General features: G+C 42.0%; 1 protein-coding gene and 2 long non-coding RNA genes across 4 annotated transcripts in view; all 3 read left to right on the top strand.

Annotated features, from left to right (window-relative positions):
- ube2d2 (ubiquitin conjugating enzyme E2 D2) overlaps positions 1 to 4514 on the top strand; it is a 5575-nt gene extending 1061 nt beyond the window's left edge. The window contains exons 4-5 of the mRNA XM_062977896.1: positions 1618 to 1711; positions 2966 to 4514. Of these exons, the coding sequence (XP_062833966.1) occupies positions 1618 to 1711; positions 2966 to 3011 (140 nt within the window). The 3' untranslated portion in view covers positions 3012 to 4514. The remainder of the gene's footprint in view (positions 1 to 1617; positions 1712 to 2965) is intronic.
- Positions 4515 to 28949: 24435 nt separating this feature from the next.
- LOC134298275 (uncharacterized) lies at positions 28950 to 34810 on the top strand. 2 transcript variants are annotated; one of them, XR_010005274.1, is made up of 4 exons: positions 28950 to 29141; positions 33133 to 33314; positions 33489 to 33596; positions 34095 to 34810. It is a non-coding gene; the product is annotated as an uncharacterized LOC134298275 (long non-coding RNA). The 2 variants fall into 2 exon arrangements; XR_010005273.1 differs by having other exon boundaries at positions 33133 to 33596.
- Positions 34811 to 45090: 10280 nt separating this feature from the next.
- On the top strand, positions 45091 to 53543 carry LOC134298274 (uncharacterized). Its single transcript, XR_010005272.1, has 2 exons — positions 45091 to 45320; positions 45660 to 53543. It is a non-coding gene; the product is annotated as an uncharacterized LOC134298274 (long non-coding RNA).
- Positions 53544 to 72089: the final 18546 nt, after the last annotated feature.

Here is a 72089-nt window from a genome sequence, read left to right as displayed (position 1 = left end):
TGAAGGATTTTTATAAGTAAGGGGGGGAGCAATAAAGTTATATTGTGTAAACATTTTGTTCAGATTCTGAGTTGTGACTGGAAATTATTTTTTTGGATGTTTTAAATACCTTAAGAAAAAACAACAAAAAAATTTCTGAAAGAGTTACGGGTCCATGTTCGAGGTTTAGAAAATAATCAGTGGTGTCTATATGCACAGACATTCATGTGAAAGCACAGATTTATATTTAAAATATCGTAATATTAAAATCTACCTTTGTAGAAGCAATATCTGTTTATTAGAAATACCCAAAAAGTATTGATGAAATATTTTATAGCATCATGACTTTATTATCATGTATTTTATTGAGAATGCCATCCAGATAATTATTCCTGTTTAAGAATGCATGACTTTAAAACTTATGGGGAATCTATGTGGTGTTTAATCACACAGTGATGATCATTTTGCCTCTAGTTTGTGTTTATATTATGGGACTAGGAAGTCTTATTTTAAAGAATGTGCCAATATTTTATTCTACTTAACACCACTTTTTCTTATTCATTCAATTGTAGCAGTATTCTAGTTGTGTTCTTAGTACCCAAGGTCCTTTAATCATGAAAACTAACTTAAAGAACCCCTTTGTTCCATGTCCTGAACTGTTCTGGAATGGAAGATCTTTTGTTCTGCCTAGTTTGCCAGTAACTTAAACTTCAGTTATTTCCCTAAACTTGTGGTATCAAACTTGTGGCCCTCCAGGTGTTTTAACTTCAGCTCTCAGAATTCCTTACCGTTGGACAAGTTGACTAGGGCTTCTGGGAATTATAGGCCCAAACATTTGGAGAGCCACATGTTTTACACTTCTGCCCTAAACTATTATGCAAACACATGGTTCCTACCTCTGTGTCTAGTTGCAGTATGCCTACGGGAAGAATTGTTGGGTAGAGAGGTATTTTCTTCCTTCCCTACCCCCCCCCCCCCTTGTTGTTTTTCCTTAAGTAACTTCAGCAGCTAGATTTTTTAGTCTTGGAGAAGGAAACGACCTTGAGGGAGAAGTTTCAGAAGATTAGTGATAGTGGAAAGGTTCCATTTTCACTTCTGCTTTACATGCCAGAGAGATATGAAATGCTTTTATACACTGAAGTTGTTTTCCAGGAGTTTAAAACCATTTTTATTGTTACAATTCAATCCAAAAAAATCCTTGAAATCATACCTCTGTCCCTACTGCTTTTCAAACTGTGAGTCCTGACCTAAAATGGGGTCCCCTTAGCTCCATGTTGGGGTCATAAAAACAGTAAGTGGTTTCTGAATGCCAACCACTTACACTAATCTGTTAGCAACAATGTACTGTTCTTTGATTTTTTAAAAACCTATTTACCTTGGGCCATGTAAATATTTTTTGAGCAGAAAGACATCACAAGTGGAAAAAGCTTAAGCCATCTTGCCTGAACTACAGCAGCATAGCAGACAACTATGTCATTGGCATGGAGCTGTGATTGTACATGTGTTTGACTGAAATATAGACATATCAAAAGGTCGCACCTTGGTGATAGCTTATAAAATCAAGAGAAGAGGTAGACTAAATAGAAAAAAGTATTGTTTTGTTCATATCCTGATAATTATGCATTTTCTTTTTTCCAGTACTTTTGTCCATCTGTTCTCTGTTGTGTGATCCCAATCCAGATGATCCCTTAGTGCCTGAGATTGCACGGATCTACAAAACAGATAGAGAAAAGTGAGTATCGAAGCTAAACCCTTTAGCATCTAAGAGTGGATGAGTAGTTGAAAGACTTGATTCAAGAAGATGTATACTTTATATATTGGCAGACTCTGTGTACATGGCACCAGAGTAATTCATTCTTATTTTTCCTGATTTTTTTTTAAAAAATGATATTTATCAGTGAGTAACAAGGTTTCCTTCTCAACTGGACTGGCTAATTCAACAAAAGTCTGGTTAATGTAATCTATACCTTTCCACATTACTATTTTGCAATTGCCTCTCTTAGGCCCTTCAGTTTCTGCTTTTGGGCTGCAGAGGGAGGAACAACTTTAAGCTTCTGCCACAAGAGAACCTGATTCGGGTGGTGGTAGGTGAACAAGAAATATACACGAGTTTGACTTCATGTGCACCAGCCGGCAGGAGTAATAATGGGCAGATACCCATGTTGATTGTAATGAGAAATTCTTGAGTTTCAGTTTGTTCCATTGTTTAAAAATTACTTTGTAGCAAACACTGCTCTAATCACTGAGAACACTGAAACACCAAAGAGTGATTTCCTTTAAAAGGATGGCATGGGCACCATTTCAGCCTTCTCAAGAGTGGAAAGTGTGGCTCGAGCAGAATGAATGGCAGACGAGTGTTGCAAATGGAAAGTTGAAAATCATCTTAATTTCTGTGCTGTTTAAGAAATGCACACTTCTAAATCAGCAGGCCACTCCTGTATAAATGGATGTATCAGTTCATCAAAGGAAACTATTACTACCCATATTTTTTCAGTTATAAGACAAAATCAATTGTAAGACACCATCTAATTTCAGTACCACCACCACCACCACCAGAAATACATGATACACCTGCAATTTTAAAACACACCCCATTTTTAGAGATGTTTTTACAGGAAAAAGTGCATCTTACAATTTAAGAAATACAGTAGATGATATTGTTCATGCTTTTCAACCTATTAAAAGTATGTAGTTAAAGTTCATGTTTCAAGAAGCAAACACAAAAAGCTTGAGATACTTCATTTTAAAAAAAGTATCTGTGGCAGGATTCATGTTCCTAAACATTTTTTTCTGTTTCAGAGACCTGAGCAGCATTGTTACAGTGCTTTTTGTTTTTGTTAGCTATTTGATTTAGAGCTTTAACATTCTGTATCTGTGACTTGATTCAGTGTTAGAAATACCTTGTGATCCATATGACTGTAACAAAATTCTTGTCCTTATTGGGTAAGGGTATACTCCTTGCTAATTGTCTTTTTTGTATATGCAGGTACAACAGAATAGCTCGAGAATGGACTCAGAAGTATGCGATGTAATTAAAGAAATTATTGGATAACCTCTACAAATAAAAGATAGGGGAACTCTAAAAGAGAAAGTCCTTTTGATTTCCATTTGACTGCTTTCTATGAGCCCACGCCTCATCTTCCCCCGTGCACATGTTTACCTGATACAGCAGTGCTGCGTGTTGTACATACTTGGAACAATGAATACTGTATTCCATACCAACATTGACTCCTAGCAAAGAAATGTGTGTGAAAAGCCAGTTCTTCAGTCAAAGTGTAGTTGTGAGCATAAAAGCATTCCTGCAAAATTTAAAATTGGGCAGTAAAACCAAAATGGGGGAAGATAATAAAGAGTAAATGTGTTCATGTGCTTTGGAGGGCTTTCCGTGATTAAAAACACCCTTTTTATAAATTAAAAGAGTGGAATCCTTTTAATCTCATAACTCTTATGGAAAACCAGGTGGTAAGAACTTAAATCGGTGTCTGTATTTTATTCTGAAGGACCTACTAAGGGAAATGTATGACCAACAAGATCAAATAATGCCCACATCCTCTGTTTAAAGGTCTAAGTTTAACTGGTCAGCATTTAAGTGCATTGGAGCTATTAGTGCATCAAGTGACGTTGATTTTGTTTCAACTCTTCCCCTTCCTTCCCCTTCATGATTTTGGTTTGTATGTGTTTTCTCAGTTAACATAGCTAATAGCTCTTATTTTCTTAAGTTTTTAACTGCTTAGGTCTTTCTGGATGTAAGGGTAAAAATTCATTTGACAGACTTGTGTATATTTAAAGACCCAGCTGCTCCCTTGGAGCTTGTACGTTCAAGAATGATTAATCTGTGTAATAAACTGATTACTACAGTCATTGCATATAACTGTGTGAATAGGCTTAATTCTTTGTGAGCTCTGATTTAAGGACTTCTCAGGTTCTCGCCTTTGAATAACAACATTTTAGAATTGTAAATCTTCAGGGCTTCATGATAAAAAGTAGTACCTCAAGGGAAAAAACTCAACTGGTCAGTGGGACAATTCCAAACAGTATTGTTAGTGTACCAACTTTGATGTTTAGTTTACATATTGGAAATATGCATGTTCATGTGACAGAACTTGACTGTTAAACCAGATGAACAGCTTGCAAATTCAGCATAGTTTCACTGAGTTTTTCTTTACTTGGGAATAGTTCTGATGTCTATGTCAATAAAACATGTAGTTTTAAACATTTATTTAAAACAGTAGATTTTACCAGATGCAGCAGCACAAACATTCATGAATGGCAGCCTTTGAAGACTCACACTAAATATTTTGAAATGGTCACTGTACATACCTATCTTTGAGCAGCCTTCATTTGAAATCTAGTGAAAATGTAGTTTGAAGTTGTTTAAACAGGTGTCCCCTGCAAACCTAAATGTTAATAAGCTGAGTCAAGTGTATAAAACATTCTGGGTTTAGACTCTTTCAGAGTTGTGCTCTGCCCCATCTATTTTCAAAGTCATCTATACGTTTTTGTGCAAACAATAAATGTCCACTACTTTGATTTTATATTGGTTCCATTTGTGTGCTCGTAGAATGTGGATTGCATGTGGATCTGACATACTTCCGGAGTATCCTACTTAGGCAGTTTCTGTGGAAAATGTGATGGATCTAAACTACTTCTGTTGCCAGGGATAAGTCAGGCAGATTTCTATGTCAACAACTTAGTGGTGCTATTTCAGTTGCTACAACTTGTACATCCCTACACCCACAAGGGCCCTTTATACATAGTAGTTATATAACACATTTAAAGGTGTTTGTGGAGTTTTATGTAATTATCTCAATGCTCACCTCAGCCCATTTATATTCCAGTGCTTACCTATACTTTGGTCAGGCTTAGACATTGCTTGTTTGAGGCATGCAGCGAGTTAATGCTTTGCTTCAGATTCATACTAGTGTTCACAATTTGTGACTCGTATGTGGGAATGCTGTTGGCTCAGGGTTTGAGTATTGTTGACAGGGTTTAAGACCTACAAGTTTTAGAATCTTTGCCCTTAGGCTAGAGGAAAAGGAAGTATGTAAAGGGGAGAACACAGAAGGTTTGTATGTCTATCCTCCTCTCCTTTTAGCAAAATGGGATAGGATACTAGAAATGCAGTAAGGAATAGGTGGTATACTGGGAATCAATGTCATGTTTAAAGTTGAAATGTCTTGCTTCTAAAGTTTAGCCAAGCACAAAACCATCGGTGTAATCAAGGGGTGAGTACTGACATTAAAAGTGGAGGTTAAGGGTCGCTCTTCCATCTTTCTTTCAAAGTTGTGGCACAAAGGCAGCAACAGAGTCGGGATTGTATTTTACTATTCATACTACGTGTTCGACCTTCCAAAATCTGTTAAAGGGATAATTATTTGGAGTCTGCCATAGATTTCTTATTTGAAGTCTGAAATTTTCTTTTGGAATATAGAGTGACAGCACTCTTCCTAGTAAAGACCTGTCAGCTCTTCTTCATATTTAGGCGGACAAAGGGTTAGGAAGAGGCAGAAGAAGCTAGATCTAAACCAGAGGAAATTCTGAATGAAGATCCCAATCAATACATCAAGACCCCTCTATCTGGCAATATTTAGGCCTGTAAAGATAAAGGTTTTCTCTTGACATTAAGTCTAGTTATGTCCTACTCTGGGGGTCGGTACTCATCTCCATTTTCTGGCTTTGTCCATAGACACCTCCAAGGCCATGTGGCCGGCATGACTGCATGGAACGTCATTACCTTCCCACCGGAGCAGTACCTATTGATCTCATATTTGCATGTTTTCGAACAGCTTGGTTGGCAGAAGCTGGGCCTAACAGCGGGGGCTCACCCCGCTCCCCGAATTCGAACCGCCGACCTCCAACTGGTCAGCAATTTCAGCAGCTCGGCGGTTTAACCCGCTGCACCACCGTAGCCTCTAAGCCTGTACATGTTAATATATTCAGCGATGCAGATTACTAAGGTATATCAACAACAGCTTGTGCTACCATTTTGCCTGGGCTCTCAGGATCGTCAAATGACTGGCTACATAAGCATCCCTTGTTTTTTGTTGAAGTTTGTGGCTGGCATCCTGGAAGATATTATTTTATGTCACCACTTAAGAGCACCTATTTGCTTTTATTAGTATGAGTGCCTACTAAAAAGGACTTTACTTTCTATTTGGTGATAGCAGCCCCCCCCCCCCCTTGCAATGTTCTCAGGAAGAGAAGACGCAAGTGTGAGAGAAGGGAGAATCTTATTTGCCTGCTATGCCCTTCAAGCTTTTGCCTGTGGTACTCTTATCTAGGATTCACTTGGTGTTGATGAATTAGTTTTAAAGAGAAAATTTGGTGCCCTATTCAGGGTTTTGGTGGGATGATGCAGCAATTTTAACCTGAGAGCCATTTCCCTTATTTGGGTCAAAGCCACAACAGGAAAGAACTGGCAGCTTAGAACATTTTACTGCTTCAGTGGATGGAGACTGGAGAATTTCTCTGCCTTTCTCGCTGACTTGTACTTGCTGAATAACTCCCTCTACTTTTTCCTTCCTACCTTCAGAAACAAGTCCAATCCTAAGGAAATTCCTTCATTGACTGGACATGGCTGTTGTCTAACTGAGCTGATTGGCAGAAAAGGATGCACCGAATTCAGACTGCTAACTACCAACAGGAAATACTTTCTTTCTAAACTCGCATAATCATTCTCTTGCTTTAAAGCATGAGTCAAGACATGTATAATTACTCAAAAATCTCCATCCAGACTGTAACTGATGTACTTTAAGGAAGTCTCATTAGTCCTTAACATACCAGAAGTGATCTTGCCTGTTGAGTTCATACTGTTTAGCCCATAAGGACAATCTCATTTTCTGTGCAGTCACCGTAACCACCACTGAGGAAGGCCTGCCTAAATGCCTTGTATATTCTTGTAGGGTCTGTGCAACATCATTTATTTCCCCTGTTTTTGAGTTCCTCAGTCACTGAAAGGTTTGTACCTCCCTGTAAAAGTTGACATTTCATCTAAGTGAACATTCTACCAAAGAATGCATGTGGGGATATTTACAAATTAAAAAAAATATTGACCAAACATTCAAAGATCAGGTTAAGAAGAAAGTGACTGTTCTTCCAAGGAAAATATATAATTTCAATCATTCACGAAGATAGCTGTTGCTTGAATCACATACATCCCTTAAAACATACAGCAAGAACATGGGTATGCTTATGCTTGAGGAGTAATGGAATACCATATATCCTGTTCTAAGGTTGCTTCTGTCCATCAACTACAAAATCCTAAGGGGAATATCATGCACAGATACAGGAATGCATGAACACTTGATCCCTCCACATTTTTTAATCATGTCAGAAGCGAATTCAGAACATACTGCAAGTTGCTTTTGGTATGATAGAATCGGCTGTCTCCAAAAACGTTGCCCAGGGGACAACCGACGTGTTACCATCTGGCAGGCTTCTCTCATGTCCCCACACTGGAATGACATAGGCATATTTCTGCAGGTGTCAAAGGCCATAGCTACACTGCAGAATTGTTTAACACCACAATAACTCATGGCTCAATGCTACAGTATTCTAGAATTTGTAGATTTGCAAGTAACAGATTTTGTCTACCGAAAAGCTCTCAACAAGCCACAAATCCTTGCATTACATAGCAGTTAAAGTGGTGTCAAACGGCTATAATTTTGCAATGTGGATTGTCAGAAAATCAACTGCTACGAAGTTCTCTGTTGATGTTAAAAGTCAAATCAAAACTATGGAGATGGTACAAATTGATTTCCTACCAGAAAAACAGCATGGATTATTGAAATCTATCAGCATAGAACTCTTTTTTTTAATTTTTAATGTTTCATTAGCTGTCATTTTTCAACTGCCCAATCATTAAACTTTCCAGTTTGGTCTCCTGCAAGTATGTAGCTTTAGGAGAAAGACAAAATGTTGAGAAGTTTGTCTTCCATATTCCAAAGAACCATGAAGTTGGACAGGGCTTTGAGATTTTGCTTCATGGCAAGCTCTGCAATGCAGGATGCAGCTGCAGTTTTCCCTTCAAGGGACCTGTCCAGGCTTAGCCAGCCTCCAAAGGGAAACACATAACTTTTAGAGGTAGTTGTCCCTGTCAATGATTTTCCTCATCCTTCACCAGTTTTTCAGAAAATAAACTGAAGTGAAAGGGAAACTAACCTAATTACAAAGCAGGAGGAGTGGGCCAGGGCTTTCAAAAAAAAAAAAAACAACATCCTTTCAATCATGACTTTCTTGCTCATCCCTCAGACACTGCACAGAAGACTATACTGAGGAGGCCAGACACATACAGTTAGAATAACTACAAGGTGAGTATCTGCGCCCCAAGTGTCAAATTATGGATTTGATTCCATGAACCAATACAATGCCCATTTCACAGAAAGGAAATTGGTCTTCTGAGAGGATGTGCAAACAAAACCAAATGCAAAACTCTAGGCAAAAATCACTTGATGCAAACTAGGCACATATAAGTACCTTTCACCTAGGTAAAATCCATGTCAGTTGATGACTGAAAGCACAAGCTAGTATAAACTGAGAGTTCATACTAGCAGAAAATTGGGATTATAGTCTTTTAAATATAGTATGGATGTTTCTCTGTTTGACTGGACCTCCCTTCCCTGTCCCACAGGAGCACCCCTGTTCCCTCCCCTTAATTACATAAATATTGGGTTTTAATATAATTTTGTATATGGCTCTTAGCTTAGATTTCTAAGTTAGTTATCAATGTCCTAACAATGATACGCCTATTTTAAAGTTTAAATCTCTTAACCCATAACTCACATATGCTTGTACGAGACTATGTCCTTCTTCTCTTGAACTGGTTATTCACTGTAATAAAGTGAACTTGACTTGACATGTCTTGTCCACAAACAAATTTGCTTACACACATCACAGAAACCAACCAACAGAACTCCACAACCCTTTCCCCATAGACTAAACCCTCAGAGCAACACAGAGCAGGTAAAATCCTTCACTCTTTCTTCGAGAGTGCACCTTACCACCTTCCCTACACCAAGCACGTTCTGTTTTTAAGTGTAACGCCAGCTAATACATAAAAACTTTGAATAGCATGGAAGGGTTAACGCCCTGTGGTGTTTGTTTTGCTGTCTGTGCCCTTGTTCAGAAGATTTCACCTCACTTCCTGTCCTTGTGATAATTGGATTTTGAAAAAAAATGGCTTGTTGTGGAAACAAGGAGTATTGCTTCAGTGGAGACAACTTTTCCCCATGATAACTCTTCCAGGAGTGAATTTCCCGACCTACGGTTAGATTTCTCTCACTTGTTGTCTCACGTCCGTTCTTAACTATGATTTGTTTGTAAATAGGATGGTTATAACTCAGGGACTGCCTGTAAATACCAACTCTGAAAAATATGAAGGGGCAAGAATCCTGCCAGAAAACACAAAATGTATACGAATATCTGGTGCCACTGAATACCAATCTTAGGCATTTTCTGTGTTGCGACAGAATCATTCAAGAGATGGACAAGATTCCTTTCTTCTCTTAACTTTTTCTCTTTCTCTTTCTCCCAATTTGGGACTTTTCTTTTTATTATTCTGTAAAAACTGTATATATAGTCTCACTTATCCAAGCCTCACTTATCCAAGCTTCTGGATAATCCAAGCCATTTTTGTAGTCAATGTTTTCAATATATCGTGATATTTTGGTGCTAAATTCGTAAATACAGAAATTACAATATAACATTACTACATATTGAACAACTTTTTCTGTCAAATTTGTTGTATAACATGATGTTTTGGAGCTTAATTTGTAAAATCATAACCTAATTTGATGTTGAATAGGCTTTTCCTTAACCCCTCCTTATTATCCAAGATATTTGCTTATCCAAGCTTCTGCCGGCCCGTTTAGCTTGGATAAGTGAGACTCTACTGTATATATATATATAGACAGACAGACAAGATTGTTGCCAACCTTTTTTTAATCTCAGGAAAGAAAGAATTTTGTTTCAATGTATTGGTATCTTGTCATTGTTTTAGCTATGTTGTAACCTGCCCCGAGCCGTGAGGACAGGCAGGTAAGAAATACAATTATTACTGTGTTGTTGAAGGCTTTCATGGCTGGAATCACTGGGTTGCTGTGAGTTTTTCAGGCTGGAAAGTATTCTTACAAGATAATGCTTCTGGAACATGGCCATACAGTCCAGAAAACTCACAGCAAACAATTATCCTCATAATCATAATCATCATCATCAAGCAGGTCTGCAATCTTCATAGTTTGGGCTGGTATAGCATTAGCATGTCTGTTTGTTTTTGTGTGTTAAATTGGACATGTTGATGTTGCAATTGGGGTGTTTTAAAACATATGCTTTATTGTGTTGTTTGTGCCTTTAAATTGTTTCTGACTTATAGTGATCCTAATTCAAATTTATCGTGAGTTTTCTTGGCAAGATTTTTTTTAAGAATTTTCCTTTGTTTCCCTCTGAAGCTGAGGGCCCTTCCACACAGCCATATAAACCAGAATATCAAGGCAGAAAATCCACAATATCTGATTTGAACTGGATTAACTGAGTCCACACTGCCATATAATCCAGCTCAATGTGGATTTTATACAGCTGTGTAGAAGGTGCCTAAGTGAGTGTGATTGCCCAAATTCCATGCTCAAGCGGGGATTTGAAATCTGGATTCCAGATTTGTATTCGAACTTTCAGCCTGTATACCACTCTAGCTTACTGATACAGTAATACCTTGATTCAAGGGTTTAATTCTTTATGTGACTGAGCTCTTTAACTAAAAATGTTCTTATCTCAAAGCAAATTTTCCCACTGAAATGCTATTGATCTGTTCTGCCCCCCTGAACCGCCTATCTTTTTTGTTATGTGTTTTTAAATAAGAAAATGTATGTTATTAATAGCAAATAATGTATAAATGCACATTCACATGGAACAATAAAAAAGATCAACTTTAAAATGGTAGAAGCAACAAAGTTGTGACACAATGGTAGAAACACAAAGTAGTAGCAATGAAGCACAACGCACAAAGTGAAGACGCAGAAGCATAGTTTTCTTCATATTGTACTCATTCCAGCCTCCCTCCCTCTCTTGCTCTCTCTCTTCATGAAGCCAAACATACCAGGAATAAAACCACACAGAATCAACTAACCCAGTGGTTCTCAACCTGTGGGTTCCTAGGTGTTTTGGCCTACAACTCCAGAAATCCCAGCTAGTTTACCAGCTGTTAGGATTTCTGGCAATTGAAGGCCAAAAACATCTGCGGACCCCAGGTTGAGAACCACTGAACTAACTCAAAGTTCCTCCAAGCGGACAAGAGCAAAGCAGAGAGCAATCTCCCAAAGTGGACAAGAGCAAGAGACACAAGGCACAGAGGCTGCTCCCTTAAAGCCCTAAAGCCCTGTACTCACATGCTAGAGCTCCTTCTCTCGCTAGCTGTTCACTCAAAATGCTACTCATATGTCAAAGTAAAACCAAGGCTGAGCAACAGCTCTTAACTCAAAATACTCTTAAGTTGGGACATTCCTAAGTAAAGGTTCCACTGTATTCTCCTATACTGGACTTCTAATGGTCTGTTGTTTTGATTGCTGCCCATATCCACTTCGTTCCAGACATTCTGTGACATAGGATGATTCCAAACTGAATCAAAGTTTCTTCCTATCAGCAAACCAGATTCTGTTTTAAAAGGAAGTAGTACAAAATATATAATTTAGAAGGCATTTTCTCACTACATTCGTTTATTGCCTTCGAAGAAAGAGACCTGCTCTTTAGAACACATGCATTCTTCTACAGTAAACATTTCATGGGAACTGTAACAACTCTGTGGCTCATTTCTGGTGCTTAGCTGACAAGTATCCACTATTGGAATAATAACAAGGTATTGAATATCAATAAACAATATATTATGTACAATAAATGAATGTAAACTCCAGATAAGCAGTTAGAAATCACAATCAAACTGTTGCATTCACAGTATGATACAAAGTATTTGTGTTCACAATGTAGTAAATGATGTAGTAAATTTCCTTGTTTATTTTCTTAATTCTTCCTGAAGGATTACAGTGATATAATTGTGGAAACTGATTCAGTAGTAAAAGGTCAGTATATGAGAATGGGCCATTGCATAGAATCTAACACTATCTGAAGAGCTTGTTTTCTCCAGTTCTGGCTTAAAAGCGTTGTAGTTTATTTTGAAGACAGCTTACTCTGAATTAATGTTTTGAAGACAGCTTACTCTGTACACTGCTAATGATAAACTAATCTGTTTAAATAATCCATACGGAAAATCCTATTTTTGAAGGATGAGCACGCTTAGAAAGGGCTGTAGTAGGTACAAAGCAACACATGATGGCACCAAACGCTAACAAATTTGGCATTCAAACGTCAAAGCAAGGTTGTAGCATTTATTCAGAAGTTTGGTTTTCTTCATTTAAGGTAAAGGTAAAGGTTTTCCTCTGACATTAAGTCTAGTGGCCGACTCTGGGGGTTGGTGCTTATCTCCATTTCTAAGCTGAAGAGCCAGTGTTGTTCATAGACGCCTCCAAGATTATGTGGCCGGCATGACTGCATGGAGTGCCATTACCTTCCCACTGGAGTGGTACCTATTGATCTACTCACATTTGCATGTTTTTGAACTGCTAGATTGGCAGAAACTGGGGCTAACATCAGGAGTTCACCGGATTCTGACATTCTCGCAGAAGCAGAGGCAGCAGGAGGACATTTTTGCTCCCTGGCTTCAGGTAGGATTTGGCTAAGATTTGGCTAAGATTTTAAACTGAGTGTGGGCTTGGCTCCTGTGGTCAAAGTCTAACTGTTGTGTGACTGTTGTGTTGAAAGAGAGCCAGGTACTTAAGTTGATTGACAGCAGGCATTGTCCCCTGTTAATTGAGTTTCTGGGAAAGCTTTATTTGCCAGAGCCTGATCCCAGAAGGGCAGTTGGTTCTCGCAGAAGCAGAGGCAGCAGGAGGAAATTTTTGCTCCCTGGCTTCAGGTAGGATTTGGCTAGGATTTTAAACTGAGTGTGGGCTTGGCTCCTGTGGTCAAAGTCTAACTGTTGTGTGACTGTTGTGTTGAAAGAGAGCCGGGTACTTAAGTTGATTGACAGCAGGCATTGTCCCCTGTTAATTGAGTTTCTGGGAAAGCTTTATTTGCCAGTGTCGCGCGCGCCGTCAGGACCTTTACTAACTATTCTTTGTAGTACATACAGGAAACAAAGCAACATAAACAAATACACAAAGAGGTGGTTTGTTGCAGTCTGCACATAAAGTGCGTGCATATTACTTAACTGTACGAAGATCCCACTTGGCCACCACACTCACCAAGAGATGCAACAAAAGCAAAACATTCCCATCACATGCACCAGCTGTGGCATGTTCCGCTTTTTCACACAAAAACTAGTCAACTACATCTGCTCCAAATGCAAACAGATGACTCTGATGGAGCAGAGGATCCAACAGCTCGAGCACCGTATTAAGACCCTTAAGGACATTCAGGCACTCGAGCTCTTCTTGGACACTGCACAACACGCTGCTGTAGATCAGCAGCCTGCATCACACCAACACCACCATGACCATGATCAGGAACCTTATGGGGAGATCAACTCAAAGGTAGACAACCCTCAGGCTTGGAAGGAGGTCACCCATAGAAGGAGATGCAGGACCAGGCAGCCTCCGCAGAACTCCTCTGCTCAGCTGGATTTACACAACAGATTTGAAATTCTTACACCATTAACATACAATCAGATAACACATCTTGTGGAGGACCACAGTTTCTTAGATACCACTCAGTGGGCCACCCTTGATCAATGCGCAGGGGATAGCCCTGACGGGGACAGTGCATCACCACATTCACACTTATGTAATCATGCAAATGCTCCATCCCCAATTGTAGACCAGGAGCAACAGGAACATCCTTGGGAGAGTAATGGGCTCTCGGATGTATCTCAATGGATTGTCATTGATGAATGCACTGTGGATGTTGAGGAGGAGGACAACACTTTACACCTACATGATTCACTTCAACAGGAACACTCTTCAGGGGACATACACACTGTCTTGCACAAAAGGGACCCTGTCAATCCTCAAAGGAAACAGGTCTTGGTAGTAGGTGACTCCCTCCTTAGAGGAACGGAAGCCATCATTTCCAGACCGGATGGGATGGCTCGAGAAACATGCTGCCTCCCGGGGGCAAAAATACACCATATCACTCAGAGGCTCAGCAGGCTCCTAAAGCCCCATCACCCTCCCCACCTTATGATGATTCATGTAGGTACCAATGACACCGCTACGCATACTTTTCAAAAGATCACAAATGATTTTCGAGCTCTGGGAACAAAGCTAAAACTGTAAAATGTACATGTGATCTTTTCATCCCTCCTCCCCGTTGTAGGATACAGCTCTACAAGGGCCGGAAAAATAGTACAGGTCAATAACTGGCTCAGAAAATGGTGTCAGGAGGAGCATTTTGGCTTCCTTGACCATGGTCTACTCTTCCAAGAGGATGGACTACTGGCAAGTGATGGGGTGCATCTCACACAAGTAGGAAAACATCTTTTTGCACACAGACTCACAAACCTCATCAGGCGCACTTTAAACTAGATCCACTGGGGGAGGGGAACAACAGCCTGGCAAACACTATATTACCCATGACCACAGGGAACCTCCAAAAGGCTAAACGGAGGGCTGCACAAACACAGCAAGGACCAAGTACAGAGAGCACAATAATCCCAAATAAACAGCTCAAGGGGAGGTCACAGGGGCTTACATGTCTTTACACTAATGCTCAGAGCATGGGAAATAAGCAAGACGAACTCCAACTCCTAGCACAGCACCACACATACGATGTCATAGGCATCACTGAAACCTGGTGGGATGACTCCCATCACTGGAATTTAACCATTGAGGGCTATAACCTCTTTCACAGAAATAGAACAAAGGGGAGAGGAGGGGGAGTAGCTTTATATGTCAAAAACAGTTACATTGCAGAAGAAATGCAAGACTGTAATCCGGGAAACCAGCTTGAAAGCATCTGGATAAGAATCAAGGGAACCGGGACTCAAAAAGATCTTGTCGTGGGTGTCTACTACAGACCTCCGAGTCAGGATGAAGGACTTGATGAAGCCTTCTGTCAACAGCTGACCAAACAGGCACAAAGAAGAGATATAGTAGTCATGGGCGATTTCAATTATCCCGATATCTGCTGGAAAACAAACTCAGCCAAGAGTACAAAGTCCAACAAATTCCTCACTTTCCTTGCAGACAATTTTATGGTCCAGAAGGTAGAAGAGGCAACAAGGGGATCAGCAACTCTTGATCTAATCTTAACAAATGTGGAAGACCTGATCAATACAGTTGAAGTGGTTGGATCCTTAGGGGCAAGTGACCATGTGCTCCTGCAGTTTGCAATACAAAGGAATGCTGAAACTAAGACAAGTCAAACACGCATTCTGGACTTTAAGAGAGCTGACTTCCAAAAAATGAAGGAATTACTGAGCGGCATTCCATGGACGCCAATATTAAAAAACAAGGGAGTTAAGGATGGATGGGAGTTTTTCAAAAGTGAAATACTCAAGGCGCAAATGCAAACAGTGCCAACAAAGAAGAAAAATAAGACAAGTGCAAAGAAGCCAGAATGGATGTCCAAAGAACTTCTAACTGAGCTAAAGCTCAAAAGTGACATGCACAAGAAGTGGAAAAGGGGAGAAATCACCAAAGAAGAATTCAAACGTATAGCCAACTCCTGTAGGTAATAGGTTCGCAAGGCTAAAGCGCAAAATGAGCTCAGGCTTGCCAGGGACATAAAAAACAACAAAAAAGGCTTTTTTGCTTACGTTGGTAGAAAAAGGAAGAAAAAGGAGGCGATAGGGCCACTGCAAGGAGAAGATGGGGTGATGGCGACAGGGGATAGGGAAAAGGCAGAACTGCTTAATGCCTTCTTTGCCTTGGTCTTCTCACAAAAAGAAAGCCATCTTCAACCTCAGCAACATGGAATGGACGAAGGATTTGGGGAAATCCAACCCCAAATAGGGAGACAAGTTGTCCAGGAACACCTGGCCACTCTAAACGAATTCAAGTCCCCAGGGCCAGATCAGCTACATCCAAGAGTATTGAAGGAACTAGCTGAGGTTATTTCAGAACCACTGGCAATTATCTTCGAGAGTTCTTGGAGAACGGGAGAAGTCCCAGCAGATTGAAGGAGGGCAAATGTGGTCCCTATCTTCAAGAAGGGAAAAAAGAATGACCCAAACAATTACCGTCCAGTCAGCCTCACGTCGATACCAGGCAAGATTCTGGAAAAGATCATTAAGGAAGTGGTCTGCGAACACTTAGAAACAAATGCGGTCATTGCTAATAGTCAACACGGATTTACCAAAAACAAGTCATGCCAGACTAATCTGATCTCTTTTTTCGATAGAGTTACGAGTTGGGTCGATACAGGGAATGCTGTGGATGTAGCGTACCTGGATTTCAGTAAGGCCTTCGACAAAGTCCCCCACGACCTTCTGGCAAACAAACCAGTAAAATGTGGGCTAGACAAAACTACAGTTAGGTGGATCTGTAATTGGCTAAGCGAACGAACCCAAAGGGTGCTCACCAATGCATCGTCTTCATCATGGAAAGAAGTGACAAGTGGAGTGCCGCAGGGCTCCGTCCTGGGCCCGGTTCTGTTCAACATCTTTCTTAACGACTTAGACGAAGGGTTAGAAGGCACGATCATCAAGTTTGCAGACGACACAAAACTGGGAGGGATAGCTAACACTCCAGAAGACAGGAGCAGAATTCAAAACGATCTTGACAGACTAGAGAGATGGGCCGAAACTAACAAAATGAAGTTCAACAGGGACAAATGCAAGATACTTCACTTCGGCAGAAAAAATGGAAATCAAAGATACAGAATGGGGGACGCCTGGCTTGACAGCAGTGTGTGCGAAAAAGACCTTGGAGTCCTTGTGGACAACAAGTTAAACATGAGCCAACAATGTGATGCCGCTGCTAAAAAAGCCAATGGGATTCTGGCCTGCATCAATAGGGGAATAGCGTCTAGATCCAGGGAAGTCATGCTCCCCCTCCATTCTGCCTTGGTCAGACCACACCTGGAATACTGTGTCCAATTTTGGGCACCACAGTTGAAGGGAGATGTTGACAAGCTGGAAAGCGTCCAGAAGAGGGCAACTAAAATGATCAAGGGTCTGGAGAACAAGCCCTATGAGGAGTGGCTTAAAGAACTGGGCATGTTTAGCCTGCAGAAGAGAAGGCTGAGAGGAGACATGATAGCCATGTACAAATACGTGAAGGGAAGTCATAGGGAGGAGGGAGCAAGCTTGTTTTCTGCTGCCCTGCAGACTAGGACACGGAACAATGGCTTCAAACTACAGGAAAGGAGATTCCACCTGAACATCAGGAAGAACTTCCTCACTGTGAGAGCTGTTCGACAGTGGAACTCTCTCCCCGGGGCTGTGGTGGAGGCTCCTTCTTTGGAGGCGTTTAAGCAGAGGCTGGATGGCCATCTGTCGGGGGTGCTTTGAATACGATTTCCTGCTTCTTAGCAGGGGGTTGGACTGGATGGCCCATGAGGTCTCTTCCAACTCTACTATTCTATGATTCTATGATTCTATGATTAAGTCTAGTGGCCGACTCTGGGGGTTCCTGCTTATTTCCATTTCTAAGCTGAACAGCCAGTGTTGTCCATAGATGCCTCCAAGGTTATGTGGCCGGCATGACCGCATGGAGTGCGGTTACCTTCCCACTGGAGTGGTACTTATTGATGTACTCACATTTGCATGTTTTTGAACGGATAGGTTGGCAGAAGCTGGGGCTAACATCAGGAGTTCACCCCTCCCCGGATTCGAACCTCCAACTTTTCGGTCAGCAAGTTTAACACCTCAGTGGTTTAACCTGCTACACCACCGGAGACTTTCTTCATTTAGTCAGTGCTTAATGATGACTAGGGAGGGATTTCTCTCTAGTCATCTTGATTTAACATAGTGAAGCTCAAAAGAGTGTTCCTGCCAACTGCTCTGCTCCTGTTGTGTGAAGTAGCTGCATTTAATTTATCCAATATGCATTTGAGCTTTACTTTGATTGTTCAGAGTCTGTCCTCACTTTAGCCCCAAAGAATCTGTGGAAGTCGGGCAATTTAGTCAGTAATATAGGGACTCTGGCACTGTCCTGATATGTTTTGGCTCAAGTAGGGCTCTAGGGAAAGAGAGACCTATGTTAAGTAAAGGTTTCCCCTGACGTTAAGTCCAGTCATGTCTGACTCTGGGGGTTGGTGCTCATCTCCATTTCTAAGCCGAAGAGCCGGCATTGTCCGTAGACACCTCCAAGGTCATGTGGCCGGCATGACTGCATGGAGCGCCGTTACCTTCCCGCCGGAGCAGTACCTATTGATCTACTAACATTGGCATGTTTTCGAACTGCTAGATTGGCAGAAGCTAGAACTAACAGTGGGTGCTCACTCCGCTCCTGGGATTTGAACCTGGGACCTTTCGGTCTGCAAGTTCAGCAGCTCAGCGCTTAACACACTTCACCACCGGGGCTCCATACCTATGTTATAATTACACAATGTAGCACCATTTTTGCTACATTGTGTAATAGAACCAATCAATTCCTAATTGGCAATAATAAATTAGGGCTGAAGGAGCAATGGCCTATACGACGAAGGACAGGGATAAAGTGCAAGGACTGATGGTAGTAATCGTTGGAGCCAAATTTCTTGTGAACTGTCCTGATATGTTTTGGCTCAAGTAGGGCTCTAGGGAAAGAGAGACCTATGTTAAGTAAAGGTTTCCCCTGACGTTAAGTCCAGTCATGTCTGACTCTGGGGGTTGGTGCTCATCTCCATTTCTAAGCCGAAGAGCCGGCATTGTCCGTAGACACCTCCAAGGTCATGTGGCCGGCATGACTGCATGGAGCGCCGTTACCTTCCCGCCGGAGCAGTACCTATTGATCTACTAACATTGGCATGTTTTCGAACTGCTAGATTGGCAGAAGCTAGAACTAACAGTGGGTGCTCACTCCGCTCCTGGGATTTGAACCTGGGACCTTTCGGTCTGCAAGTTCAGCAGCTCAGCGCTTAACACACTTCACCACCGGGGCTCCATACCTATGTTATAATTACACAATGTAGCACCATTTTTGCTACATTGTGTAATAGAACCAATCAATTCCTAATTGGCAATAATAAATTAGGGCTGAAGGAGCAATGGCCTATACGACGAAGGACAGGGATAAAGTGCAAGGACTGATGGTAGTAATCGTTGGAGCCAAATTTCTTGTGAACTGCTTAATTGAAAGCACAACGGAACAGCCAGGTTTTTAAATCTTTGCGGAACGTGGACAGGGTGGATGCCAGTCTAATTTCCCTGGGGAGAGAGTTCCAGATACCACAGAAAAGACCCTCTCGTTCGTCACCACCAAACGTGCCTGAGATAGTGGTGGAAGCGGGAGAAGGGCTTCCCCTTGCAGGTCTTAGAGCCCATGCGGGTTCATAGGGGAAAATATGATCATGAAGATAGGCAGGTCCTGAACCGTTTAGGCACCTTGAATTAAGCCCGGAAGCTTATTAGCAGCCAGTGGAGCTGTTTAAACAGGGAGGTTGACAGCTCCCTGTAATTCTCTCCAGTTAATAACCTGGCAGCTGACCTTTATACCAACTGCAATTTCCGAGCCATCTTCAAAAGCAGCCCCTCTTAGAGCACATTACAGTAGTCCAATCTAGAGGTAACTAAGGCGTGGACCACCATGGCCAAGCCAGACTTCACAAGGTTTGGCCGCAGTTGGCGCACAAGTTTTAGTTGTGCAAAGGCTCTCCCGACCACCACTGACACCTGAGCATCAAGTGTCAGTGCTAAGTCCAGGAGGACCCCCAAACTGCGGACCTGCATCCTTATGGGGAATGTAAGACCATCGAGCATAGGTTGCCAACCTATACCTCGATTGGCCACATGACTGACCTGGAGGACCTCTGTCTTCAGTTTGTTAGCCTTCATCCAGTCCATCACAGCCACCAGGCACTGGTCCAGGATTTGGGCGGTTTCCTTGGAATTTGGTGGAAAAGAGTAGTAGAGATGTGTGTCATCCACGTATAGATGGCAACTAATTCCAAAACTCCGGATGACCTGACCCAGCAGTTTTAGATGTTGAAGAGCATAGGAGAGAATAGAACCTTGCAGGACCCCACAGCTCAAATGCCCGGGGTTCGAGCAGGAATCTCCCAGCTTCACCAACTGGATGCAACTTTTCAAGAAGGAGCGGAGCCATAGCAGAGCAACACCATCAATACCCAATACAAAGAGCCATCCCAGAAGGATACCATGATCAATGGTATCAAAAGCCGCTGAGATGTCCAGGAGAACCAACAGGGACATACTCCTCCTGTCGCACTCTTTTTGGAGGTCAGCAACCAAGGCGACCAAAGCCTCACTCCACAGACCCACCACATATGCAGAATCATCAACAAACATTGGCATCTCATACAGGATATTCCTGGATGTCAGGAGACACCAATCATATATCACCATAACGAAAAGGTTTTTGAAATATATCGTCGCTTATCTGAAGAAGGACAATCGAAACTGGAAATATACCCGGGAAACCAGTTATAAACGACCATATAACCTTTGTTTTCCAAGACGTAACCAGTTCCAGCCTTCTATCGGCCATTCACCATCTGGGATTAATGACGGATCCCTTTCCATTGTTTTGGAATTCACTTTCGTTAACCTTTGTAAGACTTTCACCAGATTTGATTTTTGACTGAGACTGTATAGTACTAATTCATGTTTAATCCAATGGAAATTCTTCCAGGACTATAAAAATATTGAGACTGTTTGATTTCAATCTGTGGTTAACTCGGTTAAAATGTATAGGAAATCCTCTGAGAACTACGGAGACTTGTTTATCTATTTGTTTGATTTAACATACTTAGATGAATAATATTTTGGTGTTAATCCTATATGATTTCAGAGGACACAGTTATATTTTAGATAATGTGAAATGTATATGGTGTTCTAATATACACACTGTATTCAACTAGCATATTGGACCATTATTGTTTACCACATTTTGATACATGGATAGCTAATACCCCAGAACAGTGTTTTTCTCCAGGTGTTTTGGACTTCAGCTCCCACAATTCCTAACAGCTGGTAAGTTGGCTGGGATTTCTGAGAGCTGAAGTCCAAAACACCTGGAGGAGCTAATACCCCAGAGGACTGGATCAGAAACCAGAATGAGCTTAACAGATTGGAGAGCTGGGCCAAAACTAACAAAATGATTTTCAACAAAGGGAAATATATAGTATTACACTTAGGTAATAAAAATGAAATGCACAGATATAGGATAGTTGACACCTGGCTTGAAAACAATACATGTGAAAGGAATAAAAGAGTTTTAGTAGACCACAAGCTGCGATGCGGCAGGTAAAAACCCAGTGTGGTTCTCAGCTCCATTAGGAAGAGTATTGTGTAGATTGTAATGGTTTGCAAAGATACTATGTGTGTGTAAACTGGAAAATTAAATGCATGAAGCTGATTGGCTGAGTCTGCAAGGACCTGGGAATTAGTTTGCAACTGTTGCTATCCTGCTGCTGGAGAACTGGTTTGCACAGATTTTTCTCTCTGTGTGTGAGTCTTCTGAGTGCTGACTGAAAAGAAGATGGCTCTGTGCTCAGAAGGGGCCTGACTATTTCTGAAGCCTTGTTTGCTGCTGATCTTCACTGAAGCAGCTTTATGGACTAAGAAAAGACTGCTTATGACTGCTGATTTCTGTAAGCAATCAGAGGGACTATTGTAAATACCATTGTTCTGTTGATCTCTTGGCTTCAGTAAAAGTTCCTGTGTTATTTGGTGCATCATTCTGCAGAGTGACTTGGGCGTATGGGCACATGTAAGAGCTTCTATCTATCATCCACAATCCCCAACATAAATCAAGAGGACTCTTATTATAAGAGGAGCCTCATATAATCCAATTTAAAGTAAATAACCTGGGATCAGATCCTGGGTTATAGGGACAAAATAGAAGGGGTCCCACTTGACAGCATCTTAGGTCTTTCTGGAAAACATAGTGAGGCGGAAGCTTACTCACAGAGTAACAAGTAACAGCCTCTAAAAAGAGACGAGAGAGAAGGTTATTTCATGTTTGCCTGCCAGAATTTCCACCATTTTCTTTTTAATTGGTCAGGGAAGTTCTTTCTTTTATGTTATTTATTGGCATTGATGGCTGCAGTATCCCTGGTGGCAAGATTGATACCCTGTCCCGCAACAGAGGATTTAGTGATAGTGAATGCAGATGGCTGGAGCAATCTATTTCCAACCCTTACCTCTGCAGTTGCCTGAATTGGGTCTTGTAAGCAATGGCTAATAATAGCTCTGCTCGCCCTCTAGGACGTGGAGTACAGCCGAGCGTAATCAAGCAGCTCTAAAATGCAGCATTTATCCTGACATTTGGGAGCATGTGTGCTTGCAGTGGGAGGGAGACAGCAGATCACGTTTGGTGACGGAGCTTCTAAACACACAGCCAGTCGCGTTGGGTGCAGCATCCATATATTTTCCATCCTTTGAATCTTTTGCAGGATACAGCAGCTGGGAAATAGAGGCAGGAATGGCAGGGTTGGTCGAAGGGAAGTCCACATATTTATGCTAGATTTGGGGAGAGTGTGCTCAGAACTGGTCTTTGCTTCCTCCAAAACCTCCAAAGGAGTTGTATATGAAGATTCTTATTATGCTACCAGGCACTCTTGTAGACCATTGCATGAACCTTAGGCCTGTGAGACATCTGAGTTTACAAAAGGAGTATGCTGAGAAACCATTATCTCTACTCATATCTCTGCTACTGAACTGGAATTCGTGAATATATCTGGGAAAGAAGTATTTTGCTCTCCATGTTCTACACCTCTGTCTTCCCTTACAACAGTGGTTCTGAACATGTGGGTCCCCAGGTGTTTTGGCCCACAACTCCCAGAAATCGCAGCCAATTTGCCAGCTGTTAGGATTTCTGGGAGTTGAAGGCCAAAACATCTGGGGACCCACAGGTTGAGAAAAACTGCATTGCAAGTTTCATTATTCCTCTACAACTTTCCCACACTGCCTTGTTGTAAAATATAAAGACTATAATAAACTAGATGTCATATGTAAAACAAAAGTTGAAAATCAAATGATCACATCCAAAACTGCAGCAGCCACGAACAAATGGCTGAAGAATACACATGAAATGCACATGATCCCATTAACATAGTGTCGAGTCCTAATGCTCTGCTGAGAGGAAACGTAGGTGGACCTCCATAGAAGAAATATTGAAGATTTGCAGTGACATTACAAAGAGGTGTCACGTGACCTTTTCCTCCTCAAAAGATGGTACCCTGAGATCCCTGTGCAATGAAGATTTGCTGGCAGATCTATGCTGGCAGAAACTACTCCTGTTTCTTGAATCAGGCTGCAAAATGGTAGCATTCTAGAAGATCAGGCTGTTTAAATGTACTTTGTAAGGTAAAGGTAAGGGTTTTCACCTGACATTAAATCTAGTCGTGTCCGACTCTGGGGATTGGTGCTCATCTCCATTTCTAAGCTGAAGAGCCAGCATTGTCCGTAGACTCCTCCAAGATCATGTGTCCGGCATGACTATATGGAGCGCTGTTACTTTCCTGCTGGAGCGGTTGATGTACTCACATTTGCATGTTTTTGAACTGCTAGGTTGGCAGAAGCTAGGGCTAATAGCGGGAGCTCACTCTGCTCTCCGGATTCAAACCACTGACATTTTGGTCAGCAAGTTCAGCAGTTCAGCAGTTTAACCCACTGCGCCACTGGAGGCTTCATGCTGTGTATATAAAAATAATAACGGCATAATACTATTGCTCAAATGATCCATTGAAACCTGTGCCGCAAATACCATCTGGCCGTGACAAAGAACTGGTGGGATCACAAGCCTGATAAAGTTACAGAAAATGAACACACCAAACTACTCTGGGACTTCCGAACTGAGATTGTCAGAGTTTTGGAGCACAATAATCCTGACCTCACAATAGTGTTAAAAATGAAGTATGGATCGTCGATGTTGCAATCCCAGGCGACAGCAGGATTGAAGAGAAGCAACTGGAAAAGCCGACATGATACCAGGATTTAAAGACTGAACTACAAAGACTCTGGCACAAGCCAGTGGTGATCGACACACTGGGTACAATATCTAAAGGGCTTGGCCTGCACTTGAAAAAAATTGGCGCTGACAAAATCACTATCTTTCAGTTGCAAAAGGCCACCCTCCTCGGATCTTCATGCACTATTCGCCGATACATTACACAGTCCTAGACACTTGGGAAGTGTCCGACGTGTGATCTAATACAACAGCCAGCATAGTGATCTTGTTTACTGTGTACTAATCTTCTTGTATCAAATAATAATAATAATAATCATCATCATCAACATTTATATTCTGCCCTATTTCCTCAAGTGGACTTGGGGCAGATTCCAACAAACAAAAAGGCAAACTTTCAATACCTTGATATAATCATAGATGCACTTACAATAGCGAACTAGCCAAATCCTAAAATAAAAAGCTGAACATAGCTGATATCCAGGATGACAACAACAGATTGATGGGATAGATGACAAGGTTTGGTTATGAGAAACTGGGTTGCAATCCAAATTCAGCTACGTAGCCCAGTAGAAGGCCTGGGTGTCATTTCTTCTGAAATGAATGCACCAGCCAGATTTGATATGAGCCTTGGTGGACCTTCTGGAAGATGTGCAGTCATGTAGAAATGACTTGAGAACCTGAACGTTGTGAATAGGACACTCAGGAGCTCTTGGGATTATCCTACTAGTTGTTATACCTCTATTAAGAGTCATAATCTCCAACTGGCAACCAATAGCTCACTCTCTCCTTTACTGTCCGTTTTGCCAGAATATGGTTCCCTTTATCTGCCCTGATGCTGCAAATCTAGTAAGGCAAGGCTGAAGACATGAACAGGGGTGAAAACAGACTAGTAGTATTGGCATATACCATCACCTACATAAGCTTTAAGCAAACTTATTTATTTCCTAATCGGACAATTAATCTAGGACTTTCTGGGACTAGATTTGACATCTTTTTGCAAAAAGAATCTGTGAACCCCACCTCCTCCATGGTGAACTGAATCACCTAAACTGGACTCTACAGGCCAATGAAGACTGCACCACAGACATCAGAAGAGTTTTAAGACCAAGATCAAGCCATGAGAATAAAGACAAATATCCACCCAGAAGAAAAGTGTTTTTACCATACATCAAGGGAACCACTGACCGCATAGGGAAGCTGGCCCTAATTATTTCCTGTCTGGCATTCCCATGTCTTCTGAGTGTTGTTCTTTATTTACTGTCCTGATCTTGGATTTTTTTTAATACTGGTAGCCAGATTTTGTTCATTTTCATGCTTTTTCATGCTTTCCTCCTTCTTGTTGAAATTGTCCACATGCTTGTGGAGTTCAATGGCTTCTCTATGTAGTCTGACATGGTGGTTGTCCAAGTGGTCCAGCATTTCTGTGTTCTCAAATAATATGCCGTGTCCAGGTTGGTTCATCAAGTGCTCTGCTATGGCTGACTTCTCTGGTTGAGTTAGTCTGCAGTGCCTTTCATGTTCTTTGATTCGTGTCTGGGCATTGCTTTGTTTGGTGTTCCCTATGTAGACTTGTCCACAGCTGCATGGAATACGGTAGACTCCTGCAGAGCCTGGAAAACTCACAGCAACCCAGTGATTCTGGCCATGAAAGCCTTTGACAACACAAGGTTGCAAGAGTTAGGCTGAGGTTTTGCATTGTTGAATATAGAAAGCAAAGGCGAGGATTGAAAACAAAAGGCTCACACAAGATCAATAAAGCCACTTGGGATAAAATCAGTGGATTTGGAGATTAATTCCAGGAGTGTTTTTTTTTCCTCTCCCGTCCATTTTTGTTTTGTTTTGCTTTGCTTTGTTTTTTTGGTGAGGGTTTGAGCAATTCAGTGACATGGAATCTGAGGCAGCAATACCACCCATGTCGAAATCTCCAGGGAGGAGCTAGTGGTGGAAGGGTAGTGTGGGATTTGCGGTGCTGACATTCTGTGACACAGCAGGGATTTGTTCTCAATTGTTCCCTCCAGCTGTTATTGTGAAGAAACCCAAAATTTCGGTATGGCAAAAAGCACCAGATGGCACTGTGGCTACGCAGACTCACACACGTTCTCTCCTTCAGCAAGATGCAGCAAGTCTTTGGAGACCAAGCAAGGCGTTTGTGTTTTGAGAGCCTGGGGTGGGGAGGACAGAAGGGTCTGATCTCTCACCTCAAATTCTCTAAAACCAAGATGGTGTGAAACTAGCACAGGCTCTTAATGCAGAGCTTATAGACATGACTTCTCCAAGAATATGTTGTCTGAATGAAAAAAAAGGATTTCTAAAAAGGAATGGTGTTGGCCAATTAAGATAGTTTGCTGTATAGAAAGGGTAAAAAGCCATGCCCCTTCCTGTGCACTCATTGTAGGCACCAGCCGACTCTTAGTGATTGTTTGGGTGCCAAGCAAAGGATACGTTTAGAACAGCGGTTCTCAAAGTGTGATCCGGGGAGCCCTTGGGGATCCTCCTCTTGGGGATCATCCTCCACGGTTTCCTCCTCCTCTTTCCTGCTCCTCCCCTTTCCCTCACCACCCCTGCCACCAAAAGCCTCTTTTCCTCACCTTCCTTGCAGCCCAGATTATTTTCCTCTTTCCTTCTTTGCTTCCAAAACCCTATTTCCCTCCCACCACTCAGGGGATGTTTTGATTGTGCTTTTCCTGTGTGGCAGAATGGAGTTTAATTGGATGGCCCCTGGGGATTTTGCTATTATTATTATTATTATTATTATTATTATTATTATTATTATTATTATTATTATTACAGTAGAGTCTCACTTATCCAACTCTCGCTTATCCAACGTTCTGGATTATCCAACGCTTTTTTGTAGTCAATGTTTTCAATATATCATGATATTTTGGTGCGAAATTTGTAAATACAGTAATTACTACGTAGCATTACTGCGTATTGAACTACTTTTTCTGCCAGATTTGTTGTATAACATGATGTTTTGGTGCTTAATTTGTAAAATCATAACCTAATTTGATGTTTAATAGGCTTTTCCTTAATCTCTCCTTATTATCCAACATATTCCTTATCCAACATTCTGCCCGCCCGTTTATGTTGGATAAGTGAGACTCTACTGTATTACAAAAGCTGAGTGGCCATCTGTTGGGGGTACTTTGATTGTGCTTTTCCTGCATGGCAGAAGGGGGTTGGACTGGATGACCCCTGGGGTTCATCATCATCATCATCATCATCATCATCATCTTTATGTGCAAACTGCCCTATCTCCCCGAAGGCACTCAGAGTGGTTTCCAACAATATAGCAACCATTCAATGCCAAAAGAAAACCATACAAACAGTTACATAAGGACAAGGCACATTAGGAAAAATAAACAACCTAATTGTAACTTAATAAACAAAATGACGAAAAATAAAATAATGACTAAAATTGAAAATAAGAAATAAAATAAATTTAAAAACATTATAAAACACAAAACCCCTGAAAACACACACACACACACACACACACACAAACCGAATACATCAAAACCATCAGGCGAGGTTCTGGAGTCCAATGGTCAGGAGTACTAAAAAGGACCTAATCAATGATAAAAGGACTGGGTGAGGGATAGTGCAAAAAGCATGTCACAGGGCTGGGTAAGTGGATGAAGTGCAGAACAGATTACTATCTGGCAACCTAGGGACTGGGCCTAGTTGGAATTTTCAGTTTCTTACAAAAGGAGGACAGTGTGGGGGCCTGCCTAATCTCCTTGGGAAGGGAGTTCCAAAGTTGGAGGGCCACCACCGAGAAGGCCCTCTCCCTTGTCCCCACCAACTGTGCTTGTGAAGATGGTGGAAGTGAAAGGAAGGCCTCCCCAGCCAATCTTAGAGCCTGCGCCAGTTCATAGAAGGAGATGCAATCATGAAGATAGACAGGGCCTGAACAGTTTAAGGCTTTGTAGGTCATAACCTGCACCTTGAATTGGGCCCGGAAACGTATTGGTAGCCAGTGGAGCTGCTTTAATAGAGGCATTGTGTGCTCCCTATAATTAGCTTCCATTAAAAACCTGGATGCTGACCTTTGTACCAGTTGGAATTTCTGAGCCATCTTCAAGGGCAGCCCCACATAGAGCGCATTGCAATAATCCAATATGGCTGTAACCAAGGCATGGACCACCATGGCCAAGTCAGGCTTTTCGAGGCATGGTTGCAGCTGGCGCACAAGCTTTAACTGTGCAAAGGCCTTCCTGGCCACCGCCGACACCTGTGCATCAATTGTCAGCACTGAGTCCAGGAGAACCCCCAAGCTGCGGACCTGTGTCCTCAGGGTGAGTGTAACCCCCTCAAGCACAGGTTGCCACCCAATAGGTTGCTCCTATTACTGATATATATACATTATATAACATAAAATATATAAAGATTTATTGGGGCTCCACAAGAAGCTTTTGCTTTAAAAAGGACTCCACGACTGAAAAAGTTGTAGAACCCCTGGTTTAGACGATGAGAAGAAGTCCAACAGCTCTTATGGGAGTGTGAAAAGTATGTCACAGCAGTGGCCAAGAAAAAAAGGGATGAAGGAGAACATCTGGGCTGATGTCTTGGAGGCGAAAACCTACCTCAGTCTTTTGCCTGCTGTGTCAGTTTTCTTCTGTAGTTCTCCTCAGAGTGGTCAGTAGTCTGCTTGAAATGTTCTGCCTAGCAAATGGTGTCTCACAATGATTTTGAAAGTGGGAGGAGACATGGTGGCCATCAGGAAGAACATCATTTCTGAGCTCTGCCTTTTGTCCTGTGGTCACCAAAACCCAGAAAAAACCAACCTTTAGGTTTCACTGCCTACACATGTGGTGGTGGTGGTGGTGGTGGGTTTAAAATAGCTTTTAGAAACCCCTTAATGCTTCAACTTTGCAAGCAGTTTATAGTTATTTTCTCTCTCTGCAGGGGCTGTGAAAGTATAAGAAGAGCCTCCCCCAGGAGCTGATTAAATCCGAAAGCCTGCTGCTGGGCATCTGTCTAGTCACTGTAGAAAGTACGGAGATGACAGTAGACATCATTCTTAAATGCTTTCTCCTTCTGAACAGGAGTTCCTTCAAATATCATTGAGCTGAAAGCAATGAAGTACTTAGGAGATGTTTAGATGTAAGTGTGATTCCAGCTAACTGAACCCACTAAAGTCAATGAGTCTGATAGAAAGGATATTCACCACCACTGGTCCTACATCAGAGCACTGACACCAATAGCCTTCTCCAGCTTGGTTTGTAAAATGGTACAGTAGAAAGCCACAGTTGCCTGCTGTGTCTTTTTTCCAAAGTACCTTCAGAATAGAGTGCCTTGCAGTCCCTTGACTTGGATACTCCTAGCTTAAAAATTCTATCCACAAATAGGCAAAGGGTACAATTCAGACCTCTGTTGCTTTTGCTTTAGGTCCTAAGGCTTAAAATGTATGCAAGCTGGTTGATGGAGTGCAGCCTACAATCTGTTTGAACAATCTCATCTTCATTTACAGTCCATGAAGGAGTGGGTCTGAACCTCTTGAAAGAAGTAACTTGTGACACCTTTGGTAAAGAAACCCTCTTCGGATACAAAAAAGCATTGTAGTTATTGCCTAGTTGTCAATAGCTTCTTCTTGAGCAAGGTGCACAAGTAGATGCTGGCCATGCAACTAGATTTATTCACAGAACAGAAACTCTCAGCTTCTGCGGTACCCTAGGTGAATGGTAATGAGACTTGCTTTGGGAGTAGCAAGGAGCAGAACTGTTGCTGGGTAGCATTTCTTCATGTTCTGCAGGCTTCTGCTTCCTAGCCAACATGCGTGCATGCATGTGCCTTCAGGTTATGGTGATTCCATGAATTTCATAGGGTTTTCTAAGGCAAGAAATACTCAGAGGTGGTTTTGCCAACAGCAGGATATAAAATGAGATGCTGTAGAGAAGTAAGCAAATACAGTAGAGCAGTGTTTCTCAAACTGTGCTCCTCCGGGTGTTTTGGCCGTTCACTCTCAGAAACCCTAGCCAGCTTACCAGATGTTAGGAATTGCAGGAGCTGAAGTCCAAAACATCTGGAGGAGCACAGTTTGAGAAACGATGAAGCAAAGGAAAAGCAGCTACATTGGCCATTATTCCTGTGAGAGTGCATAGCACTAGCATCCCCTCTGGCATATTATAGGCTTTTCTGATGGATTGACACAGTCCATGGCCTGGAGTCTCATGGTTGTGGTATGGCATCAGCTAAGTAATGGCAGACTAAGTGTTAGGACTTGGAAGGGCAAAATTAACAATAGATGTCTGCCCACACAACACAGGAAAACAAACATATACAAATAATAATAATAATAATAATAGTGCGGTTTTCTGGCATTGTATATTTCTGCTGCTTCTGTGACTGTTCATTTGTATTTTGATTCCGTAGCCCACTTGTCAATGGATGTCCAGAATCAGCAGCATCCACTGCGGTCCTTTTAGTGATGACTGAGCCAGTATAGACTTCGTTTTGGTTTGATTCTCCATAATGCTAATGGGTTAGGTGCTCTTAGTCCTGCTTCTCAGCTGAGGCCTCTCTGGCTTGGTTGGACCTGCTGGTAGTTACACTACCGCCAGCACAGCCCTCAGTCATCATTGGAGCAGTTAAGCCCCCCACCACCACCTCAATGACAAAACCATTGATCATATCCTCAGCTGCTGTAAGAAAATTGCACAGACTACAAACAGAGGCACAACTATGTGGCCCAAATGATTCATTGGAACTTATGCCTCAAGTACCACCTGCCAGCAGTAAAAACTGGTGGGATCACAAACCTGTAAAAGTATTGGAGAATGAGCACGCAAAGATACTGTGGGACTTCCGAATCCAGACTGGCAAAGTTCTGGAACACAACACACCAAACATCACAGTTGTGGAAAGGAAAAAGGTGACAGTCGCATTGACGAAAAACAACAGGAAAAACTCAGCCGCTATCAGGACCTCAAAATTGAACTTCAAAGACTCTGGCAGAAACCAGTGCAGGTGGTCCCGGTGGTGATCGGCACATAGGGTGCCGTGCCAAAAGATCTCAGCCGGCATTTGGAAACAACAGACATCGACAAAATTACGATCTGCCAACTGCAAAAGGCCACCCTACTGGGATCTGCACGCATCATCCGAAGATACATCACACAGTCCTAAACACTTGGGAAGTGTTTGACTTGTGATTTTGTGGTACGAAGTCCAGCATATCTATCTTGTTTGCTGTGTCATAATAAAATAATAATAATAATAATAATAATAATAATAATAATAATAATAATACAGAAGCAAAGTTGGTTAAGGTTAATATTTATTTATTTATTGTGTCAGAAGCAAGTTGAGGGTGCAGTTATGTATTTTTTTAAAAACACTGTTAAATCTTGACAACTGGCCACTTTGAGTACTTTTAGTGTTGCTGTAAGTAGGTCCTCCATTGTGCGTGTGGCAGGGCTCAGACTGCATTGTAATAGGTAATAGGTGGTCTGTGGTTTGCTTTTTCCCCACTGTGGACTCCACTCTGAAGCCTCATTTCTTAAGATCTGCATCTCGTGATGCCAGAGTGCAGTCTGTTCAGCACCTTTGCCCAGTCTTCTGTGTGCCCAGGAGGGAGTTTCTCATCCGGTATCAGCCATGGATTGAGGTTCCGGGTTTTTACCTGCCACTTTTGGACTCTCACTTGCTGAGGAGTACCTGCGAGTATCTCTGTAGATCTTAGAAAGCTGTTTCTTGATTTAAGGCGTTGGCATGCTGGCTGGTATCTGAACAGAGGATGGGCCAAAGATGTCAGTGGGTAAAGTTAATGGCAGCTTGAGATGAGCATGGAGAGATAACTGAGATGTATATTGGGTGTCCAGTAGTGTCAGATGTAACTGACAAGAACAAGAGGGCAATGGACTTATAGGACATGTGTGTGTGTGTTTCACCTTGTTTAAATTTTTTTAAAAAAACAAACAATGGCATTCATTCATGAGTAAAATAGTAACACAACCCCTAATGGCATGATACACATTGCTTTTAATTTTCACTGTTAAATCTTTCACATTGTGTGCAACACCTCCACCATAAGTCTAGAGATTTGCTGCACATCTCTTGCTTTTTCTTGGTTATTGCCTTGGTTTCCTTTGCATCCTCTCTACTTACTCTTCGCAAGGTTTTGATGCTCTCTTTTTCAGAAGCAACGTTTTAGATGTCCTAATGTAGCCCAACCCTTCTTAGCACATGCTCTCTGATTCCCAAGTCACAGGTTTAAAGGAAATTAGCATATCCTGGGAATCTCAAAAATCCTGCACAGCCAAGTCTTTTGGCAATGATAGCAACAGCAGCAAGGTGGTTCTTGAGTAAGAGTACAATTATTTGTGGCCTGAATTGAGATACTGAGAGTTCATGATGGATGGGACTGTTAAAAAATGGGGCTGGGGGAAAGAAATGAGAGAGAAAGAAGTATAAACTGGGATCCCTGTTCAAGTTTTGCTCATGTTGGTTTATCCACACGAGGCAAGTAAAGTTCTTTGGATAGATTTTATGTGGTTATTTTAAGCTAAGCTATCCCAAACTTTGGAAGACTAGAATGCTTTATGGCATGATATCCAAACATGACAAAGTCTTGTGACTACTCATCCTATTTATATAATGTCTTTGCCCTGGAGCTCAGCCAGGGTATCATACAAAATCTAATACAAATAAACATACTGGGGGTGGGCCTATATCATATGGATGAATGTAGTGCTGCATTCATTGGAGCCACGGTGGCACAATGGTTTAAACCAGGGGTCCCCAAACTTTTTAAACAGGGTGCCAGTTCACAGTCCCTCAGACTGTTGGAGATGGCTAGTCCAACCCCCTCCTGTCTTTGTGCACAATAAGCACAAGCAAAGCATCCCTGACACATGTAAGGCACGCACAGCATGATGGAGGAGGGGGAAGAGTTGCGTGGACTGGTCCATGAGGTCACAAAGAGTCGAAAATGACTGAACAAGTGAGATGATGACGACTCCTCATTGTAACAAGGCATTGAATGTTTGCCTGTGTTTGTTTATATGCTGTAATCCACTCTGAGTCCTTTTGGGGGGAAGGGCAGAATATAAATAAAGTGTTGTTGTTGATGTTGTTGTTATTTTTATTCACGCAGTTCTACATCCCTTTTCCTTGAAAAGGAACCAATGAAGATCTTAGAAGATGATCTCCTGACCCCTGGGCAATAAATGACTTCTACTCCAATGGAAGGAAGAGGGACACTGTGCAAAGAGATACAGAATTTCTGCTTCCACAACATCCAAGGAATGGATCAATATTGGAGTGACCCCAGCTTACGTGAGTGTGCATCCCTAAATTGATTCCAGCCCTATGTTACATTAAGAATTTAAAACATTATAATATTAAAACACAAATTAAAAGAAAGTTTTAAACTGCTTATGTTAAACTCCCAATAATAATTACGAAATAGGGAATGCAGCACAAGGCAGTTTTATGCTCTGTCTTCCTCAGCACAGAATCCAAGCAGTGTGAAGCTGACGAAGGAGGCCTTGCGTGTGTCCTCTGCCAGACAGCTATATTTATAGCCTGCAGTTCTATTTTACTAGCCTGCTTTTCACGGTAAGCAGGGTTGGTAAAGGAGAAATGGAGTACTGGGTCCATCTTCTACTAGATTCTATCATGAGTAGAATGCTAGCAACTAAAATTTTGTTCAAGGTGGTCATCAGTTTCTATTAATCTGGGTTAGTGGTATTGAAATAAAGTAAGGGGGATTTATCTGGATGTGATAGGAGTTGGAAAGGAAGACTGACTACTCTTTAAATGAAGGACATGTTATTTGGAGCTCAGTCTGAGTAGAAAATTAATTTGGGACAAATTAAGACAGATTATACTGTTTGGGGTTGTGAGAATGCTTTGATGCCCAGAAACCACCTTTACCTTATACTCACAATTCCTGGGCTTGTTTATCATCTTTGCCTTTTATCTGTTATCAGAGCAAATCTTTTGATTGGACCCTTCAGGAACCATTTTGGGTTTGCCCAGGTCTTTATGACATTACTTTGCTAATCAGTACATGTCTGAATATATTTTTCTGGTTTTCTTACTGTTTACATTTAGTTAATTGGACGTATTACACTTCTTGTCGGCACTGAATAGCACTGAATAGCACTGAATGAAACATGCAGAATCATCACAGGATGCCTTAAACCTACACCTGTTGATAAACTCTACAAGTTAGCTGGCATTGCCCCTCTTGACGTGCGACGGGAAGTTGCTGCTAACTGCGAGAGAAAAAAGGTTGAACATTGTGAAAGCCACCCACTGCATGACTATCAGCCTCCTCACAGTAGACTCAAATCAAGGAAGGGCTTCATGAGAACCACCACTCCTCTTGACGTTCCTCCAGCAGCAGCAAGGGTGTCTCTCTGGGCAGCTAAACCTGGCAATTCTAACTGGATGGCCCCCCATGTGGGTCTTCCTCCAAAGGCAAACCAAGAATGGGCAACTTGGAAGTCCCTGAACAGACTGAGAAGCGGAGTGGGCAGATCCGGCAAGATCTGCCCACTCTGGCAAGATGGCACTACCTGGAGGAATCCTCCACCTTGTGTGACTGTGGAGCAGAACAAACAACTCCTCATATGTATGCTTGCCCACAATGCCCTGCCTCATGTACGGAGGAGGAGTTGTTTAAAGCTACGGACAATGCTGTTGCCTGCTTTTGGTCCAAAACTATTTAGTTGCTTGTGATTTTCTTTTTCTCCCCCATCATTTTGAAATGTATTTGTCGTGAAATGCTTTTGACACGAAATAAATAAATAACTTCTTGTCGGCAATTACTCATAGTTTATTTTACTCCTGAATCATGTTTGAAATCAATGTTTTCAAAATATCTTTCAAATATTCACCAAGCAGAATTGATCACTGCTCGGTTTTATTCAAGTCTATCGTGGAGAAGGTTTGTCCATACCCTACTTCCCCGAAAATAAGACATCCCTTGAAAATAAGACCTAGTAGGGGTTTTGCTGAATTGCCAAATATAAGGCCTCCCCCGAAAGTAAAACCTAGCAAAGTTTTTATTTGGAAGCATGCCTGCCAAACAGAATACCAGAGCATTCAGGACTGGTAAATGTACATACCATAGAGTGTTGTACATGGAAATAATGGTAGTAACAAGAAATTCTTGATAGGATTCACAGTTTGTCTGGTGATGCTGGTTTGTGATAACAACTACTGTACAGAATATAACAAATGTTCGGGTTTTTTTTGTTCAACAATAAATGTGAAGTCTTCTTCATGGAAAAATAAGACATCCCCTGAAAATAAGACCTAGTGCATCTTTGGGAGCAAAAATTAATATAAGACACTGTTATTTTCATGGAAACATGGTATATGAACATACTACCAAATATGCAGAAAACTGTAAAGCACTATTTCAAATGTTTTTAAACTTTTCTTGTAGAAATCTTGAAGGCTGGTTTCTTTGTGTTTACGTGGTCTTCTCCCAAATGTAATGAGAATTATTATTTTATAATTTATCCCCTTTAAGGAGTAATACTACTTACTAATTTGTTCTTAGGTCCAGATATAGGAATTGCTGATTCTTCACAATGCCTTAATAAACATCTTGAGAGAGAGGTATCTGCTCTTATTGGACCATTCTAACCATCTTCTTTTTTGTCATCTTATGTTAAACCCACTGGAGCATTGCAACACACCAAAACACTTGGGAGTTACTCTGGACCGTGCTCTGACTTACAAGAAGAACTGCTTGAATATCAAGCAAAAAGTGGGTGCTAGAAATAATATCATACAATAGCTGACTGGCACATCCTGGGGATCACAACTAGATATAGTGAAGACATGAGTACGCATGCCCAGTGTGGAATACATCTCACCGTGTTAAAACAGTGGATGTGGCTCTTAATGAGACATGCCACATTATCACAGGATGCTTACGCCCAACACCACTAGAGAAATTATACTATTCAGCCAGTATTGCACCACCTGATAATCCATCAGGAAGTAGCAGCCTGTAATAAAAGGATCAAGGCATTGACGTCTCTGTTCAGATATCAGCCAGCATGCCAATGCCTTAAATCAAGAAACAGCTTCCTAAGATCCAGAGAGATGCTTGTAGGAACACCTCAGCAAGTGAGAATCCAAAAGTGGCAGGCTAAAACCGGAACCTCAATCAGTGGCTGATACCGGATGAGAAACTCCCTCCTGAGCACACAGAAGACTGGGCGACTTGGAAGGTGCTGAACAGACTGCACTCTGGCATCACAAGATACAGAGCCAGTCTTAGGAAATGGGGCTACAAAGTGGAGTCCACGACATACGAATGTGGAGAAGAGCAAACCACAGACCACATGGTACAAAACAACCGGAGCCCTGCCACATGCACAATGGAGGACCTTCTCACAGTGACACCTGGTCAAAGGAAATCTAGTATAACGCCAAGTTTTTAACTTTGTGTTTTAAAATACAGTACAACTGTATTCTCAATTCACTTCTAACACGATAATTAAATATCTAATGCTAAGTAGGTAAGTATTTGGAGAAGGCCTTCCCAATCGGTACACCCTGCTGTGAAATGCTCTCCCCACTAGGATTTGGCTAGTGCCGAAACTGATGTTATTTTGGCAAGGCATTTAAATTTTTTTTTCTTGTCTTGATATCTGTCTTTTCCTTTTTCCTTTTAGTTTCCCCATGACAATTTACTGAAAGATGGAATGAATATATTAAGTAAATATGTAAAAGGAAGTGCTTGAAAATTACTTTTAAAAAGTACTTACAGCAGACTCTCACTTATCCAACATAAACGGGCCGGCAGAATGTTGGATAAGTGAAAATGTTGGATAATGAGGGATTAAGGAAAAGCCTATTAAACATCAAATTACATTATGATTTTACAAATTAAGCACCAAAACATCAGGTTTGACAACACATTGACAGAAAAAGCAGTTCAATATATGGTAATGTTATGTAGAAATTACTGTATTTACAAATTTTGCACCAAAACATAGCAATGAATTAAAAACATTGACTACAAAACATTGACTATTAAAAGGCAGACTACATTAGATTATACAGAACGTTGGATAAGTGAAGGTTGGATAAGCGAGACTCTACTGTATATACTTACAGCTATAGTATAGTCAGTCAGAATGTAACTACTATAATGACAATTTTAAAAGAAAAAAAGTAAGGATGACTACTAGGGGTGTGCATAATTTTATTTTTAATTCTTATTTCAAATCAAATTTGTGCATACAAATCATATTAGAAACATGCAGGAAAGGAGGGAGGGATTTACAAATTAAAACATTCACCAATCATTTTCATTAAAATTCTGTAACATTTGGAGGCCTCCCAAGTTCAGTTTAATTTTCAGTATAAGCTTTAAGCAACTTTGGGAAAGCCAAGAGAACATAAAGTGTTTTAAAAGCCAATCCTTTTTCTTTGGCCTGATTGCCATAAGGAAGGCAATGGGGGCGGGACTAAAGTTAATTGGCGGGAGACTGAGAACACAACATCTTAGAAATGTAGTTTGGGAAGGCGAAATCTTCTGTGGCAGAGAATGCAAAGGGCCCTGCCCTAAACTACATTTCCCAGAATGCAGTGCTTGGCATCTGAAAGCCCCAATGAGGACTGCAGCAGCCATACGTTTAGAGTCAGTCTAATAATAAATAAAATTATTGAATCTGCAAAGAGGACTAAAGTAAGCAAGTAACAGTATAAATCTGTGCTAAGTTGAAGTTATGTGCTTGTGTGTCATAAAGACAGAAAGGCATTCAAGGTGATTGCGGTTGTCACTTTTTGGGGGGATAAATTGTTTTTGTTTAAACTTTTAAAAATCTTCAAAAATCTGTAGATGTGTGAATCTTTCTGAAACTTCTGAGGATTAATGTCCCGGTTATCTTGTGAATTGTATATAAAATTCAAGTAGATAGCTCTTGTAGTTTTTTGTGAAAATATTGTTTTTAAAAACTTTGAAAATTCCCCAAAAATCAGTGAATAAGTGAAACTTTCTGAAATTTGGTGGCCTAACAGTAGTAAACGTGTTCTACCATTGTAGCAAATTTCACTCCAATAGCTTTAAAATGGGGGAGAAAGGAGCCCCTGAAGTTTCCCCAATGATTGTAATTATGTGCAATTAAAAGGTAAAGGTAAAGGTTTCCCCTGACGTTAAGTCCAGTCATGTCCGACTCTGGGGGTTAGTGCTCATCTCCAGTTCTAAGCCAAAGAGCCAGCATTGTCCGTAGACACCTCCAAGGTCATGTGGCCGGCATGACTGCATGGAACGCCGTTACCTTCCTGCCAGAGCGGTACCTATTGATCTACTCACATTTGCATGTTTTCGAACTGCTAGGTTGACAGAAGCTGGAGCTAACAGCGGGTGCTCACTCCGCTCTCCGGGTTTGAACCTGGGACCTTTCGGTCAGCAAGTTCAGCAGCTCAGCGCTTTAACACACTGAGCCACAGGAGGCAATTACTATAATGAAATAGTAAAGAAATTTCATTACTCTCGTTATAGTAACAAATTTTTCACAAACTATACTTTAGAAACACTTTGGAAACAAAGTGCCAGCACCCCCCAGTTTTGTAATGATTTTTGAACCATTTTTAATGGATCGCACATCCCTAATGACTACACTAGCCATGAGAAAATCTGAAATGTGACAATACAGTAGAGTCTCACATATCCAATACTCACTTATCCAACGTTCTGGATTATCCAACGCATTAATGTAGTCAATGTTTTCAATACATCATGATATTTTGGTGCTAAATTCGTAAAGACATTAATTACTACATAGCATTACTGCATATTGAACTATTTTTTCTGTCAAATTTGTTGTATAACATGATGTTTTGGTGCTTAATTTGTAAAATCATAACCTAATTTGATGTTTAATAGGCTTTTCCTTACTCCCTCATTATCCAACATATTCGCTTATCCAACATTCTGCCGGCCCGTTTATGTTGGATAAGTGAGACTCTACTGTACCTCTATGAGGCTGACCAAGTAAGCAAAATAACCTTTCAAGATATTCAGCATTCTTTATTGGGCACAATGTTTCAAAATTAGATGTATGTTGATGGAGGGATATTGAAGTAATGCCTGCATTCTCCTGGCTTGAGACACACTGGTGATGAATGTACCTGTGGACTCACAGATGGGTTTCATGAGAACTAGATGGTATTATGTTGCATCTGGTTTCACCCCCAGGCTTGCCTCAAGGATGAAAGGCAACACATTTGACTTCTTTGCCCGTGGAAACCAAAGAATAATTAGGCAGTTCTTGGATTGTCAATGTTGGGGATAAGTTTTATTACCTTTTCCTCTCCCAGCAAGCCCCAATGTGATTCTAGTTGCAACCTAATACCACCAGGTCAGTTGATTGGTTCCATTTGTATTTCCGCAGACATTTCTCTCCCCTCACATCTCAAGACAAGACCGAGCAAGGGATGTGGCTCAAAGACCAAGGCTCCCTCCTATCCCTGTTTGACTTTCAAGCATCTTGCTTGTTGAAGATATCTGAATTTCTCCGAAGGTTGCACACAAGTCTGTGCCTTTTGCTGGACCTGATAAAGTCATTGCCACAGTGAATTTTTCAGTTTTAAGAAGTAATTATTTACTTTTGTATTATTCACAACTAATGTTTCAACTCACTTTTAAAAATTAAAACAAAACAGAGAATACTACAAACTGCTAGCCTGTTATACGAAAAATAATTTACATAGTGAAAAACTGTGCATCTGACAATAAAACCCATGCCTAAGAGGCTATATCTTTAATAGAATGAACCAATATGCAACAAACCTGTGTAAGATTTTAAATTTCCCAGAATTTCTTTTTCAGCATACATAATGTATGCTGAAAAAGTGGCGAAGTGTGTTAAAGCACTGAGCTGCTGAACTTGCAGACCGAAAGGTCCCAGGTTCAAATCCTGGGAGCGGAGTGAGCGCCCGCTGTTAGCTCCAGCTTTTGCCAACCTAGCAGTTTGAAAACATGCCAATGTGAGTAGATCAATAGGTACTGCTCCGGCGGGAAGGTAATGGTGCTCCATGCAGTCATGCCGGCCACATGACCTTGGAGGTGTCTACAGACAACGCCGGCTCTTCGGCTAAGAAATGGAGATGAGCACCAACCCCGAGAGTCAGACATGACTGGACTTAACGTCAGAGGAAAACCTTTACCTTTACCTAATGTACAAGCTCAAATCCAAAAGTTGCACTTCTCCTGATGAATTTTTATGATGCTAATATAGTATTCTACACGCACCCTCCCTAACTGTGGTTTGTCTTTGTATTCATGGATCAGCATTGTGACCTTTGAAAAAAAATTTTGCTTGCTTATTGAAAGCAGTGTTCGTCATGCCACAAAAAGGAGTGTTATTATTATTTCATTACATTACAATCTTAATTTGATATAGTTATGCCTTATTTAGTGTGAAAAAAATAATTTAAAAAAACTCATTATTGGTACATGGTTATTTCCAGTTTCTGGAGAAAATGGATATAAATTATGGTTGATGGCTATTAAAAGATTCCATGTCAGACACCTTGAAAATGTTGCCCCATTCCTGAGATTAGACTGTTATTGGGGAGAAAATCCAAATCACGTAGGTATTTGGTACCCAAAGTTGACACGTAACTGGTTTCTGAATGAAAGGGCTTAGATTTCAGGCTCCGGTTGTTTACAGCCTTGTTTATGGTGTGATTCCTGGGGACCAAGGGAAGATCAAAGGTCACAGAAGCGCTCCTGCTTCAGCTGAGAACATGTAGCACTGTGTCAGAGTTCACAGGGCTTTCTGGAAACGGCCAGTGAGCTGTCAGCTTCTAAAGAACCTTGGCATATTTGTTTTTAACCTCAATGTCCAGATGTTTTTGTCTAACAACAATGAAGAATTTCAGTGATGGGGAAAGGCTGCCTGGTGCTTACAAATTTATATATATATGGAAAGATAACACATCCCCTTATTCCTGATAAGATGGTGAAACATACCTCTCAGAATTAAGAAATATTCACAAACATGCTGGCTGATTTTCAGAGCTTATGCATATATATATAAGCAGCAGGCAAAGAACAGCCACAGAGAAAGCATTCTGTAAACAAAAGTTTTTTTATTGCGTCAGAAGTAACTTGAGAACATACTGCAAGTCACTTCTGGTGTAAGAGAATTTGCCATCTACAGAGATGTTGCTCAGGGGACGCCCATATGTGATAACAGGGAGGCTTCTCTCATGCCCCTACAAGCTAGAGCTGACAGACGGGAGCTCATCCTGTCTCATTGATTCAAATTGACAGCCTTCAGGTGAGCAACCCAACCTTCAGGCCAGCAGTCCAGCTGGCACAAGGGTTTAACCCAGTGGTTCCCAAACTTATTTGGCCTACTGCCCCCTTTACAGAAAAAATATTACTCAGCACCCTGGAAATTAATTTTTAATTTTTTTTTAATAGCAATTAAACAGAAAGATAGATGTAGCTGTGGCCATCACCGCTCCCCTGGATTGCTGCAGTGCCCACCAGGGGGCGGTAGCGCCCACTTTGGAAATCACTGGTTTAACCCATTGCACCACTGCGGCTCCTGTAAACATATATCATTGAAACAGAAACAAGTCACCATGTGCAGAGAATACTCCCTTTACACCCTGCATGTTTATTCACAAATCACTCTTGGCAGATCCTGTGTAAAAGTTGGTAGCTGTAAAGCAATTGCTGACACACACTTTGGAACATCTATATACTTTAGTGACAGCCAGGCCCTTGCTTGCCTTCCCTTGCATACATTGACACACAGAGCTCTTGCAGCAAGCGTTCCCTTGCTAAGGCCTGTGGATCAGATTAAGCCCTTCAAGCCATTTACCTGGCCCTCACCCTAAACTTTAGACTTATGGTCCTCCTAAGTCTGAAATAAATTGAAGGCACATAGCAACAGCAATTCTAATTAACTTGACTATCTCCTTGGCCAAAAGCAGGCCCACACTTCCCATTGAAATACTGGTAAGTTTATGTTGGTTAAGATTGTCCTTCATTTTAAATATTGTATTGATGTTTCATTTTCTTTGCACTACAAATAATATATGTACAGCGTGAATACAAATTTGTTCATTTTTTTCCCTTCATACTATAGTGTGCTCTCCCAGAAGTCTGAGGAACTGTGAACCAGCTCTCAGCTTTAAAAGTTTGAGGACTTCTGTCTTATGGCACATATTAATATGACAACCATAGTGTGTGAACTCTTTATTTGCATGTTCTGTTAAGAGTAAAACTCCCATCATAGACATATGACTATATTCATTTTTATGCATGCCTGTGAATATTGTGGCCACGAGTGTACAAGTATACACACACATATATGGTACTGGCCTATATTTCAGCATGCATACAGTCTGTCCTCTTAACCTCGTGATCTCTTGTAAAAAGATGCACTACATGGTACAGGTAGTTTCTTCTGCTTTGCCCACACTCCAGACTGAGCATAGATTGCTGCTCATGCCTGCCTTGTAGAGTAGGGCCCGAATCCTGTTTCATCTGTTTCTTTCATGGTTGTGTACTGTTCTGTCCATTCGGCTGGCACGGAACGGTACAGCCTCCTGAGAACGAAAGAAGCAGTGAAACGAAAGGAAATGGGTAACGGTAGCTGTTTGGTCAGCTGATTTTTGGCGCTTGGTGCTTGTAGGCCTGGCTCACAGGGCCTACAGTTGAGCATTGAGCACTCAGCAGTCGACTGTAAGCCCTGCAGGCTGGACCTACAAGCCACTGAGCACTCAACGCCCATAGGCCCTGCCTGCTGGGCCTACAGTCGAGCGCTCAACTGTAGACCCTATGAGCTGGGCCTAAAAGTGTTGCGCACTCGATGGCCCATAGCCTCAGCTTGCAGGTCCTATCCTTAGGCGATCCCTCGTAGTTCGAGGACGATAGTCTTCCATCCTTGGTGTCTTGGGGGTGGGTTCTTAGGTGGCTGAAGAGACCTATTCTTGACCCGCATATTCTCCCGCAGTGAGGACATCAGTTTCCAGGTGGAAGGCGGTCCCGGTCGGGGTTGGCTTGACGGGCCTTCCTCTTGGCACGTTTCTCCCTTAAGCCCTCTGTTCGTGCCTCTTCGAAATCCGCAGCACTGCTGGTTACAGCTGACCTCCAATTGGAGACCTCAAGGGCCAGGGCTTCCCAGTTCTCAGTGTCTATGCCACAGTTTTTAAGGTTGGCTTTGAGCCCATCTTTAAATCTCTTTTCCTGCCCACCAACATTCCGTTTCCCATTCTTGAGTTCGGAGTAGAGTAGCTGCTTTGGGAGACGGTGATCGGGCATTCGGACAACGTGGCCAGTCCAGCGGAGTTGATGGCGTAGGAGCATCGCTTCAATGCTGGTGGTCTTTGCTTCTTCCAGCACGCTGACATTTGTCCGCCTGTCTTCCCAAGAGATTTGCAGGATTTTCCTGAGGCAACGCTGATGGAAACGCTCCAGGAGTTTGGTGTGACGTCTGTAGACAGTCCACGTTTCGCAGGCGTAGAGCAGGGTTGGGAGGACAATGGCTTTATAAACAAGCACCTTGGTATCTCTATGGATGTCCCGGTCATCAAACACTCTCTGCTTCATACGGAAAAATGCTGCACTCGCAGAGCTCAGGCAGTGTTGTATTTCAGTGTCGATGTTGACTTTTGTGGAGAGATGGCTGCCAAGGTAGCGGAAATGGTCAACATTTTCTAATGTTACACCGTTAAGCTGTATTCCTGGCTTTGCAGAGGGATTAGCTGGTGCCTGTTGGAAGAGCACTTTGGTTTTCTCGATGTTCAGTGAGAGGCTGAGCTTCTCGTATGCTTCTGTGAAGGTGTTTAGAGTGGCTTGTAGGTCTTCTTCTGAATGCGCACAGACTACGTTGTCATTAGCATATTGGAGTTCTATAATAGATGTTGTGGTGACCTTGGTTTTGGCTCTCAGTCTGCTGAGGTTAAATAGCTTGCCATCTGTCCGATAGATGATTTCCACTCCGGTGGGAAGCTTCCCATCAACAAGGTGAAGTATCATAGCGATGAAGATGGAAAATAAGGTGGGGGCAATAACACATCCCTGCTTGACACCTGATTCCACCTAAAATGGGTCACTTTGGGAGCCGTTGCTGTCCAAGACTGTTGCCATCATGTCATCATGGAGGAGCCACAGGATGTTCACAAATTTGTCAGGGCACCCAATTTTTTGGAGGATGGTCCAGAGAGCGCTGCGATTCACTGTGTCAAATGCCTTTGCAAGGTCAATGAATGCCATGTACAGAGGTTGGTTTTGTTCCCTGCATTTTTCTTGGAGCTGTCGAGCAGTGAAGATCATGTCCACTGTTCCTCTGGAGGGGCGGAAGCCATTCTGGGATTCTGGGAGGGTGTCTTCTGAGACAGGGAGAAGGCGGTTTGCAAGGATTCTTGCAAGGATTTTCCCGGCAGAGGTTAGCAGGTCCTATAGCCGATAGCCGGACCCGCTTGGCTATAGGCCCTGGCTGGCAATCCCTGGTGCTTTGCCGCTCAAGGCTAATTAAATCTTTGGGTTTTTTTTTTTCCAGACCTTGGACAGAAAAGCCCATTCATATAGGCGCCCGTTTCTGTTAGCAGCAGATGGAAACGCGGCCATACAAATGGTACAAATAGAAACGGGCAGTGATTCCATACAAATGCATAAGACTACTGCCTTGCTTAACTGGACTGGACCAGTAAGAGGACACATCTTTTCACAGGCTTACAGTGTGTGCATGGTTTTCTATCTACCTTTGCATGCATGCTACAGGTAACCCAGATGGGTCTCTGAGAAGAACACACATTTGCCACTCTTCCTGCTCTAACACTCCCGCCATCTGTTTCCAAAAGTAGTGAGGAACAAGTGGGTGGTGGAGAGTGGCATGCACTTTGTGCTTGGCTAGCAGCTTCTCTCACCCCAGGAGGTGAAGATAGATCTGGAAAGGTGCCCGGCACATTGCAGCTTCCCTGACATGACCAATCGCTGTGTTACGGAGTGGATTCCACTGCTGCCTGACAAGAAACCCAGAGTAGGCGCTTGGCATGTGGGAAGACTTGGGCAGTTGCTATGGAGCTTTACTCCCCCCCCCCCCCCCCCATCGTTTCACCATCTCCTTGTCTCCCTTCTGTGCAGCTCTGCTGAAATATTTCAGACTGAAACATCTGTGCGTTTGGATGGTTCTATCTTTACAGGCCTGGCTGCAGGAACCCATTACAGTGAAGTAGAGAAACTCAGCCAAAGACTGGTTGGAGAGCAATGGTGTACCCCAAATTCAAAGCCAGGGCTGCCAGGAAAAGAGGAATATAGGGCGTCTGCTTCCTCCTCACTACATGGTAGGAACACTCTTAAAATATTAACTGTGCTCCCATTCTGCAGGGGTCTGAGTGCTGCCTGGATGAAACTCTTCTAGGGGCTGGGAATTTGCCCTGTGGGAATAGAATCTCAGTGGGTATGCGGCTTTTTACGTTCCCTAATTATGCAGTGGTTTTCGGCAGGGAGATCTTGTCCCTCGTAAATCAGCGGCAGCCTCCAATACTGTGAAGCATGAGGGAGCAGGGATTTTTTTTTTGTCTGTTTACTGCAGTTGGCTGGAAAGAGGGAAATGATCACTTTTAATCATGTTGGTAGGAACACGGGCAAAGCAGACTCCAAACAGTTTTTTTTCATTTCAGGAGCGACTTGAGAAACTGCAAGTTGCTTCTGGTGTGAGAGAATTGGCCGTCTGCAAGGATGTTGCCAAGTAGACGTCCGGATGTTTTGATGTTTTAACATCCTTGTGGGAGGCTTCTCTCATGCCCCTGCATGGAGAGCTGGAGTTGAAAGGAGCTCATCCACGCTCTCCCTGGATTTGAATCAGCAACCTTCAGGTCAGCAACCCAACCTTCAAGTTATCAGTCCTGCCAGCACAAGGGTTTAACCCACTGTGCCACTCCAAACAGTAAAGGCCTGGATATAATGGGCTAAGAAGTGTCTGGGAAAACAATTATCTCATTGTAATTGAGAGCATCCCTGTTGACTCTTTTGGATATGGAGAAAACAAAGAGAAGCGGACAGGCACTGGTGAAGTTGTGGAAAGCCAATGGAGGCCTGACTAGTGCTTGGCCATCTTTTCATCCAAGCAAGATTATCATCTCTGCCTCTAGGACTAACTCCACCATAATTAAGTATATGTAGGATTGCAGCCTTGGTCATAAGAATGAAAATAAATGGGCAAGGCACTAAATCATCAAATAGTTGTGGAGAACCTTGAGGAGGTCATTGCTTGTGAATGCTCAGAATGCTGGTGAATCTTCAAAGCACAGCCAATGGCCTTTGGTTTGATCCAGCAAAGAAATACTCCCCTTCATACACAAACATCTGGAAAAGCTCTTTGCTTTCTGCTAAGGAGTGAAGGTTTCCAGTTTCCAGTCCTGACATCTACCGTGGTGGGAGGAAACTGATCTCCCTGTTAACACCCACTACAGATCCTCCCAGATTCAGAGAAAGCAGCTGGGAGAGGGGGGCAATGAGAAATTAACAAAATAAACAAAAAAGGACCTGTTCCAAGACTGGTTCTGTCATGCATCACAGGGAGGTAACCACTTCATCTGGTAAATGCATACTGAGGAGGTCAATGTGGGCACCTCCTTTTTCTCCCTAACCCACCTCCCCCAGACATTTGACTTTCTTGAAGAACAAAATTGTGTATGGCACACATTCCATTCTGCAGACTCTAAGCAAGCCTGTTTGCTCTCCTGTGTGCTGAAAGATGGTATCCCATTGCCATAATTAATGATCAGGTCATTTTGCATCTTATGGGGAAGGGCACCATCTTGTCCTTTGCTGCCCCGGGAGTAGATTTTTCTAGTCCTAAAATGCGAGTGACACGGCTCCCTTCTTTCTATCCCACAACTTTCGACAGAAAAATGAAAAGAAGCCAGTGGGGGCCTGACTAATTCCATTTTGGTTATCCTTTCACCCAGGACAGTGGTTCTCAACCTGTGGGTCCCCAGGTGTTTTGGCCTACAACTCCCAGAAATCCCAGTTTACCAGCTGTTAGGATTTCTAGGAGTTGAAGGCCAAAACATCTGGGCACCCACAGGTTGAGAACCACTGATCTAGGGCATCACACTGATGAGGTCCCCTGTGCCAATTTGCCAGCCTCCATGGCGAATCAGTGGGTGGGGCAGTGGGGCAATCCTGGCGCCCTGTGACCCACCTTGCCGGAAGCTTCCCCCCGCACCAACCCCATTGTTTCTAATGGAACATGGGAAGGGTCCTGTGTTGCGGCGCAGTGTTATAGGACACTTGTGCCCTGATTGAGCCCCGGAGCCCGCCGGAAGTGAGCCTGCATCATCTGATGGGTGGCATGGGTCTCTGTGGCTCAACTGGGGTGAAATATATAATAATAATACATCTTTATTTGTACCCCGCCACCATCTCTCTAGGGGGAGTTGGTCACAGAAGCACTACAGTGCCACATCTGGACCACCATACATAATATACAAATATAAAATATATAACATGGGTATAAAAACAACAATGTATGTAAAATCCCATTGAAAAATATAAGAATTATAAAATTCTTAAAATGCAATAAAACCAGCAAATAAATTAATAAGTGTCCTAGGATGCTGAAAATGTAGTGTGTGATGAAGTCTCTAGTAATGGGTGCGTCCAGACTGATCAAAAATCTGAGTGTGTTTCTGCTTTTTTTAAATTTTATTTTCGAGATTCATATATGTTTTGTTTGTCCTAGAATATTTTCTATAAGCTCCTGGTATTGTCAGTTCTTCTCCTCCTCATTAGTTCTCCATTCTCCATACCAGCGAATGTGGTGCTGTTTGTGTAGTTTATGCAGACTTACAAAACATTAAAAAATAAGTTACATTTCATTGGTTTTTATCAAGAACAAATAACATTGGGCTGAGAGTAGGGAATAAACATAATTTAAAACTCATTGCTGAAAATTCTTGTTCCTCATTAGAACCCAAACAAACTGGGGAATCTGGCTGGGGAGAGGAAGGTTAAATGCAACTGCCTATGGCCTATATCTAAGCTCTGACTCATGACAGATAGTAGGCTTAACAGTGAGCCCCAAAACTTGGCTTCGTATCCCTTCAACTTAGTGTTAAGGGTGTATATTCAGCTCACCCACTGATAAGTATGACTTTGTTTCCACCAGATGAAAAAATTGAACTTACAACCTTTCACAGCTGAAAAACAATACCAGAGTGTTATTAGTAATGAGGAAAATCAAACAGACTAGAAGAAACTCCAGCAGTTTGCTTTTCTGAGTCCACAGGGATGGGCAGATTCACCCCGTCTTTTCCTCTTCCCCTTGCTGAAGCCCCATCTACACTATCTTATAATGCAGTTTCAGAATGCAGTTTAACTGCATTGAGCCGAGCCCACACTTCCACATAATGTAGTTCAATGCAGTCAATCTGTATTCTAAAACTGCATTACATGGAACTTAGATGGGGCCTAAGTGAACTAAGTACAAACTACTTTTGCTTTTTTGCTTTTGTAACTCAGTCTGGAAAATTGAAGTAAACTAAGGATAAAGGAAAAATGGAAGGAGAAGAAAAAATCCCAAGGATATTTTAAATGCAACTGAAGAAGCAGGGCACTGGAGGATTGATAGGGCCTATCCCTGCCAAACTAGGACAAACTGCTGTAGTAGCGTCAAATACCGGAAGGTATGTCTTATTTTATGGACTTTATTTTTGTATCTTGTTGTTGTCATCTGCCATGTTAGTACTATTTGTACTTGAAAATCTATATAAATAAAAATGTAATGTCTCTCAGTGAGGGACCGCGTATCGTCCAAACTACTTCACCGATTGCTATGAAATTTGGACAAAACATAGCATTCGAACTGCTGAGTGTTTTAAGCCTACTCTCACAAACCTGACACACCTGAGAAAGGTAAAATCATACCCCTAAGCAACGGCCAATCAGTCTCCTCCTCCCTTAGCTACCATCATAACAGACTGCTCCTCCTCTTAGCAGTGGCCAAGTAGTTTCCACCCTTTAGCAACTGGTGTGGGCGGGGCTGCAAAGGAAGGCTAAGCCCGCCTCCTCGCCACTCATGAGGAGTTACGCATCTGAGGCCTAGACACAGATGGGGTGTCAGAAGCAACTTCAGAAACTTTAAGCAGCAAGGATGCTACCCTGGGGATACCCAGATGTTTTACCATCCTGTGGGAGGTTTCTCTTTATATATCTGTGGAAGGTCCAAGGTGGGAGAAAGAACTCTTTTCTGCTACAGGCAAGTGTGAATGTTCCAATTGGCCAACTTGATTAGCATTACATAGCCTTGCTGCTTCAAACCCTGCGTACTTCCTGCCTGGGAGAAACCTTTGTTGGGAAGTGTTTGTTAGCTGGCCCTGATTGTTTCATGTCTGGTATTCCACTGTTTTCTGAGTGGTTTCTTTATTTACTGCAAGAAATGTTGCAATTGGCCAACTTGGTTAGCATTGAATAGTCTTGCTGTTTCAAACCCTGGCTACTTCCTGCCTGGGGGAATCCTTTGTTGGGAGGTGTTACCTGGCCCTGATTGTTTCATGTCTGGTATTCCACTGTTTTCTGAGTGGTGTTCTTTCTTTACTGCAAGAAATGTTGCAATTGGCCAACTTGATTAGCATTGAATAACTTTGCCGCTTCTGGTGTGAGAGAACTGGCCGTCAGCAAGAATGTTGCCCAGGGAGGTTTCTCTTTATATATCTGTCCAGGGTGGGAGAAAGAACTCTTTTCTGAGTATTTTTCAATGAACCAGACTGGGCCACAGCAACGCGTTGCCGGGTACAGCTAGTATAACAATATTTTTGAAAGCAATGGTGACTATGTTTAGTGTTCTAACTGTAACAATTCTTGAGTAAGTATAATTTGGAAAGGAGTATACATGCCTCATACACCTCTTTGTGTGTATGTGTCTACATTTAATATACCGTAGATAGTTTTTGGAATAAAAATCCCAGAATCCCAACTGGCTATGCTGATTGGGGGATATTGGAGGTGTTACAGTTCTTTAAAAGTAATGTGTCCAAGCTCTGTGAATGCATTCTTTATAGGGACACTCTTGGGGAGCATCAATATATTTCAGTTAGTACAAAATGTGTTAGATAGGCTGCTAACCAGAACACAGCTGTAATCATAAAAGGCTGCTAACCAGGACAGAGTTATAATCATAATATTATCCTATTGAAATATCTTCACAGGTTGCCAACTGTTCTAGTAGTCAATTGTCTTTTGGGCTCAGCTCAAGGTGTTTGCATTAACCTTTAAAGCTTTAAATGGTTTAGGGTCTGACTACCTAAGAGGACCAACCATCTGTCTCCTTATGATCCTGTCTGCAGTGGGATGGCAATAAATGCTGAAATACAAGCATTTATCATGACAATCTCCATCACTGAGCCCCCAAGGAGAATCCAAAAATTCAGCCAGCTGTGATCATCTCTGTGTGTGTATGTATGACACTTATACATCAATGACCAGTTTCTTAAGATCAGCTGATAAGGCAGAGTAAGGTAAATGCAAAGGTTTTCCCCTGACATTAAGTCTAATCTGTGGGGAGTGGTGCTCATCTCCATTTCTAAGTCAAAAAACTGATGTTGTCCATAGACACCTCCAAGGTCATGTGGCTGACATGACTGCATGGAGCACCATTACCTTCCCACCAAAGCAGTATCTATCGATCTACTCACATTTGCATGTTTTCGAACTGCTAAGTTGGCAGAAGCTGGGACTAACAGCAGGAGCTCACCCTTCTCCTCAGATTCAAACTGCTGACCTTTATTTCAGCAAGTTCAGTAGCTCAGCGGTTTAATCTGCTGTGCCACTGGGAAGGCATAGTAGGTTGGGAAAAGGCAGAGCAGTTGTTAACATATTGAACTTTCTCTGGAGAAAACTGAAACTGCATGATAAAGGGAAGAGTTGGACATATCACAGCCTCAGATTTTGAAGGAGATTCTTTTTCTGCAATCAGGGAGAAGCGCTATATGGAAGATTTTTCTTCCAGTTACCATCATCACGAGGTTCAGGTCTATTTTTGCAAGCCTTCTCTGCCAAAGAGTGCTAGTGCCTCATCAAACGACCACTCCCTGGATTCCATAGCATTGAGCCAAGACAGTTAAAGTGGTATCAAACGACATGAACTCTGCAGTGTAGATGCACACATTGTTTCTCCTACTGCTCCCAAATTGTGTATCTCTCCTTGCTCTCTCCGCAGACTGCAGCCAGGAAATTAGAAGACATTTACTTCTTGGGAAGAGAGCAATGACCAACCTCGATAAAATAGTGAAGGATAGAGACATCACACTGGCAACGAAGGTCCGCATAGTTAAAGCAATGGTATTTCCCGTAGTAACTTATGGATGTGAGAGCTGGACCATAAGGAAGGCTGAGTGAAGAAAGATAGATGCTTTTGAAATGGGTTATTGGAGGAAACTTCTGAGAGTGCCTTGGACCGCAAGAAGATCCAACCAGTCCATCCTCCAAGAAATAATGCCCGGCTGCTCACTGGAGGGAATGATATTGGAGGCAAAGACGAAGTACTTTGGCCACATAATCAGAAGACAGGAAAGCTTGGAGAAGAGAATGATGCTGGGGAAAATGGAAGGAAAAAGGAAGAGAGGCCGACCAAGGGCAAGATGGTTATCCTTGAAGTGACTGGCTTGACTTTGAAGGAGCTGGGGGTGGTGAGGGCGTGGGAAGGTCCATGTGGTCAGGAAGAGTCGGAAGCAATTAAACAAATAAACAAGAACAACCCTGCTCACTCACCTTTTAGGAAAGCAGTAAAGACGTTGTTTGAACTTGGTCATTTACATTGTGAGTAATAGCTTTCATGTTTTAATATAGTTGGACTGTTTATCTATATATATAAAAGAGTGATGGCAACAAAAAGAAAAGAAAAATAAAGTCTTAATTAGAGGGAGAGGAATAATTGTTTTTACCCAATTGCTGCCTGTTACAAGGCTAAGTTCCGCCCATTTGGTCTCCTAGCAACCTACTCAGCACGGGGGCAGGCACAAGAGTTTGGAGAGACCCCTAAGGGCCATCCAGCCCAACCCTTTCTACTATGCAGCAGGACACAATCCAAGCATTCACAACACATGGACAAAATATAAATACAATACTACACAGGGACATAGACCCCCCTCTACCCTCACCACTTTCACAGTACACAAACAACTAAATGCATACTAAACATAAAGACAACCATACAACAGACATTCAATACCACCACTACCTCAACAATTTCTCACCAACACCACCAGACAACGCCACAGCAACGTGTGGCCGGGCACAGCTAGTATGTTATATTTGAGTTACTGTGCACCACTGTTTTCAGATAGTGAGTTTCTGTACACCACTTTCTTTGTGGGAGGTTTTCTGTAAAAATATAAAACAATGGCATAATAGTTTGTGTTCCTCTTTCCTCTCCATCCCTTTTTTAATTCTAGTGTCCATTTATTTATTTATTTCTATGCCATTGCCATTGTGGTTTTCCTCAATGCAGGTATTTAAACGGAAATGTAGAATTATGCTCTAAACACATAAAATTCACTTCACTCAGATATGTCAGCCATACGAAACCTCTATCCCACAGGGCATAGTTCAGGAAGGGCTTTCTTCCCCTCTCGGGCCCCTTCCTGTCTCCATGACCGTAACCCCTCTCCCGAGGGAGTGGAAAGAGTTATTGCAACGAGATAACACAGGGTGACTCAGACAGAGCTTGAGGGAGCAATTTCTCTGAGCCCAGGCGTAGCTGCTTTGCAAACTGCCCTGATGGGAAAAATGAACAGCATGGAGAGGAACAGGGTCTCAGCTGAGAGAAGCAAGCCTGGATGGGTGAAAATCGCCTCCCTTCCATCCATGGTGATGCCCATTTGAAGAGTGTGAAGTACCTTGTGCAAGAAAGGTTCCTGTGATGCCAACATCTAGTTTGCGACTGTCTTCTACCAATCTATTCTTCTGTTAGCCAGGTCATTACTCTTCAGTGGTTCAATGAAATGGTTTTATAAAGGCACTAGCTTTGCCCGGCCACGCGTTGCTGTGGCGAAGTCTGGTGGTATGGGAAATAAAGTATTGAGGAATTGGTGGTAGTTAAGGTAAAGAGTAAACGTTTTCCCCTGACATTAAGTCCAGTCGTGTCCGACTTTGGGGGTTAGTGGTTATCTCTATTTGTAAGCTTGAAGAGCTGGCGTTGTCCGTAGACTCCTCCAAGGTCATGTGGTATGACTGCATGGAGTACCGTAACCTTTCCGCTGGAGTGGTACCTATTCATCTACTCTCATTTGAATGTTTTTGAACTTTAGGGTTGGGAGAAGTTGGGGCTAACAGTGGGGGCTCTGTCTGTTCCTCGAATTCAAACCTGCAACCTTTCGGTCCAGAAGTTTAGCAGCTCAGCGCTTTAACACGCTGCACCATCAGGGGTATTATTTTCGTAAGGTTGTGAATATACAATATTTTTGATTGTTTTTGTCTGTTGGAGGGAAGTATGAATGCTGCAATTAGGAAAAATGATTAGCATGTAATGACCTTGTAGCTTTAAAGCCTGGCTGTTTCCTCCCTGAGTGAATTTTTTGTTGGGAGGTGTTAGCTGGCCGTGATTGTTTCCTCTCTGGAATTTCCTTGTTTTCAGAGTGGTGTTGTGTGTGATATTTTATGTGCTTCTACTGTCTGTGACCCTCAGAAAACAGAGGATTTGCCAGACTTTGGCGATGGGAATACTTTGTTGGGAGGTGTTAGCTGGCCCTGATTGTTTCCTGTCTGGAATTCCCGTTTTCAGAGTGGTGTTGTTTATTTAGTGTTGTGATTGTAGAGATTATATTGTTGTGTATTACTGCACCACAGTAATTATTTCATCTTACAGTAGAATCTCAGTTATCCAACATTTGGTAATGCAATGTTCTGGATTATCCAATGTAGTCTGCGTTTTAGTAGTCAATTTTTGTGTATTCAGTGTTTTAAATTGTGATACTTTTTCTGTCAAATTTGTTGTATAACATGATGTTTTGGTGGTTAATTTGTATAATGATTCCCTAATTTGATGTTTAATTGGGATTTCCTGAATCCGTTCTTATTATCCAACATATTCAGTTATGCAATGTTGTGCTGGGATGTTTATGTTGGATAAGTGAGATTCTACTGTATATTTATAATTTTGCAAGGAAGGCGTTTGCGCCATCCCCCGGGACCTGGAAAAGGGTAAATAAGAGAAGAGGAGAAGGCGCTCTGTACGTGCTCAGGGGCCAGGTGGGAGGCGTGGCGGGGTGAGGTCTGCCCTTCCCCTTTGCCCCTCAATCCCGGCCCTTCCCCTCCTACCGGAGGTGGCGCCGGTGTGGTGGTGGGTTGTAGGCCAGGCAAGAGCGGGCTCCAGTGGAGGCGCAGGCCTGGGGCGTCGCGGCTTCCTCCCCGCCTCCGCGCTTCCCGATGCCGGCCTCCATGTTCTTCCCGCGGAGGACAGGAGGAGGCCTGAGCAGCGGCGAGGAGGAGGAGGGGAACCAGGCCAGGAAGGCGGGCAACGTGGTGCTCGTCCGCCGCTGCAGGCCCGAGAGGAAGAGAAAGGGGTGGGAAAGGCTGCCCCTCCACACAGAGGGAGAGAGGCAGGACTCGCTTTCCCAGAAGTGCCTGGCGCGGCAATGACAGTGTTGGCGCCAAAAACCAGGAAGGTCCCGAGGGAGGGACCTTTTTGTTTTCCAGGCGAGAGGTGAGGGCAGGGAAGGGTCGGCTTAGGCCCTCCGGGTGTTTTGGAGTAGAACTCCCGATTCGAGGATGGGGAGCTCAGCCTCGTGAGGCGGAGATGTGCCTTCTCCTGCAGAGTCCCTGGCTTCGGCAGTGGAGGAGGTGCAAGAGAGGGAGGGAGGGGAACGGTTCTGTGTGTGTGTGCGCGCGCGGAAAGAGTTGGGAGGACTGTGTTTCTGCGCGTGCGCAGATTGCCTGTTGTGTTTTTTTGGTGTTGTGATTGTGTTTTTTGTTTGATTATGTTGTATCTTACTGGAGGCGGGGATGATGGATTGCGTTGCCAATTTTAGAGTTTGAGGGAGCTGTAGATTTGTTGTTTTGTCCATCGCCGTGATGCCATCACTCTTTTATATATATAGATTTGTGCAGAGGTTAACTGGAAAAAAAAACTATTATCCCTCTCAGCTTATTAGATAACCTTCCCTCCCTATCGTCTGTCCTTTGCTGTTTTTTTGCATCTGCTCATTGTGAAATAGTCTGCCATTTCTATGTCCACCTTGGATGATAATCAAATGATCCAGTTATGTCAAGGGCTAATGTCTCCCATGAGCATGAAAGATATTAAAGAGATACAGTTGGGCTTCTATTGCCATTAATGACCAATATCTAAATGTATTGCTCTGTCACTGGCCATCTTGGTGAGATAGATAGATATTCATTTACAGATTACATTTACTGGACAAATAAGTCAAATGGTCCTAAAAGTTTTGTTACTATAGCAAAATTATGATTTCTCTGAACCCTATTCCAAGAATCATAGAGCTGGGACAGATCACAAGGGACATCCAGTCCACCTCAATACCATGCAGAAAACACACTCAAAGCGGGTTGCTGTGAGTTTTTCGGGCTGTATGGCCATGTTCCAGAAGCATTCTCTCCTGATATTTTGCCCACATCTATGGTAGGCATCCTCAGAGGTTATGAGGTCTGTTGGAAACTAGGCAAGTGAGGTTTATATATCTGTGGAATGTCCAGGGTGAGAGAAAGAACTCTTGTCTATTTGAGGCAAGTGTGAATGTTGCAACTGACCACCTAGGTTTGCATTGAATGGCCTTGCAGCTTCAAAGCCTGGCTGCTTCCTGCCTTTGTTGGGAGGTGTTAGCTGGTCCTGATTGTTTCCTGTCTAGAACTCTCCTGTCTTCTGAGTTTTTGCTCTTTATTTACTCAAAGCACTTCCTACAGATGACCACTCAGCCTCTGCTTATAAATCTCCAAAGAAGGAGATGCCACCATCTTCTGAGGCAGCATATTCCACTGCTGAACAACACTTAATTGTGTCTCCTCTCAGTCTTCTTTTCTCCAAGGTAAACATAACCAGCTCCCTACGGTCCTCCTCCTAGGATGAGAATCAAGGAAGTCTGAGAGCAATACATTACGAATGAGGACATTATTAAGAACATTTTTAATTGTTCATTTTATTTGATTGTTGTGTTGATACTGTTTTTAGTTATTTATACTAGTTTTACCTTGTCATATTTTGTTTGTTTTGGGCTTGGCCCCATGTTAGCCGCCTCGAGTCCCTTCGGAGAGATTGAGGTGGGATAGAAAAATAAAGTATTATTATTCTATTATTATTTATGACATGTTTATTTATTTATTTACTACATTTATATCCCGCTCTTCTCAGAGCGGCTTATAAATCAAATGTACATACAATATATTATTAGCATAGCACAATATAAGCATTAAATTACTATATTGTACTATATCATTATATGGTAATATTATTAGTAATAATAATGTTACTTCTGGGCATTGAATATGGACATAATGCAAATAATGTGATAATTAGTAATAATATTATTGTCTTTCCATGAAATGAATAATATTAATTAATTCATTCTTTTAACTATTTTTACTAATTAATACTGTTTGCTATTACTTTGGGGGAACTAAAATGCTTTGTGGGAGCATTTTGAGACATTTTCCTCAAAACGTTTGACCATTCTTTTCCTGTTTTGTTGAAGACTTTCATGGCCAGAATCACTGGGTTGTTGTGAGTTTTCCGGGCTCTATGACCACGTTCCAGAAGCATTCTCTCCTGACGTTTCTCCCACATCTATGGCAGACATCTTCAGAGGTTGTGAGGTTGTGAGAAATTTCAGGACAGAATGCTTCTGCAACATGACCATCAAGCCCAGAAAACTCACAGGAACCCACTTTCTTTCTGTTTGAAGATGTTTCCGCACTAAAAAGGGGGAAAAAATTAAAAGTAATAAAGCCGTGTGTAAAGTAAGAGGATGGGAAACTTCCTTCTGAACGTTAATAGTAATGTGCTAACTTCAGATAAGTAGACATCTCATTTCATTCCCTTTCACCCTACAGCAGAAGATGACTCCTCAGAGCTCTCTCTTGGGACTGTATGTTTTTTCTTGCCCCATTTCTTCAGGGCCACCTACAAGTCATTTGTGTTTCTATTGTGGATCTTCCATCACTTGTGCAGCTTTTGTGAACTTTTATGTTCCCCAAACTGCTTGGCCTTTTTTCTTATCCTGTTGACTGTACATGCTTCAAGAAGGTCATATGTTTCATGGCTGGCATCCTATTCAGTAGTTTTAAGATTATAACCTGGACTTACTAACAGCTTTGTATTCATGTTTTTGGTCATGAATGACTAAATGTGACCTACCCTGTAAAACGACAGTTTCAACCCAGCACCTCAGCTGAAGGGTTTCCAAGGTACTATGGATTGAAGAGAGGGAAATTATATTTGCAGCAGTGTCCTGGTCACAATTATCATTTCAGCAAGTAGTTGCAGCAGAATCTCATCATATGTCACAATGAGGAGGGCGCTAGAGATGTCATTTCCCAGTGCCCCAATCTGTATTGCCTTGGTAACACTTTGGTGGGGATGCTGCCAAGCAGAGCAGGTAAGTTTTGGGGAGATGACATTGTCAGATGAAACAGAATTGTATCGTCTTAGCTAGGTCTTGGCCAATCTTTGTAAGCTATCTCAGGTCCAAAGGATGGCAAGGAAGCAATAAATAAATAAAAGCTCTGTTCTTTCTTTACAGTGACCCTTTGTGAACCTTTTTCAGAGCTCTGTTTTGCTATCTCAGTTTTGTTGTGCCTGGATAAATGAAAATGGTCATGACATAGAATTATGTCTATGAGTATAGCATTCAAGAGAAATGCTCCAAGCCAATCCTTTTGCAAGCTTGAAACAAAATCCTTCCAGTACAGCATAGTTTTTTTTTTGCTGTTTGTGTTGTGTGTCTTCAAGTTGTTTCACAATTATGGTGACCTTAAGGTGTATTCTTGGCAAGATTTGTTCAGAGAGGGGTTGTACTTGCCTTCCTCAGAGGCTGAGAGTATAACTTGACCAAGATGATCCCAGTGGGTTTTCCATGGCTAACTGGGAATTTAAACCCTGATCTCCAGAGGCCTAGTCCAGTGCTCAAACCATCACATCACACTGGTCCAATAATAATAATAATAATAATAATAATAATAATAATAATAATAATAATAATAATAATAATAACAATAATACAACAGGAAAAACTCAGCCGCTATCAGGACCTCAAGATTGAACTTCAAAGACTCTGGCAGAAACCAGTGCAGGTGGTCCCGGTGGTGATGGGCACATTGGGTGCCATGCCAAAAGATCTCAGCCGGCATTTGGAAACAATAGACATTGACAAAATCACGATCTGCCAACTGCAAAAGGCCACCTTACTGGGATCTGCACGCATCATCTGAAAATGCATCACACAGTCCTAGACACTTGGGAAGTGTTTGACTTGTGATTTTGTGAAACGAAATCCAACATTTCTAGTTTGTTTGCTGTGTTATAATATAATAATAATAATAATAATAATAATAATAATAATAATAATAATAATAATAATGAAATAAATAAAATTGGAACATGCCTCCCTGCAGTGGGATCACAAACCTGCAAAAGTATTGGAGAATGAGCACGCAAAGATAATGTGGGACTTCCGAATCCACACTGACAAAGTTCTGGAACACAACACATCAGACATCACAGTTGTGGAAAATAAAAAGGTTTGGATCAATGATGTTGCCATCCCAGGTGACAGTCGCATTGACAAAAAACAACAGGAAAAACTCAGCCGCTATCAGGACCTTAAGATTGAACTTCAAAGACTCTGGCAGAAACCAGTACAGGTGGTCCCGGTGGTGATGGGCACACTGGGTGCCATGCCAAAAGATCTCAGCCAGCATTTGGAAACAATAGACATTGACAAAATCATGATCTGCCAACTGCAAAAGGCCACCTTACTGGGATCTGCACGCATCATCCGAAAATACATCACACAGTCCTAGACACTTGGGAAGTGTTCGACTTGTGATTTTGTGATACAAAATCCAGCATATCTATCTTGTTTGCTGTGTCATAATAAAATAATGATAATAATAATAATGTACATACAATAAAATACACATATCAACCACACCATCTATCTATACACATAATAAAAGTGAAAATCTGTATGTGTGTATGTGACGGAGGTGTCCACTTACACAGACAGCCTCCCGCCTCCACAGTACTGGGGAGCCACCAAAGGCCCTCCCTCCACTGACATTGCAGTTATAACGAGACCCATGAACATGTAGCCCAAATCCTGCCACAAAACTAACATGGCCAACTGTGAATACAGGTGAGGTTTGGGAGTAATTTCCCTTGGAATCTGGGAGCTGTAGTTCACTCTTATCCAGAGAGCACTGCAGCCAGACGATCATGTATCTGGACCAAACTTGATGCACAGACCCAAAATGGCCAACTTTGAATACTGGCAGGGTTCGGGGAGGATTGAGACGTGATTCTGGGAATTGTAGTTCACCCACACTAAACTGTGAATACCTAACATTCAAAAACAAACCATGCCCTTTTCAAATAACGCCGGGTCTCCAAGCTAGTTATATATAAAAAATATACATCAAACACAGGTACAAAGATCAACATACAGCAGTAATATAATGTAACTCCAAAATTTATGATTCAATATTTACTGAATGGACCTGCTGGAAAAGGTGGGTCTTCAGTTAGGTTTTACATTCTGATAGCTTGTTCAGCTTTCAAATCTCTTCCAGCAGACCATTTCATGGTTGTGGGGCAACCAATACAAAGGTCCTTTGGGTAACGGTTGCCAATCTGATTCTGCTTGTTTGTTGTAACTGTCCCCCAGAGGATTTCAGTGCCCTAAGGTGTGGATTGTACAGGAGAAGGCGATCTTGTAGGGAACCTGGACCCAAACCATACACTTTGTACTTTGTCCGGAAAGCAATCGGCAGCCAGTAGAATGACTGTAATATAAGTGTGATATACTCACTTCATGATGCTTCTGTAACTAATTTACTGAGTTTTGAACTAATTGAAGTTTCCAAACTTGGTACAGAGGTAGCTCAATGTAAAGTGCACTACAAAAGTCCAACCTTGAGGTCACCTGTGCATGCACTACCATCTTAAGGTCCTCCAAATCTAGAAAGGAGCACAGCTGGCATATCAGTCGAAGCTGTTAGTAAGCACTCCTGATGGTCACATCTATCTGGGCTGAAATTTGAAGAGACGAATCCAGAAGTACTCCCAAGCTGCAAACACAGTCTTTCAGAGGGTTAGGACCCTTGATGGCTAGCACCTCTGTCTTGTCTGGATTCAGTTTCAATTTGTTTTCTTCATCCAACCTATTACCTCTTCCAGGCATTCATACAGAGGGGACACATTGTCCTTAGCTGAGTTTTTTTTGAAGGTATGGAGAATATATTTGGGTATCATCAGCATACCGAGAACATCCCGTCCCATGTCTTTACAGTGGATAACTCCTATCTCTTTTCTTAGACCTGAAATTCAGTTGCTATTCCCAACCAGAATAGATTTGGCTCAATAGGAACTTAGCAAGTCAACATTTATGTAAGATCTTTTGATTCAGTTAGTCTGCTCAAATTGGGACTAGTAATATTTGAAGCTAGATTTCAGTCTTTGTAATTTGACTCTACATAAGGTCAGATTACAGAAGAGTATATCAGCTGTAGATTCTGGATTTCTCTCCTTTTGTAATTTTTTTTTACTAAGACGATAGGGAAAATTAGAGGGGTTGTGGGCTTCTTTGTTGTGTGCATGGGGATCCGGGGAGTGTTGTGTTTAATCTGAGAGATGCTTATTGGCAGTAGTGTATCCATAGCACAAAACCAAATGAAAGCCAACAAGCACCATTAGTGTGTAAGGAATGCGCAGCTTGGCTCAGATATAAACAAAAATGGAGAAAGAAATAAAAAAATCAAAAGAAGATGAGAACTTGGAAGAGAAGCTGTGAAGGAATGAGATAAGATTTTCAATCATAAAGCGATATGATAGAATACCAAAGCTAGAGCATCCATGCCATAATATTTTGGATTTCTATGTATATGTGCGAAAGCTGTACAGTTAACATAGTGGCAAAAGAGACAATCAACTCATTTGAAATGCTGGAAGAGAGTTCTATAAATACCATGGACATCCAAAAAAGACCAATAACAGTAGAAGCCACAATGACTTAACTGAGGCTATATTACAAGCAAGTTTGCAAGACCTGAGGATATTAATAGCAGGTATTTTGGAGGTCTGTTAACCAGAGGGTATGTAAGTCAAACCCAGTTAGATTTTTTTTTTCATGTCAAGAGCAACTTGAGAAACTGCGAGTCGCTTCTGGTGTGAGAGAATTGACAGTCTGCAAGGACGTTGCCAAGGGGACGCCATGATGTTCTGATGTTTTACCATCCTTGTAGGAGGCTTCTCTCATGTCTCCACATGGGGAGCTGAAGCTGTCAGAGGGAACTCATTTGCACTCTCCCCAAATTCAAACCAGCAAACTTCAGGTCATCAACCCAACGTTCAGGTTAGCAGTCCTGCCGGCATAAGGGTTTAACTGATTGTGCCACTGGGGGCTCATGTGAAAACATAACAATACCAATAATAAAATAGACAAGAAATAACTTACTTCTGGTCACCAATCTGCCTTTTTTTCCAGAAAGGCAAAACAGAGCCAGTTAGTTCAAGATAAGGCAAATGGTGGGAAAGTTTTGATCTGATTGAAAATCACACACCCTAGTTCCCTAGTTCCCATTAAACCAGTGTAGCTTGCAATTAAGTGGTTCACAACACAGTTGAATTGCTATCTTTTGTGGATGGATGCTTCTTTCCTGACAGTTTCCATTCAGCACTGTTGTATGCAAAAGTTGCATCCCATTTTTCTTCTAACTGGGAAATTTATCCTGAAGCCCATCACACTGTGAGATCTGCATGCCCTTCCTGAAGAAGGGAATTCTAGACTGGGAATGGGGTATGGAAGCTAAACTGTATCATATTGGTAGAGCTATGACCAGCTTTCCAAGAAGGAATAGAAAATAACTGCTGGTAACACAAACCACATTTGTGTTGTCCAAGGTTTTCATGGCCAGAATCACCGGGTTGCTATGAGTTTTCCGGGCGGCATGGACATATTCCAGAAGCATTCCCTCCTGACGTTTCACCCACATCCACATAGGTTGTGAGGTCTGTGGGAAACTATGCAAGTGGGATTTATATATCTGTGAAAGGTCCAGGGTGGGAGAAAGAACGTTTGTCTGTTTGAGGTAAGTGTTAATGTTGCAATTGGCCAGCTTGATTAGCATTGAATAGCCTGGCAGCTTCAAAGTCTGGCTGCTTCCTGACTGTGGGAATCCTTTGTTGGGAAGGGTTAGCTGACCCTGATTGTTTACTTAGAATTCTCTTTTTTGAGTGTTGTTCTTTATTTACTGTCCTGATTTTAGAGTTTTTTTAATACTAGTAGTCAGACTTTGTTCCTTTTCATGGTTTCTTCTTTGCTGTTAAAATAGTTCACATGCTTGTGGATATCAAAGGCTTCTCTGTGTAGTCTGACATGGTGGTTGTGAGAGCGGTCCAGCATTTCTGTGTTCTGAAATAATATGCTATGTCCAGGTTGGTTCATCAAGTGCTCTGCTGCGACTGACTTCTCTCGTCGAACCAGTCTGCATTGCCTTTCATGTTCCATGATACTCTTTTGGGTGCTGCGCTGGGTGGTCCTTATGTAGACTTGTCCACAGCTGCATAAACCACTTTATAACTTATGTATTGAAAAATCCCTTTGAACAATACCCTTGTTTTGTAAAATATCTGAGAACTAAAAGGATGGTAAGGTTGGATTCATTTGTTTTTTTTAAGTAAAGTAGAGTCTCGCTTATACAACCTTCGCTTATCCAACCTTCTGTATTATCCAACGCAGTCTGCCTCCCGCCTGGATCCACAGATGTTTCTCTAGGCAGGCAAGGATCACAGATTTTTTAAAATCTTCACAGGACTGAACTTTTTACGGATTGAACTTCTGACAATGTTGATACTGTAAGTTCATTTTATGCAATTCTATCTTTATTTGTAGTCATTTTTTTTAGTGCCAATGTTTTTGTAGTCAATGTTTAATACACTGAAATGTTTTGGTACTAAATTTGTAAATACAGTAATTACTACATAACGTTACCGTGTACTGAACTGCTTTTTCTGTCGATTTGTTGTAAAACATGATGTTTTGGTGCTTAATTTGTAAAATCATAATGTAATTTGACATTTAATAGGCTTTTCCTTTGTTGTTGTTTATTCATTCAGTCATTTCTGACTCTTTGTGACCTCATGGACCAGCCCACACCAGAGCTCCCTGTCCGCCGTCGCTGCCTCCAGCTCCTTCAAGCCCTCTCTTCCTTTTTCCTTCCATTTTCCCCAGCATCATGACCTTTTTCAAGCTTTCCTGTCTTCTGATTATGTGGCCAAAATACTTCATCTTTGCCTCTAATATCCTTCCCTCCAGTGAACAGTCGGGCATTATTTCCTAGACGATGGACTGGTTGGATCTTCTTGCGGTCCAAGGCACTCTCAGGATTTTCCTCCAACACCAAAGTTCAAAAGCATCTATCTTCCTTCAATCAGCCTTCCTTATGGTCCAGCTCTTGCATCCATAGGCTTTTACTTAAACCCTCCTTATTATCCAACATTTTCGCTTATCCAACGTTCTGACGGCCCGTTTAAGTTGGATAAGTGAGACTCTACTCTAGATAATACAAAGAGCACGTTTAGTAAGGCAAATGAGCTCTTCATCTCTGGAAGTGGAGGCTTTATTGTTACAAAACCATCTTAAACTCATGGTGATGATCATGAATTGCTGCTACACATTCTACAACATTTACAGCGCACATAGGGCTGCCCACTGGGAATATCTTGATATTGGAACATAGAGACTCTTGCTATAGGCAATTGTACCTCTAGTGTGCCTGTCTCTGTGATAAAATTCTAAGTCCTCGTTTTAAAGAATTCATCTATGATTTTGGGTTCACTAGATATATGTACACTGTTTCACATAAGGTCTTCATGGGCAAAAAAGGGCTCACGGGGAAAAGTCCTTTGGGCAGAAATTGAAGAAGAAGAAGGCAACAAAATATCTACAGTTCTGAACATTGTATAAAGGCTGTCTGAGGAACTGCTTCTTTTTTCCTCCATCTTAACACTCTTCCCTTCCTCTTCCCCATTGGTTTTTGGAAAAAGAAAAGCAGAAAACAATCCCTAAATCCAAACACACCATCAAGGAATCGGGAACAATGGCCCATTCTCCCTCCCAGGAGCCTCCGCAAATACTTGACACTAGTTTGCAAAACCAATTAAATCCCCAGACTTGCTGATGTGAGACGTGCCCAGTGAAGCAGAAAGGAAGGCGATAAATACTGACAAGGAAAGGAGAAGAGGGGCATGTTACTAACTGTGCCCCACCCCATGACAATTACGCTTCTTGGTGAAAGGGTCCCGATCAGAACTGTGGGGTGTGTACTGCTTTGAAGTGCGTTGTGTGTGTGAGAGAGACGTTGCAAGCTTGTGTGCTAAAACAGTCCTGGAAGAAATCAGGGGAATTCACAGCTTGCATCCTGAGCAGTTTGTAGTTTAGGTATAGAGGGGATCAAGATGAACAGTTCAGGCCTGGGTTAGAGCCAACCCATGGTGATCGCTGTAGCTTGCAACTTGCCAATTCAGGCCAGATGGCATAGAAATCCTAGTACTAAACCTTTGCAAAACCTGGCACTAAACAAGAGCTTTGATTCCCCTCTGGTTGTCACTATATGACGAATGATATAGACCTTTCTGAAAAATCCATGGTCACTTCTATACTTCTAGTTTAAATGCTGTTGCCACTACATTTTAGTTTTCCAGAATAGTCTATTGGAAGAAACCAATGACAAGAAGTCAGAAATATTGCATGGCACAACTATTGTATTCCATTGTAATTTTTTTTCGTGTCAAGAACAACTTGAGAAACTGCAAGTTGCTTCTGGTGTGAGAGAATTGGCCATCTGCAAGGACGTTGCCCAGGGGATGCCTAGATGTTTGATGTTTTTACCATCTTTGTGGGAGGCTTCTGTAATGTTCCCGTATGGAGCTGGAGCTGATAGAGGGAGCTCATCCACACTCTCCCCAGGTTGGATTCAAACCGGCAACCTTCAGGTCAGCAACCCAACCTTCAAGTCATCAGTCCTGCAGGCACAAGGGTTTAATCCACTGCACCACCAGGGGATCCTATTGTAAAATGACATAAGAAATTGAACAAGGAAATGATGTGTGCTATACATCCAACAGAGAAAAACAGGCAATTGGAGAAACAATGCCAAGCAGTTCCTGTAGGACAAATGGACCAGGACGTCTGATGAGGGAGATGCCACACACCAGAGTTAAAGGACATCATCAAATGGAGGTTGTCCTCCATTTCTATGCATTTAAAAGATGGAATCCCATGGATCCCATCAAATGACGCATGACCCGTTCCATGGGTTGCCCATTGGACTCTGTCTCCGCAGTGTGTAGAAATGGGTGAATTTTGAAAATGGGCTGGAATCAACTCTGCTCATTTTCCTGTGTTTAGAAATGCTTAGAAACGGGTATCAAATAGGAAATGGTGCATTTACCCATTTTAAGTCTGTATCCTGACATTTCGGTGTGTGTGTGGGCAGTCTTTTCATGCGCCTTGATGCTCCTTCTGCCACCATTGATTTTCAGATTACTAGCCTCCGTTAAAAAATGTTGTTGTAACTGCAATTCTGAATCTTTGAAATTCTGCAGTTGCACAAGTTCATGTTGGCACTGGGCTATGTCAATTGAAACAACTTGTTTTTATCCACAGCTATGACTGTATTTATGAATTTTAATGTTTTGCATTGTAATTATGCATGTGTGTGGTTGTAATTCTGTGGTTTTTATCATTTCAGATTTGTGTATTATCTATATATGGCATTTCGCTGTATTTTGTTGGCTGCCCCGAGTCCTTCAGGGAGATGGTGGTGGGGTAGAAATAAAATTTATATATAAATTTATAAGTCAAAAGATACACACCTGTGATGTGGGCACTTTAGGGATGATGTGTCAGAGTGGGTATGCATGTGGGCAGCCTTTTCATGCCCCTTGATGCTCCTTCCACCACCATTACTCTTCAGACTTCTATTCTCTGTAAAAAAAATGTTGCTGTAACCACGCAATTTAAAATATTTTAAATTCTGCAACTGCACATTTAAAACAAATACAAAAAAACCCCTTGTGAAGTGGGCTCTCCACTAAAGACAGAATGGAAAGAGACAACATTACCTATGTGGTAAGAAATGAGGCTCAGGGTTTAATTAGAAACAGGAAGAGGCAATCCTCTGTGATGGGGTGAGTAAATTCTCCAACTTCTTTCAAGATGGAACGCCATGGAACTGCACAGAAAGAAGTGGGGTGAGGTTCAAGGTCTATAGCAGCTTGTAATCTTCTTTTGTCTTTGCTTCCTTTCTCCATCAGCATACCGTTTTCAGTGAATTGCTTCCTTTTCCATTTCATCTCTGAGGCAACAAAAGGAGGATCCCTTATATTAAAAACAGACTTTCTCTAGCCATAGCCAGCCCTCTATATTGATAGATTCTCTATCCATGGATTTGTTTATTTATTTACTATATTTATATCTCGCTCTTCTCATCCCGGAGGGGATTCTGAGCAGCTTACAGATTGGCCACCTCCATGTCACATTGCAAATACACAGTGTATAAATACATCACATTAAGTAAAAACAGATAAACATATAACTACAATAAAACTATTAAAACTGTTAAAACATAGTCCTAAACCTGTGGTTGTCCTTCATATTGCTATATTCAAGTCAGTTCTATATTGCACTATTCCCCAAATGCCTGGTTCCAAAGCCAGGTGTTATCCATTTTCCTGAAGACCAGGAGGGAGGGGGCCAATCGGATATCATTGGGAAGTTCCATAGCCGAGAGGCCACCACTGAGAAGGCCCCGTCTCTCGTCCCCACCAGTCGCACTTGTGAAAGGGGCGGGCAGATCTTGTTGCTCTAACTGGTTCATAGGGAGAGATATGTTTGGACAGGTAAGTTGAGCCAGAACCGTTTAGGGCTTTATACGCTAAAGCCAGCACTTTGAATGGTACTCGGTAGCAAACTGGCAGCCAGTGGAGCTGATGTAATGGGGGGGGGGGTGTCTTTTCCCTATACACCCCCATTGGACTATTTGGAGCTTCCAAACAATCTTCAAAGGCAGCCCATGTAGAGTGCATTGCAGTAGTCTATTCAAGATGTTACATGAGCATAGACTACCATGCCAAATCTGGCTTCTCAAGATATGGACGCACCTGGCACACAAGTTTTAATAGTACAAAAGCTCCTCTAGCCAACTATCCATGGTTTGAAAATATTCCACTACCAAAAAAATTCTAAATTTGCCATTTTATATAAGTGACATAATTTTACTACTCCATTGTATATAACAGGACTTAGCATCTATGCTATCTATGAGGATTTTGGAACTGAACCCCAGCGGATACCACTGTACTGTATTTGGGTCATGTCACTTAAATTCTGGGTTGCTGAGGAAATGGTAGTAGCTTACATTTTTCTTATTTCTATATTCGGGTTGCAGCCAACACTTAGACTATTGTATCCATCCAGTAGGAACAAAAGATTAGACATAGACCTGATGGGTGACTCTTGTAAGGGAGTGCATACAACCAGGCTATAACTAATAATAGGGCCTTAGTTGTGTCAATATGATTTGAGAGACAAAGCTATCATTATGACTAAATGTCTGAAACTTGTTCAGCTAGTCACGAAAAACAAAGGCACTTTTCACCAAGGGTGCGGCAAGGAACAGCTGTTTCTCATGTCTACATGCTCTGCTGATTTACCTATTTGTAAGGCAAAATTTTCATTGAGATTACCCAGAAATGGGTTGGAAGGCTAATAAGCAGGTGTATAGGAAACTGGTTGGAACCATTCACCAAAGATTGCCATTGTGCTTGTAAATTTAAAAAAATGGTTTCAGGCTTGCAAGAACTAGGTAGCCATTGCACTGAGTTGGTGAAATTAAATTTTTAATTCAAAGGGGAAATCCAACTTTGCACAGAATGCTATGAAACATTTGGATTTTTGGCGGTTTACTGAATGATGGTAATCATGTTGTGGATAGGGACAGAGCTGTCTTAGACCCTATGCCAGGATACAGGCAGGATATAAATAAAATAAATTCCTTTGAGTCCTCCACATTCCCAAATGCTGATAAATTATAACCCTAGCTGGAACTGAAACAAACTTTCCAAAGCGCATAGTGGATTACTTGATTATAGAATATTATTTGGTCCAGAATAAGTCGTTCTGTTAGAGTGGTCCAGCATTTCTGTGTTCTCAGATCATATGCTGTGTCCAGGTTGGTTCATAAAGTGCTCTGCTATTGCTGGTAGATTGTTCCAATTGGCCAGCTTGATTAGCATCAAATAGACTGGCAGCTTCAAAGCCTGGTTGTTCCCTGCCTAGGAGAATCCTTTGTTTGTAAATCCACAAGTACAGTAGAGTCTCACTTATCCAAGCTAAACAGGCCAGCAGAATCTTGGATAAGCTAATATCTTGGATAATAAGGAGGGATTAAGGAAAAGCCTATTAAACATCAAATTAGGCTATGATTTTACAAATTAAGCACCAAAACATCATATTATACAACAAATTTGACAGAAAATGTAGTTCAATACACAATAATGTTATGTTGTAATTACTGTATTTACAAATTTAGCACCAAAATATCAAGATATATTGAAAACATTGACTACAAAAATGCATTGGATAATCCAGAACCTTGGATATGCGAGTCTTGGATAAGTGAGACTCTACTGTTTGTGGAAATTTTCAACAAAAAAGGAAGAAACCATGAAAATAAACAAAATCTGGCTATCAGTATTTTAAAAACTCTAAAATCAGGACAGTAAATAAAGAACAACACTCAGAAGACAGGGGTATTCCAGATAAGAAACAATCAGGGCCAGTTAACATCTTCCGACAAAGAATTTCCCCAGGCAGGAAACAGTCAGACTTTGAAGCTGCAAGGCAATTCAATGTTAATCAAGCTGGCAAATTGCACCATTCACACTTGCCTCAAACAGACAAGAGTTCTTTTCCCCACCCTGGACATTCCACAGATATATAAACCCCACTGGTCTAGTTTCCAAACCTCACAACCTCTGAGGATGCTTGCTATAGATATGGGCAAAACGTCAGGAGATAATGCTTCTGGAACATGGCCATGCAGCCTGGAAAACTTACAGCAACCCGATATAATGTTTGTTAGCCTACTTACTAGGCAACTAAGATATGCTAAATTGTTCTATAGAGTGATATTCTATCTTATGAATAGATGAAATCAGTTAGTAATTTCTGAGAATGTGATCCTGGCCATCTTGAATCATGTGCACCTTTCTTGTGGCCATTGGAAGATAAGGGCAGAGCTGAAGTACACTTGAAAAACAAATAGCGCCTGCTTGCCCTTTCAGTCTGGAGTTGCCAGACGTGAGCCAGAGAAGCTGATGGCTGTGAACAGTTAGAGCCATCCTATCATTACTAAATAATTCAGAGAATTTCTTTTGTGCGTGCCTCTCTCTTTCTCCTTCTTGCTTTTTAAAGTCCTGGTACCTTCCATCCCGGGGAGATTGTGATCGGAAGATGGACTTTGCAGAAGAAGGCAAAGAAAAGGAGCACATGTCCTTTTTTTGCTTTCCGTGAGGTTTGTAAAACAACAGTGGTTCTCACTGAAGCCATTTCCCCCCTCCTGCGCAGCCTTCACTCCACCAGCAAAGGTCAACCATTCTCTGTTCAAAGCAAAAGCACACCCCCTGGTTATCAGATTTAGGAATTCTATAGGGAGGCTGCAGATGGAATATGTTTAAAACAGGAAGAATGCCGCAATTCTCCATGAAGAGAGGTTGTTGGGGTCAACACGTAAAAAATCTGAGAATGCTGACAAGCTGTGCAAGTACAAGGAGAGCGTGGTCAGTTTAGAGAGTGTTTTTAAAAAAGGAAAAAAAGGAAGGCAGCCACTGTGTGGGAGCTGGTGAGGGGGTGGGGTGTCAGGGAGCTTGGTGACGGAGAAATATACACCAAGAGCCAGATCCAGGTGTGCTGATTAGCTAAAGAGTAATACGATTAAGAGGTAAGAAATCAACGTATGTGTGTGTGTGTGAGAGAGAGCAATGCATACAATTATCATATAAATATATATATAGGAACCCCCGGTGGAGCCGCGAGTTAAACCGCTGAGCTGCTGAACTTGTTGACTAAAAGGTCGATGGTTTGAATCTGGAGAGAGGAGTGGGCTCCCGCTGTTAGCCCCAGCTTCTGCCAATCTAGCAGTTCGAAAACATGCAAATTGAGTAGATCAATAGGTACTGCTCCGGTGGGAAGGTAACTGCGCTCCATGCAGTCATGCCAGTCACATGACATAGGAGGTGTCTACAGACAACGCCGGCTCTTCGGCTTAGAAATGGAGATGAGCACCAACCCCCAGAGTCAGACACGACTAGACTTAGTGTCGGGGAAAACCTTTTTCTTTATATATATAGGCACATATATATGTAACTACAGTAGAGTCTCACTTATCCAACACTTGCTTATCCAACGTTCTGGATTATCCAACATATTTTTGTAGTCAATGTTTTCAATACATTGTGATATTTTGGTGCTAAATTCGTAAATACAGTAATGACTACTTAGCATTACTGCATATTGAACGACTTTTTCTGTCAAATTTGTTATATAACACAATGTTTTGGTGCTTAATTTGTAAATTCATAATGTAATTTGATGTTTAATAGGCTTTTCCTTAATTCCTCCTTATTATCCAACATATTCGCTTATCCAACATTCTGCTGGCCCGTTTATGTTGGATAAGTGAGACTCTACTGTATTACAATTGCTTACCAAGACTGTCTCCAGAAGAATTTGCAACCTGCAAAGCAAAAGCAAAAGGTCCTCTCAGTCAGAAATGATTCCGGATTCATGTTTGCACATGTGTGGACCTCGAAGAGGACAAAAGGGAATGACGGCACTGCCTTACAGATGCTGTTTTCATCTGTTCTATCAAGAATAACACAGCTGTCGTCTATCTTTACCAGCATCTCCTGTCTCCTAACAGCACAGAACAACACAGCTAATTGAGATCAAAGGGGCATCCGATCTTGCTTTCTGCCTTGTGTTGGGGATGGCCTCTAGTGGCCAGGCTGGGCCAGCCCCTTGCATCATGGGCATGGATGGACACACATGCCTGTATGCACACACACCAGAGAAACTGTATCCAGGATTTGCTTGGAATCTGGAGCGGTTATGGTACTTTACTTTCTTACTGGAATGCCTTTTCAACATTGTTAGTTCTCAACACTGGCCGGGAGCCCCTGGTGGTGCAATGGGTTAAACCCTTGTGCTGGCAGGACTGCTGACCGACAGGTCGGTAGTTCAAATTTGGGGAGCGAGGTGAGCTCCCATCTGTCAGCTCTAGCTCCCCATGCGGGATCACGGGAGAAGCCTACCACAGGATGGTAAAACAACAAACATTCGGGCGTCCCCTGGGCAACATCCTTGCAAGCGGCTAATTCTCTCACACCAGAAGCGACTTGCAGTTTCTCAAATCGCTCCTGACACAAAAAAAAAAAAAACCCAAAACACTGGCCGAAGGTGAAGTGTGCCTGCGCATACCTTTCTTCTGTTGTCACTTGGGGGGGGGGGGGCAGTATTTGATCTTATTGTTGCCATTTTCTCACATATATTGTGACGAGTAAGACTTGGACTGTGCAAACCCAGGTTCAAATTCACATTAATCTCTTGAGCTCTTGAACTGGGTGATCTTAACCCAGCTACTCAGCTGCAACCATGAATATCTTCTTGAACACCTAAAAGGAGAGGCAAGAAATAAATGGATCTGTTATTGCTTATTAGAGGACTCTTCTACACCTGCCCTAAAACCTGGAATAAATTGGGATAAAAGGGGAGTGGCTAAATACAAAGTGCTGGTTGTTACCGATAAAGTCTTAAATGTGT

Source organism: Anolis carolinensis, chromosome 4 (assembly GCF_035594765.1).
Source record: "Anolis carolinensis isolate JA03-04 chromosome 4, rAnoCar3.1.pri, whole genome shotgun sequence".
Taxonomy (NCBI): domain Eukaryota; kingdom Metazoa; phylum Chordata; class Lepidosauria; order Squamata; family Dactyloidae; genus Anolis; species Anolis carolinensis.
This window is presented reverse-complemented; position numbering and strand designations above follow the sequence as displayed.